Source organism: Cannabis sativa, chromosome X (genome assembly GCF_029168945.1).
Source record: "Cannabis sativa cultivar Pink pepper isolate KNU-18-1 chromosome X, ASM2916894v1, whole genome shotgun sequence".
Classification (NCBI taxonomy): Eukaryota; Viridiplantae; Streptophyta; class Magnoliopsida; order Rosales; family Cannabaceae; genus Cannabis; species Cannabis sativa.
In genome coordinates this window covers 46,188,492-46,260,580 of record NC_083610.1, presented here as the reverse complement: position 1 = coordinate 46,260,580, position 72,089 = coordinate 46,188,492, and the positions used below count along the sequence as shown (strand labels likewise).

The window sequence follows — 72,089 nt, the reverse complement described above, 5'->3', positions numbered from 1 at the left end:
CGTCTCCGAGTCACGAGGAGGCCGGTGATAGGTCCCTGAGGTGGAGGGTTTGATCCCAGCGACTTCTATAATATTCTCCAGCTGGTGAGGACAAGTCAAGGTGGATCGAAGCTCAGCCGCTTCCCTTCTTCTTCGAAGATTTTGAGCCAGAAGCAGACATTTTGTGTTCTGAGAAAAACAAAAAGGGAAAAAGAAAATTCCAGCAGTTAGGTCCCATACCAAACCCTAAATCAAGAAAAAGGGAGTGGGGGTCCCCTAACCGCTGGAAAGAGGCCCCCTCCGGACACGTGTCACATGGGAAACCCTAGAGAGATTCCCTGAACAAGTGTCGGGTGCAGTGAAATCGCAGAAAGTGGTTTTACAGAGTAAAAAAAAAAAACGAAGAAAAACCATTCTATGCCCTAAGCAACTGTTGAACGAAGAACGCATGGCTCTCTTCAACAAAGCTGTATGATTACAACAGAGGCATGATAATGGCGATTCTACAACTAACGCAGCAAACATAAAGCAGAACTCGAAGAACTTAAACACTCACACACCCAGAAGTCTCTAAGTACGAACCCAGAAAACGAACGAAGTAAATATAAGCATGTTATTATCTAAGGATGCAAGAAACTTACAGTAGATCGTTGAACTGGGGGTACTGAATGTGGTTGAGTGAAAGTTGAGAAGAACTGGCGAAGTCGAACACTGGAAAACTGAAAGAAGTGTCTAAGTGTTAAGACAGTTCGTGCTACTTTGAGAAATTTTCTCTCTGGGAAATTCGAGCAGAAATGGCAAGGAATGGAAAGTAACCGAAATGAAGGAAAGGTGGTGGCTTTTATAGGCAAAAACGCATAAGGAACAGGCGTCATCACCTACCAATCGCACGGTGGGGGGAGATGCACGATTCGAATTCCCGAAAATCAACGGATCAGATCAATCTGCCATAAAGGCGGTGGAAACGTTTGAGTATCCGTCTGACACCATTAATGCACCGCATCAATCAAAGGGCGTGAAACGAATCGACCTCTGCAAAAGCGAATCGCTGCATTCAATGCCATCATTAGACACGCCTTCACGCGCCCCAAGCTCGTGTCAGAAGACCGAGGAGGCGGCTGGAGACATTCCTGCAAAAGGCGAATCGCTGCATTAAATGTCATCATTAAATGTGCCCCCACGCGCTCGAGGCTTGAGCCGGGGAAACGAGGAGTCGACCGGAGGCACTTAAGCAAGCCTTGGTTTATTTTTACTAAGTAAACAAGGCTTGGGGGGTAAATGTTGCCCCTGAATTCGCCCAAAATACGTGGACTAGTCGAAATAGGACACGTGGATCAGATAACTTGTAAATATTTGATAAGTCTTTGTGCGCCACAAGGAAGCACCGTTAGCATGGGTCCCGGAGGAGGCACCCGGAGCACAAGGTACCCCAGGAAGCTCGCATAGCGTGAAGCCTCTCCGGGATGTGTCAGGTCTCTCCTGAGCAATCAAGTCGCATTTAATGCCGCATGGGAGGAAGCGTGTTGGGACTGTAACACGCAATAAAGTCTGACGGCACAACCCCCAAATAGCAGCGCTACAGTAATGATCATTTAAGTCTAGCGACGGCTACTCTGCGAAGAGTCCCGTCAATCACAAGGCAAAAAGGACATTCTTCATAAAAACCCTACAACACCTAGGGATTTGACCATGCATCACCCATGGTATATTCATTGGAAATACCCAACTTTATGGATACTTGCAGATACATGTGTAAGAACAATTCTTGGGATTACCCCACCAAAACACTATAAATACCCCCTCAAAGCTCATTTAATGGGGTCGAGAATCTTGGTTGGCAAAAGAGCAAGAAGAGAAAATACTCACCAAGAACACTCTCTGTATTTATGAGAAAAACATTCTCTCAAGTGTGGAATCTGTATTAAATACTTCCATTAATAACAAGGACTCGTGGACTAAGGCTCATTAACGCCCGAACCACGTAAAAAATCTTCATCTCACTTTCTCACAGCTCTTTATTATAATCACATTTTAATAGTTGCCGAAAATCTCTGTCAACACTAGGTAACATATTATTTTTCGCATGCGTTAAAAGTTGTATTTATACTAGATAATATAGTTGTTTTTTGCACAGTTATTTTAAAAATATAAAAAAAAAAAATTGAAAGGGAACTTTATTATTACAAGCACCACAAACTACACAGAGGTAGGGAGATCATCTTTATACAAATCAGCTAACCACCCAGGAAAAGAATTACAAAAGAATTGAGAATTTTTGCTATCTAGGCATTTCCTAGCTAACATTTAGCAATCTCATTGTTATTTCTCTTTATAAAAAGAATGTTTGCACAAGAAGAGAACCTCTCCCGAATCTTGATTTGGTGCATAATAGTACCCATCGTGCTAAGCTAGTTTTCCTTCTCCTTGACAGCTTCCACTACCATTTTGCAGTCCTATCGGATCTCGAAAGATCTGGTTTCATTATTCGGCAGAGCCTTAAGCGCTTCAAGGATAGCCCAAGCCTCCGCAACAACCACCGTACAATAGCTAGGGAGAAAGGTCATACCAGCTGAGATTAGATTAAATTCAAGTTATTGCTTGTCTGTATAGTAAAGCTCAACTGTATAGGTCGAGATTTGTAAATATAGAACAAAAAAATTAGTAAATAACTAAACACAAATTACTAAGGGTCCTATTGTTGACAAAAAATATCTACTACCATCTTCCTTCTGTAGAATGTCATTCTATCATCTGATAGGCTTTCAAAGCTAAGACCAGCCATGTTAAGCTCAATGAACTTAATTGCACACACCGCACAATCTCCCCTGTTATAAGAAATTTTTGAAATTAACAATACATATATGTTTGCAATAAATACCGACTAAGAAAGCATGTATGAATAAACTTATAAATATACTTGCGTTGAATTTTATGGAACATCAAGTAATCGTTTATATGTCCATGGATTGTGAAGGCATTGTGCTATCTCCTGAAATAGGTAATTGTTTGAATTTGTTCTTTAAGTCGTCAATTGTGATGCATGAAGGTCTTTCACGAAAGTGTATCTTTGAATGGTTTTGACTCAGCTTGAGATTCCCAACCTTTAGGGTACTTTGAGTATTTCAGTCCAGATATTAATGCATAGTCCATCAATGAGAATCGAATTGGTATCCCATTCACAACAAAACCACACATCTGAATATCTGTAACAATTTGCTTCTCGAACGAGTAATAGCCACATCACTTGGCTAAAATGTCTGTAGTAGTTAGAAATATCGAGAAAATGACTGAAAGGAGATTCTTTGAACAATTTTAAGTGCGTCAGGTCATTCTTTAGTACATCATTAATGTGCCTTGTGATCTCGTCTATCAGACTTTTATACTTATTTTGCACTCAAAATGTTCATTTTCCTTCAATATAGGCACCAATCGAGAAATTTTTTCCACCTGCAATAAATTAAACATAATCTTTCTACTATCTGAATAACATAAGAATAATAATAATAAAATAAAATGAACAAATTCAAAAAATACCAGATGTGTTTTGTCTCGTGACACTAATGAAGGCTCTAATTGTTCTTCTCCATCAGATTATAATTGTTCATCTCCATTAGATTCAGCTTGTTCTTCTCCATCCAATTCTGTTTCTTCTTGTCCACTTGATTTTGATTTTTCCTCTTCATTTGTTTTTGATTATTCTTCGAAACTTTCCATTGACCGATTTAAATAAAAAGAGGTAATATTATATCAATCGAGTACAAACATAATAGTCAAGCTTTAACTATAAGCGGTTGAGCTCAACTCAAGACAGTGGAGCTTTATACTAACATTACAAGAATTTGGAGACTACATCTCGACTATGAATGGTCGAGCTCTACTCTGTATAGTCGAGCTCTACACTAACATTTCAAGAATTAAGACTACATTGATCGAGCTCTACTAAAAGCAGTCGAGATTTATACTAACATTTTAATTATAATTTCGACCATTTATGTTCGAGCTCTACTAACACCAATCAAACTATATAATATATCAAATAGACTTTAGAAATCTCAAATATATTTGGTGAAGTTCTACCCATTTACCTCATCATTTGATTGAGTTGTTGTTGTGCATGTGAGAGGAGTTGGTTCGTTCAAAATCCACTGTCATTGGATTGGTTGTTTTGGATCTATAATACTTGGTATTTTGCTTCGTGCTATTGAACTACCAAAATATAATATGTTAGAGTTGAACTTAGGTGATTGAGCAATTGCATAACCTGAAAATGCTAATCATAAGTAAATATGCATAAGCGTCAATCGGTGTAAAAATAAGAAAAATATCACTCTTGCATAAGAAAATATAATATAATCTTTAATTTCAAAAGTTAATTCATAAAATAATGTGATATTAATATAGTAGTGTATTTATTTAAATTTAGATAACAAAACAAATAAAATGAGATTTCTTCATAAAACAAGAAAAAAAGTACATGAATTAAAGAACCAAAATCCAACCAAGTAAAAACTTAACTTTAAATTTAACACAAAAAAAAAAAAAATGAACAAAATCTCAATTTATATTCCATTTGTTTTACACTAATTGAAGTAGAGAATGATGCTCATGAATATGTATATGTATTGTTTATAAAAAAAAAAAAAGTATTTGTATTATGTGTTATGTGAATATATATATACATATATAATATGATATATTATATAAATTGAAGAATATATATAATAAAACTTATTGGAATGATGATTAAGTTAAAAGAATTTTTTAGTTTTATCTATGGAGATTGTATTGATTACAAATTAAGGTTTTATTATTAGGGATTTTAAGGGAGTAGATAATAGATTTAAGGAGAGTAGGTGGAGATAGGTTTATGTAAAAAAATCTTAAGAAGAAATAGTGAGATGAAGAGAAGAAAAAATAATAGTTAAGTTTATTATTGAGGTTGGTTGAGATGAAAAAAAGAAGAAGAGAAGAAGAAATAAAGAAGAGGAGAACAAATATGGTCTTCAAGGTGTAGATTAGGGTAGGTGTTTAGGTTGTATTTAAGTGGCTATATTAGTCGTTTACCTTTTTAGTTAATAAAAATAATTTTATAAGAAGGTTATTGGGCAAAAATAGTTTTGAATAAAGGTTATTTAGCTTAATATCCCATTCACTCACTACTTCCTCTTTCTCTTCTTCCCTCTTCATTTACAGAGCACTAATCCTCTCTCCAAAGGCAATGCAATCCAAATTATCACACCAAAATTCATCACGTATTTCCTCTTTCTCTCTCTTTTACTATCAAATTCTTCGTCTTCAATTTTTCCGCTTTTTCTTAGTTCCTTACTTTGTTTTAGCGATCATCTCGAGAAGTACTTGATCTTAACACTCGAATCAAAAAACGTTTTTTTTTTTTTTTTGATGAATCAGAAGTTATGTCGTATTATATTAATCCATTTTTAGCTAGATGACAATGATTAATGTCAACATTGCTTGTGTTAATGATTAATGCTCCATATTTTATTTTGGGGCACCTTTACCTGTAATGTAAAACGGATTGAAATGGCTTCTAGGAAGTTCTTTGCATCAATTACTGCAGAAGAAGACAAACCCTTTGATTTTCTCCGTGCTCTATACGGTATGAAATCACTATGAAGTAAAATGTTGAGTCTTCCATAATATGTTGATAATCTTGATTTTCAGCAATGCAATATTTGACATAGTTTGTTATCTGTGTAAAAATAACATGATCTAGTTTAGAATTCCACATATTTAATCTAATTTTCTCCTGGAAATTTGACTAAAACTTGTCTACTTGTCTCGTCTCTGTACCATGTTTGGTATTGACTTGTATATGATACACTATAATATTTTGGTATAAATCAAATTTTCAAATAGTGTTATACAAAAAAACGATATAAAACACAATTTAGTATATACAATACCATACTATAGTGTACCAAAAGAATCCTTAATGTACTGATTACTGCACTTGTTATTTATGTTGAGCATTGTCATATAGTTATGAGAAAGTGGTTATCGTTTCCAATCCTATACTCAACTATAAACTTTTGCTTTAAAGTACGGCTTGTAGAAGAACCATGTTGTTGTGTTGTGGGATGCTTTTTGAGTCCTGTATCTACTTCAACTCATTCATTTAAGTTTGAATGAATGACTAAAGATTGGTATGTTTCTCTTTGTTATGTGTTTTTAGAGGGTAGTATAGCAGGAGCTGCTGCTGGTGTCATTGCGGAAGCAGTGTTATATCCAATTGATACGATAAAAACTCGATTGGAGGTATGTTCAGTGTGCCTAATATTTTCCTACCATCCAACCATCTTTAAGGAGACATTCTGAAAATCTTTTGAGTAGAAAGTAATACATGAAAGGGTCCCCATATATTGTAGGGTTAGGAAGGAGCCTAGTAGTTTCAAACCAAAAAAAGGGGGGTAATATGTGGAATATTAAGCTTCTTGTGAGAGTGAGATTTCTCATCTTAATATATTTGGGAGGTGGTGGTTTCTCAGGGTAATATTACTAGGGAAATTTACAAAAATATTGGAATTTGAGTTAATTTTTACAAAAATACTGTCACACGAAAAAGTTTTTAAAAATACTGTGTTTTTATAAAACACCAGTAAAACACAAAACAAAACAACTCAAAACAACAGTAGAACAATTAAAAAACACCAGTAAAACACAAAACAAAACAACTCAAAACAACAGTAGAACAATTAAAAAACACCAGTAAAACATCAGTGAAAACTTAACATAGTATACTGCAGTATGAAACTTATAAAAAAACACAGTAAAAAAGTAAAAAACACAGTATTGAACGGAAATCTTATTGGTTCTTTACCGTGGGTACACTGTCTAAGATTATGCATTTTCTGGTTTCATGAGTCTGAATGTATTGTTTCTATTTTTTCTATCATTCTACATGCGATTTTTAAGCCGAACCTAATTTTTAAGTAACTTGAAGAAATGGTATAGAAATATAAACCAAATAAAGAACTCTAACTTCTTGGATATTGGGCATAAGAGTGACAATCAATGAATAATTTGTTTCTAAACAAAATTTCCCTATATCTTTTGTGTTAGTTATAAAAGGAATTCAGTGTGCTATGAAGTATTCCGGCACATTGTTTTGATTTAATAACTTTTGATGTAAAGGGTCATCTTTGAAGATGTTGAGAATAACAAAGAGTGTGGATAAGATATGACAATGTGTATCATTATTGATATACAATTTCTTAATACTTTCTTTCGAGTTGTCTAATTCTTTCACAATTCATAATGACAATTTATTCTTCTTTGGTGGCTTGTGGTTAATGGACATTATTTTCTTCACAGGGCTTATGCTGTACGTGTAGGTGTGTACGAGCCTCCAAAGCAGACACTATTAACTTCATTGCCTGAGAAGTTTAGTGCTTTAGCACATCTGGTATGTTTTCATAAAAGTTTAGACACTATTTGGTGCATCTTTGTTTTCCCCTTAATACACATCCATCAATTAAAAAAATTGGTCAATGTTGCATCTCAGTATGCACTGATCACTAGAACATAAATTTCATTTTAATATCTCCAGCTCCATGCAGACTGCAGGTATTATTGGGGGTGCTGCTTCTTCTCTCATCCGTGTGCCTACAAAGGTAATTTATTATGTTTCTTTTTGTTGGAATTTATTTTACCAGGATCTTAGATCTACTCACAAGTATGTTTATTAACATCCTAAATAAGAACTTTCTAAAACGATAAATTAGACACATATAAAGTTTAAGAAACCTTACATTGGGTGCAGCGGAATAATATGACTCCTTCCGTTCAGATATCTAGCCCTTGATTCCTTTCTGTAGCAGAGCATTATCAATATCTGAACCTGGATCTCTTTCTCTGAATCTTTGATGCTGAATCTCCTTCGCTGATGATCTTTCTTCACGATCTTCCTCACTATGATTGAGGTATCACTTGATGTGTGTGGGCACTACTCATACACTAAGGATTTCGAAATTATCAAGGAAGAAGAGAGAGAGTGGTCAGCTAAAGATAGGGAGAGAGAAGGCTCAGTTTTTTCTGAATAGAAAAAGTCAGAAGAAAAGTGTAATTTTTCTGAAGCCTTCACTATCTATTTATAGCATTCCACTAGGGTTAGATTTGAATTATATGGCATTAAAATAATGAAAAAATCAATTTAAAAAAGCTACAAAGGTGGCCGACCATACACTTAATGGATTGGGCCTTGGGCTTTGCAATTTTGCAATTTTAACACCTTTTGTATCTGATTTTCTCAAAAATGCCAATTTCCTAATTCAAACATTTAAATGCCAATTCTAACTATTTAATAACTATAAATAATTATTAAATAATATTGTCATTTATCATATTTATTAATTGAACCATACAAAGTATCATAATTAACAAATATGCCCCTATTAACTCTTTCTTTACAATTTCGCCCTTACTTAGTGAAAAATTCACAAATAGACATAGTCTAATTTGAGAATTATAATTGATTAATCAAAACCAATTACATGAGTCTTACAAGCAATATTATCTCAACTAGTGGGGGGACCATGGGTCTATATAACCGAGCTTCCAATAAGTAGATCAAGAATTTAGCACTAAAATTCACTAACTTATTAATTCTTCGTTGAATCCACGCATAGAACTTAGAATTGCACTCTCAGTATATAGAATGCTCTATATGTTCCACCATATAGACACATCATTAGTTATCCATTGTTATAATCCTAATGTGATCAATGATCCTCTATATGAATGATCTACACTGTAAAGGGATTAAATTACCGTTACACCCTACAATGTATTTATTCCTTAAAACACTTGACCCCGTATAAATGATATTTCAGCTAATGTGAAATGAGTACTCCACCATTTATGTTCGTTTGGTCAAGCTCGAAGGAGATCATCCTTTGCTTACTATTCGCGAGATAGAAGCTATAGATTCCATGTTTATGCTAGCGCTCCCACTCAATTGCACTACCGTGTTCCCAAAATGTACGTATCACCCTGACCTAAAAGTAGGCTTAACTAACAAATCAAAGAACACGAATAGCCTTTCAAGATTGAGCCTAATCATATCAGGATTAAGATCATTTGATCTAGGATCAACTTGGCGATATTGACTTGAATAGATATTACGGTAAGTTTAATAAATCTAAGTCAAAGTTCAATATCGGTCCCTTCCGATGCATACTCCATGCATCCAACCTGAGCTTTACTTTAACCAATGTTCTGGAAAGAACATAGTATTTCTCCAAATACAAGTAAACTCTTGTTGTAGATTATCATATCAGTAAAACCCTATGTCTGATAAATCTAGGAAACTTTATTCACATAGTCATGTTTACTTTCCAATGTGTTGACGACACAATAAACAGGATCAAGTATGTGAAAAGGGTTTCAGATGAATTTATACATTATGTACATATAATCATGAAATAAATCATGTGAACCATGCAACATTAAATGTTATTTCTGATCTATATTAATAAACAAATCTGATTATATTGAAATGAGTTTTATTTAGGGCATAAAACCCAACAAACTCCCACTTGCACTAATATAAAACAAAAAGTGCGTTTCAAATAATCTCAACACCTTGATATGCAAATCAAGTGTAGTAGTAGTAAACTCCTCGTAATAGGATCTGAAAGGTTGAATTAACCACAACCTTTTCTCCACCATTACTCTTCCTTTAATCACAAAATCATTGATAATGTGAAATTCCTCTCTATATGTTTACTCTCTTGGGATACTGGATTCTATACCTTTGGCAACTACTTTTGGTTAATCAGGAAATTAACACTAGTAGTTTAAGGCAATTTGGAATGGTGCCAAAGATGTATAGAACTTTCCTTAGACTGAATAAGTAACTTTCCTGCAGCTTTAACATTCAGTCCCTTTCTGGTAGACCTAGAGACTTCAGATAGGTTTTTACACTTCTCCAAAATCACTATTCCACCCCCAGAGTAACCACCATCTTATCAGAAAGATTTACTAGCACATAGGCAAATTTCGAAATCTGATATGGTGTAGTCTAAGAGTTTTAAAACACACTCTTATAGACTAACATATAGTTCCTCTTCTTTATCTTAGGATTTACTTGATTGTCTTCCAATGTTCTTCTCCTGGATTAATCTGATACCTACTCATTACTCCCACTCAACAGCAGGTGTCTGGTCTAAGGCATACAAAAGCATATCTAAGACCTCTCACTGTTGATATAAGAAATTTTTCCATGGCTTTATCTTTTCTGGAATAGTTGAGACTTTTCCTTAGATAAATAAAATCTATACCTAAGAAGTTGTGAAGCTTCTATAGATTGCCATTAGAAAGAAAATGCTTCAGCATCTTACTAAAGTAAGTTGCTTGCATTAGAGTAAGTAATTACCAGGTATACCACAAGCCATAGGTTTAGATAAACTCAAACCTATAATACTAGGAACAGGAAGTTTTGTTAAGTCCATTGAATGGACTTATAAACGAAAATTTCCTTTTATGTCCTTGTAATAGAAAACTTCAGGTTATTCCATGTGAATGGATTAAACCATAGTTCTATTGGCTTTTCTTCTTAGTTTCTTATCTTGACAATCCATTAATTGTTTAAACTCACAATGGATTTTAATCACTAGTGTCTCCCAAGTCATAAGAAGATGAGTTCCTAGAAACTCTCCCACTACGACAAGGTACCGTGAATTATGTCGAAGAAAACTAAATGGTATTGATCTCTTCGGTTGTGACAAGACAACAGAGGCAGTGGGATCATCATATGTCATATAAGATGATAGAACACTTTTGGAATCAAGAATTAAGTATCTCCTTTATTTGCTACTTGTTTTTCCGGACTTAGTCATTTTCTTAGAAAAGTAGTATTTGTTTGAACAAACACTTTCTTATCTATTGACAATGGGATGGTCCACCCCTAATCACTTAGAATAGCTAAGAAACCATGGTTAACAGTTCTAGCTTTTCTTAAGATTTTGATTAGGTCATCCATGAATCTAGTAATGATTTACATTAAGTATAAAACCATTACATCATTCTGAAATTGTATTACCATAGAAGGATTTAGGCAACGACTAGTAACTAATCATCAACATGCAACTCGAAATTTCTGGGGAGGTAAGTTTGGATATAATTCAAAAATCAATTTAATGATCTTTGAACTGCATATCTACTAACTATTTCTCCACCCCTATCAGTTCGCAAGATCTTTAACCACTTACCTTAATGGTGTTTAACCATTGCTAGAAATTAATGAAATTTTTCAAACATTTCAAATTTCTTTGCATAAGGTATAATCTAGAGTTATCGTTTTAAGAATACAACGAAAAACTTCATATCCACCCTCGAATGTACATTCATGCGAATGAGATGAACTACTTTCGGTGGATATAGGCATATTAACTCTTTGCGAGAGATTGATCTTGTCAAATCCACTATGAACAAGATACAAATGCCATAGATTAAGAAAATGTGGTGTTGTCTATGATGACATAGGTTTAGTTACATCAAAGAGTTCTTAGAATACTTCAAGTGGATCCCGGTCACAGAATCACCTAACTCACATTCCATACAGCTTTTAATCCATTAATAAAAGATGGATATTAAACACTTGAGAAAGTGTAACCGTATTGTATTACGGAATTAGAAATTTAAGAAAATTTCTATTTGGAATCTAAAATTAAAGTCAAAGACTTAAATTCAACCAAATTTAATGAGTAATTCTTTCTTGGACCACCACTACTAATACAAACTCTAAGTCAGATTTGCCCATACAAGTAGGAGATTTCTAAGATTGAGGATTTTTATCAATTGGGAATAGAATTTCGGGATTATAATCATATGCGTCATTTAATTTCTTAAGAGAAAATATAATGACATGAAATGATTTATAGACCATTCATCCAATGATATATTATGGAGCTAATTCGAAATGAATAAGCTAAGAGGAATTAGGATAATTTCGTTTATAAATAAGAATCCAACGATGCTTCGATTAGCGAAAGACAAAGTAATCTTATTCATGTAATCTTCTTGTTTCATATTGTAAAAATACTAGTCTAAGGTGTCATCAATTGATGAACAAATTTAGATGTCGCATATACAATATTTATCTTTCGAGATCTAACACTATTATGTATGTCTAATGGTGAAAATCCACTAGGGATTTATCTCATTAGATAAACAAGCCAAGTTAGACCAACAATGAAGATTCGAAATTAAACTACAACTTAATAACAGAAAATAACATGGTTCAATATAAATTCATACACAATTCAGAAATTATAAACATATAGTAAGTAGGAATGACAAGTGAAAATACTAAAACTTACAATCCTAAATAATTTCCAAGGTTTTCAACAACCGATATCGTTGTCCCGTTTAGGCGAGAGTCAAAGCTACCATTCATTGAATAGAGTTGTCACTTCGTCTAAAATGTTAAACATTCTAGCAACCTTTTATTCGATCAAGATTGGAATTCGGCGTTGTCCCGTTTAGGCGAGAGTCAAGGCAATTCTATCTTATGAGCTTCCACCATTGTTTCATAATTTGCAAGTCAAGTATGGTCGCCACCATTAGGGTGATCCATACCATACAAAACACTTACAAACTACTTATCATGCGAGGTTAAACGGTGCGAAATTGCTAATGAACGTTCCTCCATTAGGGAGGATTACTCACTAAAACAAACGCGGTGTAAAACCCACAATGGAGATCGAATGTCTCTTGATAATAAAGCTCATTATTTAAAAAGAGTTGTATTTTCTTTTATTCTCTTTATTTATTCTATTTATTTTAAATATATATTTATTTATTTAAAATTTCCAATTTAGAATGAAAAATTCTAAATATAAATTTTAATTTAATATTTATAAATTTTACTTAGATGGATATGAAAATAACATGAATTATTTCCATCTTAGTAATAATTTCCAATAAATATTTAGAAAAAAATATTTAAGTTGTTACAAAATTAATTTAAATTAATTTACAACTCAAATTTAATTTTCTATAAATATATATTGCATTTCGAAAAATTAAAGTATATAAGAATACAATTTTCGAAAAATGCATATTAAAATAAAAAATAAATCCTGGAAAAATTATTCTAATTTAATGTTGGCCCAAAATTAATTAATAAAATTAATTTACAACAAAAAATATAATTTTCCTATTTAATTAAATATATAAGAAAAATTACAAATATTTAAGTATGATGATGAAAATCAACTTAAATATTAATTTTCTATTTAATTAAATACACTAGAAAAATACTTCAAGCAAAAATATCACCTATCTAGATTTTCCTTTGACTAATTAATTCTATTTCTAATAATATACTTTAATTCAATTTATTTTAAATTAATCAATAAATGAAAAAATCATTGATTTAAGTTGATCCAAGAATTAATTAAAATAATTAATTTACAACTTAATCTATTTTTCAAGATAAAATTCGAAATTCTAGCATTTAAGAAATACAATTTCGAAAATTGATTAATAAAATAAAGAAAAAATATATTTTGAAAATTATTTAAATTTAGTTGAAAAAAAATAAATTTCAACTAAAAATAATTTTCTATTTAATTAAATGTCATGAAAAAGAAATATTTAAGTATGATGATAAAAATCAACTTAGATATTTAATTTCAAATTAATTAAATGTATTAAATTCAAGAAATAAATAATTAAGTGTAGAGAAGGCTTAATTATTAATCTCTAGTTTAATACTAGGAAAAAATATATTTAAAATAAATTGTACCAAAATTAATTAATAAATAATTAATTTCACAATTCTTAATATTTTCCTATTTAATATTAGAAATAATAAGTAGTCTATAAATAACTATCTAGAAAATATCTTATTTGACTAAGTATCTTTTCCACAAAATTTGAAAAAATATCTAATTTAAGTTGTACTAGAAAAATCTAGAACTTAAATATTTTCAAATTTAAATTTAATTAAATATCAAAAATTAAGTTGTAACCACTTAATTTGAAAATATTCCATTTTAAGTTAATATTTGAAAAGATATTAACTTAAAAAAAATATCTAAAGAATCTTAATAACCAATGCCTAAAATTCCTCAACTTAATTTTGAAATTTTGAATTCAAAAGATATTGATTTAAGTTGGTTAGTTGAAGATAACTAAATATCAACTTAAATAGGAATATTTAATGAAAAATTTAAATTAAGTTCCAGAAAGAATCTAGATGGTTATAATTCTATATTTAATTAAATACAAGAAAATACATATAGTTTAGCTTAGAATAAAAAATTCCTTAAACTATATTTTTCTTAAATTAATTTCAAAATAAATGAAATTAATTATGTTGCTAATCAATTTTATTAGGTTAAACTAGTTTAATTAACCTAGTACAGTCATTCAAATCAGGCAAATGGGCCTTCACAATTGGGGTGGTTTGTGTGAGGGGGTGCTGGGTTCAGTATGTCGTACCCACTTCTATGGCTCCCAACTCTCACACAAGGCCCAAAAGAGAGGAATTTAACCTTAATAAGAACAACTGTTATTAATTGAATAAACCCAAAACTAAATGGGCCTAAATAAAATCTATCAATGACTATGACATTTTATTTAGCAACATTAACCTATATGCATCTATAATAAAATTAAACACATAGGCTCACACAGGCACACTTTGGATGGGTCCTATCATGTTGCTAGGTCATACACAGATGAAAGAAGATTGTAAATATACCTGTTACAAATTATTATCTTGACCAAGGGAGCCATCAGATCATTAGATCTGGCAAAAAGTAACCATGGCTATTTGCAATCAAGTAATAATAGGTTTTAAAAACTTACACACAAGCTAAAACACATACTCCTGCAACAGGGTTAGCTGGATAGTTGGATGTAGGATTTATTTAATAAATATTTAATTTCGAAAATAATTAATTAAATAAAAAAAATAAAAAATTTCGAAAATTTTTAAAAAAAATTTAAAAAAAAATTCGAAATTAAAAAAAATTTAAAATTAAACCTACAATTTTTGAAAAATTAGGTTTCAACCAACCTAAATATCATTTCAAAAATTTGCTAACTACTTTTAAATTTTAAATGTTATTTTATAAATAAAAATTAAATAAAAATTAGAAAAGATAAATAAATATCTTTTTCAAATTTTTAAATGTAATTTAAATAAATAAAATAACAAAATTTAAAAAATTAGCAAAATATCTTATATCTATTTAAAATTACATGATTATAAATATCTTTTTTTAAATTTAAATATGGTCAAAATATCTAAAAAGATTTAATTACAAAATCTTAAAAGATAAGATATTTTTAAAATATCTTAAAAGATATTATAAATATCTTTAAAAGATAAGATATTTTTAAATATCTTAAAAGATATTATAAATATCTTAAAAGATATTATAAATATCTTAAAATATCTGACCTTAAATTTAAAAAAAATATAATCAAATTTAAAAATAAGATAGATTTTTAAGCAAAAAGATAAATACTAATTCTATTCAAATTCAAATTACACTAATATCTTGAATTAAATTAAAAAAAATTAAATTAATTCAAAATGATAATTAGAATTGAATTAGGAATAGTAATAGTATATATACAAAACCATACAAAAAATTGGAAGTTAATTCCATGAAAAAGTATGAAAAATTGAAGAAAAAGGAAAAAATCCGAAACTGTACGGACAGTTCTGCGATCGCAGGAAACTATCAGCACAGCCCCGATTTTGTCAAATCTTCAAAAAATCATAACTAATTCAAATAAAATCCAAATTGAGTTCTGTAAAAGGCTAACTTGCTTAATTTTTTCCATACTATCCAATAAAAATAATTCCAGAACCGAAATAACAATTATTTTTCACGAAAATTTCACAATCATCAATCAATCATCAAATAACACTCAATACAACATGATACCATCCAAAGAACATACAAACAATCGTTTTAAAGTCCAAATTTCATGTAAGTAAATCAATTACCATGGCTCTGAGGCCAGTTGTTGGAAATTATTTTACCAGGATCTTAGATCTACTCACAAGTATGTTTATTAACATCCTAAATAAGAACTTTCTAAAACGATAAATTAGACACATATAAAGTTTAAGAAACCTTACATTGGGTGCGGCGGAATAATATGACTCCTTCCGTTCGGATATCTAGCCCTTGATTCCTTTACGTAGCAGAGCATTATCAATATACGAACACGGATCTCTTTCTCTCGAATCTTTGATCTTTGAATCTCCTTTGCTGATGATCTTTCTTCACGATCTTCCTCACTATGATTGAGGTATCACTTGATGTGTGTGGGCACTACTCATACACTAAGGATTTCGAAATTATCAAGGAAGAAGAGAGAGAGTGGTCAGCTAAAGATAGGGAGAGAGAAGGCTCAGTTTTTTCTGAATAGAAAAAGTCAGAAGAAAAGTGTAATTTTTCTGAAGCCTTCACTATCTATTTATAGCATTCCACTAGGGTTAGATTTGAATTATATGGCATTAAAATAATGAAAAAATCAATTTAAAAAAGCTACAAAGGTGGCCGACCATACACTTAATGGATTGGGCCTTGGGCTTTGCAATTTTGCAATTTTAACACCTTTTGTATCTGATTTTCTCAAAAATGCCAATTTCCTAATTCAAACATTTAAATGCCAATTCTAACTATTTAATAACTATAAATAATTATTAAATAATATTGTCATTTATCATATTTATTAATTGAACCATACAAAGTATCATAATTAACAAATATGCCCCTATTAACTCTTTCTTTACAATTTCGCCCTTACTTAGTGAAAAATTCACAAATAGACATAGTCTAATTTGAGAATTATAATTGATTAATCAAAACCAATTACATGAGTCTTACAAGCAATATTATCTCAACTAGTGGGGGGACCATGGGTCTATATAACCGAGCTTCCAATAAGTAGATCAAGAATTTAGCACTAAAATTCACTAACTTATTAATTCTTCGTTGAATCCACGCATAGAACTTAGAATTGCACTCTCAGTATATAGAATGCTCTATATGTTCCACCATATAGACACATCATTAGTTATCCATTGTTATAATCCTAATGTGATCAATGATCCTCTATATGAATGATCTACACTGTAAAGGGATTAAATTACCGTTACACCCTACAATGTATTTATTCCTTAAAACACTTGACCCCGTATAAATGATATTTCAGCTAATGTGAAATGAGTACTCCACCATTTATGTTCGTTTGGTCAAGCTCGAAGGAGATCATCCTTTGCTTACTATTCGCCAGATAGAAGCTATAGATTCCATGTTTATGCTAGCGCTCCCACTCAATTGCACTACCGTGTTCCCAAAATGTACGTATCACCCTGACCTAAAAGTAGGCTTAACTAACAAATCAAAGAACACGAATAGCCTTTCAAGATTGAGCCTAATCATATCAGGATTAAGATCATTTGATCTAGGATCAACTTGGCGATATTGACTTGAATAGATATTACGGTAAGTTTAATAAATCTAAGTCAAAGTTCAATATCGGTCCCTTCCGATGCATACTCCATGCATCCAACCTAAGCTTTACTTTAACCAATGTTCTGGAAAGAACATAGTATTTCTCCAAATACAAGTAAACTCTTGTTGTAGATTATCATATCAGTAAAACCCTATGTCTGATAAATCTAGGAAACTTTATTCACATAGTCATGTTTACTTTCCAATGTGTTGACGACACAATAAACAGGATCAAGTATGTGAAAAGGGTTTCAGATGAATTTATACATTATGTACATATAATCATGAAATAAATCATGTGAACCATGCAACATTAAATGTTATTTCTGATCTATATTAATAAACAAATCTGATTATATTGAAATGAGTTTTATTTAGGGCATAAAACCCAACACTTTTATCACCACAGTACTTGTTTTCACTTCTTGGGTTTATATATTTTTATATTGCATTCTTTGGTCTTATGGGCTGTTTAGTTTCTTTCTTTATAGGTTGTTAAGCAAAGGATGCAAACTGGGCAGTTTGCTTCAGCACCAAATGCTGTTCGTCTAATTATAGCGAAAGAGGGATTTAAAGGTCTTTATGCTGTAAGTATCCATCTTTATTTTCAAGTATATATTATTCTTTTGAGCTTAACTTATTGTGTCACGTGCAATTCTTGTAATGAGCTTTTAGGAGTTTATGCTTGTAACACATAAATATATGAAGAATTCTGTGCATTTGACTTGATTGTGTTTGTGATATTTTAGGGCTACGGATCATTCTTATTGCGAGATTTGCCATTCGACGCCATTCAATTCTGCATGTATGAGCAACTGCGGATAGGATATAAGATAGCGGTACGTGGGAACGGTAATTATCACTTTAGATGAAGGTACTTAAAAGATCCATGGAAAAAAAAAACACCCTCTTCATACATATGAAGCAATTATATATATAATTAATGATTTTTCAATGTTACCTGGGGCATATTTTCTTTTTCCAGCGGAAAATTGGACTAGAGATATGTGGCTGGCGAATATTTCCTAATTGCTATTTCAGTGCATTTCCATCTTTCTTGGAAGATAATCCTCTAGTTTTGTAATTCTGTAATGTCCAAATGCCTTGCATCTGCTATAAAAATGATCAACTTACATTTTATGCAGGCACGAAGAGAGCTGAACGATCTTGAAACTGCCATGATTGGCGCATTTGCTGGTAATATTCCCTAGACACAACTTGAATGCAGAATTAATTTTCGGCTGCCATTCTCACTCTGATAGACCCAACTTCTTTCATATTTCATAACACTCTTTTTAAATTTCAATATTTTCCTTTCATCTCGCAGGTGCGATCACTGGAGCTATAACCACTCCTCTTGATGTTATAAAAACCCGAGTAATGGTTCAGGTACAGATTATTACTTCTTTGAGAATAATTTGTACATAAACCTTATCTTCCTTTTGAACTTTTGAAGGGGTCAACAAAACAATATAAGGGAATCTGCGATTGTGTTGGGAGTATAATGAGAGAAGAAGGCAGTCACATTTTTTTCAAGGTTTGAATGTCCCGTTAGTGTCACATTGTATTTCTATCTAATTCGTCATTACTAAGTTAAATGATCAGTCAAAGATAATTAATCTTCTAACCAACCAAATACTAGTTATTTTTTTTTCTCTCTCAAACAATTTTATCAATATCCCTTTGGGTATATATTTCTCTATAGGGTACTGCCCTAAGAGTGCTTTGTATTGGTATCGGAGGCTCGATTTTCTTCGGTGTTCTTGAAAGGACAAAGCAATTGATGGCAAAAAGGCGTCCCATTGACATGAAGAAATCTTCTTTCTTGGAGCAAGATTCCAAACTTTAGCTGCTAATTCTATATCAAGTTCTGTAAGCTTTACATTAGTAGTTTTCATTTATTTTTGATTTGGAACTGAAATCTTGAAAATGTTAGAAGTGAAATAAAAGGGATTAAAAAAAGACCAAATAAAAGGGATTAAGAAAACACTTTTATGTATCTAAGAAAAAAAAAATAAAAAGAATTAAAAAGAACATGATATTAGAATATTTTTATTTATGGAAATTATTTTCTAATTAAGGAAATGATTTTCTATTTAAGGAAATAAATAAATAATTGATTTTCTGATAAATGAATATTTTATATTCATTGAATCTGAACAAAATCAATTATGTAATATTCTATATATGGTCAGATTTCTATATTCATTACCTGATTTGATTTCCTGAATTAATTGTCAAAATATTCTGACAATTAATGTGGCGCAAATACTGATGGAGTATCTCACCTATAAATATAGGGTCTCGGTCCCCGAGCTCCTCACTCATTCTGAATTCATTCAGCAAATTCCATCTAAAGAGAGTTGAGAGAGCGAGGAAGCCCGAACTCCAATACCGAAGCTATCGCAGGGATTGAAGCTCAAAGATCAATGGCTGGAGGTACATCGATCCTTTCATTGCATATATTATTGATATGATTACAGTTTATTTTCCACATTTCATATCATTTGTATATGCTATATTACATACACTATATATATAGTCTAACAGTTGGTATCAGAGCGGTTTTATCTCTGCCTTGATTTTATTTGAGTTTCATATATATATATATAAATTTATATACATACATACACTGTTTATATATATATATATATATTTGTTTTCAGATCTATTCGTGTGTATATATATTTATATTCATACCATTTATATTATATATACATTTTCATCAGTATATACATATACATATATATATCTTTATTCTTATATATATTATATACATTTATATACTGTGTATATATATATTTTCATTTTCACATGTATATATGTTTATATATATATATTGTATATTACATATATGCTTTATCGCATAATACCTTCATAATATTTATTTTCATTTATGTGATATATACATGCATATATATATACATGCATATATATATAAACACGATCGGTCCAAGTTTAGTTTTTCCGTTTTTCATTTTTCGGTGTTTATTTCGAATTCTATATACATTACCATATTCGTATAGTATTATAGATCGATCTAAGCATTGAAAATCCATTGAAAAACTTAAAGATGGAAAATTTTTTCAGTTAAAACTTTTTCGGACCCGATTAATTTCGTGATATTAAAGTATATATTTTTTCGTGTTTTTGTGCATAAAATCTATGTGGATCACTTTATTATTTGATTTAGAACCATTTAGATTTGAAAACACGCATTTTGGTCGTCGGAAACACGATTTCCGATCGGGTTTGGGTCGGGTTCGACGGACCCGCGTGCAGAAAAACGGGTCAAAATCGACCCGGTTTGGCTGAAGAAGACGACGCAAACGACATGTCGTTTGCCAAAAAACGACGTGTCGTTTGCCCAAAAAACGACGTGTCGTTTGCCCAAAAAACGACGTGTCGTTTGTCAAAAAACGACGTGTCGTTTGTCAAAAACGACGTGTCATTTGAAAGGCTTCATTTCAGCTGTCGTTTATAGTAAACGACATGTCGTTTTTCACACTGTGAAAAAACGACATGTCGTTTTTCGTCTCGATAGAGCCCTTCAGAGATAAAAAACGACTTGTCGTTTTTCCCCTTGTGGAAAAACGACTTGTCGTTTGCATGCATTTTCAGCCCCTTTAACTTTTGGAAAAACGACGTGTCGTTTTTGCTTTTTGCAAAAACGACATGTCGATTGGCGTATGGATTTTTCAAAAAAAAAAAAGAAAAGGGAAAAATTCCGAATTTTTTTATAAATTTTTATTTATTTGGAATATTAATTATTTTCCCATTTCATTGTTAATTTAGTCAATAAATTGCATTTAGTTAATTTTCCATTTTTGTTTAATACATATATATAGTATGAATTGAAAATGGAAATTTGTTTAAATTTGGTAATTTATTACATGATTTATTTAGGCATGTAAAAATTGTGCTAATTTGTGCATTTAATTACATATTACCAAATTTCTGCAATTTATTGTCTAAATTAATTTTGAAAAATCTGCCATTAATTTCATATTAAGGAATTTGCATTTAATTAATGATCATACATTAATTGTATTATTTTGTATTTATTTGACAAATTTATGTTTAATGCAATTAATTTAGATTTGTATGATTTAAATGTTATACATAAATTCCTTGTATAGTGCTAGATATATTTAGAAATATTCAAACATTAAGATAGGTTGAATATTTTATTTAGCAATTAAGTTTCATAAAACTTCATAAAATTATTCATAAAATATTCATAAAACTTTATAAAATGAATAAAATATGAATAAAACGTAAGTAGTTTTGTGGTTTGACATAAGAAAACATGAACCTGGGACAAATGCTCATATCTAGAACGGTTTTTAATGATCTTCGGACGACCACACTAGGAGCACTAATCTCAGTGATTGTCTATTATGTTAATAACGAAATTACTTTTAGGTAGAGCCCAATACCTAATGTCTAAAGTGAAAATATAATTTTTTATAATTAGGGATTAGCCACAGCATCTTTAATTATATAAAATTATATATTAATTAAAATTCACCTTAATGGACAAAACTTGTAATTAATTATTTAGATATAATAATTTTACCCCACAGGGATTTTATTATATTTTTATAATTAATTAGGATAATATATTAAGTTAAATTCTCTTAATTTACCCCACAGGGAGTTATGAGGATTTGATTTAATAGTGTTATCACAAATTTTAATTAAAGATAGATTTCATTCCTCCATTAATCTAAATTAAATATTTCATTAAATCTATCATAAAGTTCATACAATTTTATTAGATTTAAAATTTAGCCCACAGGCAATTTTAGATTTAATAAAATTTTCATCTTCATCATGTTTCTACATTGGTAAAACATGAATTCATTAAAGCCTCAATTCTTTTAACATCTAAATTTTTTTGTAATCCTATTCTTGCAGCTATTTCATCCACCTTTAAATATGCTGAAATCACTAGTGAAATCCCTGAGCTTAGGAGTGACAACTTCAAAATCTGGAAGGAACGAGTTCTTCTCCACCTAGCTTGCACTGACATGGATTATGCAATAAGGAAAGATGAACCAGCTGTTATCAATGATACTAGCACTGCTGCTGAGATTGCACTGCGTGAAAAGTGGGAGCAATCTAATCGTCTCTGCATCATGTTCATTATGTCCAGAATTCCTATGGGAATGCGTGGATCGGTGGAGCCACCTGAGAAGGTGAAAGACTTTATCAAAGTTATGGATGAGCAGTTTGACACTTCAGATAAATCTTTGTTCATCAACCTCATCCAAGAGTTCTCGTCCACAAAACTCACCGGTGTTAAAGGAGTTCGAGAACACATTTCTAAAATGAGGGACATCACTGCTCATTTGAAGAAACTCGACGTTATCATTCCTGATACCTTCCTGGTTCATTACATCCTTCACAATCTTCCTCCACAGTATGGGCCTTTCAAAATTTCCTACAACACACATAAAGAAAAATGGACTATCAATGAATTGATGACCATGTGTGTTCAAGAGGAAGCCAGGCTCCTACAGGAGCAAGGAGAAAGTGTTCACCTGACCACTCAACCTAAGAAACGCAAGCCATTCAAGAAGAACAAAGGGAAAAAGCCCATGGCTCCCAAGGCTGCCATAAAGAAAGATTCCATCAAATGTTTCTTTTGTAAACAAAAGGGACATGCGAAAAGGGAGTGCAGCCAGTTCAAGAAATGGATGGATGACAAAGGTAATCCAATTTCCTTAGTATGTTATGAATCTAATATGGCTAATGTTAATCTTAACACATGGTGGATTGATTCCGGTTCAACAATTCACATAACAAATTCCTTGCAGGATATTCAAAGTCTAAGGAAGCCAGTGGCAAGTGAGCAAAGCATCTTATCTGGAAACAAGATGGGCTCACATGTGGAAGCTATTGGAACATGCAATTTAGTTTTAAGTAATGGTTTTGTTTTAAAGTTAGAAAAGACCTTTTATGTACCAAGTTTCTCTAGAAACTTGATTTCAGTTTCAAGACTTATACCCTTTGGTTTTTCCTTTACATTTTCGTACAAATATTTTAATTTATATTATAAATGCGAATGTGTTGGAAATGGTATTTTGTACGATGGTCTTTACTGCCTTAATTTACAAAATAATACCACTAATAATGTTATGCATGTTCACGCTGGCACTAAAAGATGTGTTATGAAAGAGGATTCCTGTACATTGTGGCACCGGAGATTGGGACATATCTCCATTGATAGAATTAAAAGGTTGGTAAAAGATGGGGTACTCAATACCTTAGATTTTACTGACTTTGATACTTGTGTGGATTGCATTAAGGGAAAGCAAACCTCCAAGTCTGTCAAAACTGGTGTCCATAGGAGTTTTGAAATATTAGAAATCATACATACTGATATATGTAGTCCAGATATGGAGTCACATGGTCAGAAATACTTCATCTCATTCATAGATGATTACTCACGCTACATGTATATCTACTTACTTCATAATAAAAGTGAAGCATTAGATGTCTTTAAGATATTTAAAGCTGAAGTAGAGAAACAATGCAACAAGCAAATTAAGATAGTGAGATCAGATAGAGGAGGTGAGTATTATGGTAGATACACAGAAGATGGACAAGCACATGGTGCATTTGCGAAGTTTCTTGAAGAAAATGGGATTGTTGCCCATTACACCTTGCCGTACACCCGAGCAAAATGGTGTTGCGTAAAGAAGAAACCGAACATTAATGGACATGGTGCGGAGTATGCTTAGTAGCAACTCTAATCTTCCTAAATCCTTGTGGACTGAAGCATTAAAGACATCCGTGTACATATTAAACCGAGTTCCAACAAAGGCAGTCTCAAAAACTCCTTTTGAATTATGGAAAGGTTGGAAACCAAGTTTGAATCATGTACGCATTTGGGGATGTCCATCTGAAGTCAGAATATATAATCCACAAGAGAAGAAATTGGACCCAAGGACCATAAGCGGATTCTTTATAGGGTACGCTGAAAAGTCTAAAGGTTACAAGTTTTATTGTCCATCTCATAGCACAAGAATTGTGGAATCAAGGAATGCAAAATTTCTTGAGAATGCCTTGATCAAAGATGGGAGTGATCAATCAAAGGACTTAGGTCCCGAGAAAGATCCTTCGAACCTTCCACTTCAAAAGCAAGATTGATAATGGTTAACACTCACGTAGTTCAAACGAATGTTGAACAACCATTACCAATCACTTTGAAGATCCACAAGTTGGTAATGATAATCCAAGTAGGATCAAAATGTTCAAGAGTTGCCCGCAACCGTTGAACAACCCGCCGAACCCGCCGTCGCTCCCCAAGAGCCTGTTGGTGAAGTCTTAAGAAGATCTAATAGACCTATCAAACCAAAGATTTACAAAGACTATGTTGTGTATTTATTAGAATCTGATATTGGAATTGGAAATGATCCAGAAACGTTTTTACAAGCTATGAACAGTAGAGAATCAAAATTGTGGTACAATGCTATGGATGATGAAATGAATTCTATGAGGTGCAACAGAGTCTGGGAACTTGTAAAGTTGCCTAATGGGGCGAGAGCCATTGGCTGTAAATGGGTCTATAAAACTAAGAAAGACTCATTAAGCAACACTGAGAGGTACAAAGCGAGACTTGTTGCTAAAGGATTCACTCAAGAGGAAGGAATTGACTATACAGAGACTTTTTCTCCTGTATCAAAGAAAAATTCCCTCAGAGTCATCTTGGCATTAGTTGCTCATTTTGATTTAGAGCTGGAGCAGATGGATGTAAAAACTGCTTTTCTGAATGGTGATCTAGAGGAGGAGATATACATGAAACAACCAGAAGGATTCTCCTCTAGTGAAGGTCAGGATTTGGTATGCAAGCTTAAGAAGTCCATCTATGGATTAAAACAAGCATCCCGTCAATGGTATTTAAAATTTCATGATGTCATCTCTTCCTTTGGATTTGAAGAGAATGTCATGGATCAATGCATATACCTGAAGGAAAGTGGGAGTAAGATCTGTTTTCTTGTTTTATATGTGGACGATATTCTTCTTGCATCCAATGATAAAGGGTTGCTACGTGAAGTGAAACAATTTCTTTCAAAGAACTTTGAGATGAAAGACATGGGTGAAGCATCCTATGTCATAGGCATTAAGATTCATAGAGATAGATACCGAGGTATCTTAGGTTTATCTCAAGAAGCCTACATCAACAGAGTTTTAGAAAGATTTCATATGAAAGATTGTTCACCGAGTGTTGCTCCAATTGTGAAGGGTGATAAATTAAATTTAAGCCAGTGCCCAAAGAATGATTTTGAAAGAGAACAAATGAAGAACATTCCTTATGCTTCTGCTGTCGGAAGCCTAATGTATGCTCAGGTGTGCACAAGACCCGACATGGCTTATTCTGTCGGAATGTTAGGAAGATTTCAGAGTAACCCGGGGATAGACCACTGGAAAGCTGCAAAGAAAGTAATGAGGTATCTTCAGGGTACTAAGGATTACAAACTGATGTTCAAACGAACTGACAATCTAGAAGTAGTTGGCTACTCAGACTCGCATTTCATTGGTTGCGTGATTCACGTAAATCTACATGCTGGTTACGTGTTTATGTTCTTTGGTGGAGCCGTGTCTGGAGGAGTAACAAACAAACTTTGACCGCTACTTCTACTATGGAGGCTGAGTTCGTTTCTTGTTTTGAGGCTACATCACATGGTGTATGTCTAAAGAGTTTCATTTCAGGCCTTAGAGTGGTTGATTCCATTGCAAGGCCGCTAAAGATGTTCGTGACAATTCAACATGCTGTTTTCATGGCTAAGAACAACAAAAGTGGAAGTCGAAGCAAGCACATCGACATTAAGTACTTAGCTATTAGAGAACGTGTTAAGGAAAATAAAGTGGTCATTCAACACATTAGCACTGAATTGATGATTGCCGATCCTATGACAAAAGGCTTGCCACCTCATAAATTCAAGGATCATGTAGAGAACATGGGACTTGGTTCCCTTATGTAATTTGTACAAATAAAGTTATTATTAATGAAACTCTTATTTTGATTTTTCTCATATTTATGCGCATCTTAATTTTACATTTGAGACAAATTTCGAGGACTCCGAATAAACATAAGGTTTAGGGTTTATTCACTTAAGTACATTGCCACATAAAGTACATTGTTATATAATAAATGTATTGTAATACATGGAAGATAATACTCGATTCATAATGAGGACATGTCGCTATGATTCGTATGTTTATTATATAATGAGGAACGTTGGGTTTGAATATTTTAGTTTAAATGCTGACCAAGTGGGAGAATATTAGAATATTTTTATTTATGGAAATTATTTTCTAATTAAGGAAATGATTTTCTATTTAAGGAAATAAATGAATAATTGATTTTCTGATAAATGAATATTTTATATTCATTGAATCTGAACAAAATCAATTATGTAATATTCTATATATGGTCAGATTTCTATATTCATTACCTGATTTGATTTCCTGAATTAATTGTCAAAATATTCTGACAATTAATGTGGCGCAGATACTGATGGAGTATCTCACCTATAAATATAGGGTCTCGGTCCCCGAGCTCCTCACTCATTCTGAATTCATTCAGCAAATTCCATCTAAAGAGAGTTGAGAGAGCGAGGAAGCCCGAACTCCAATACCGAAGCTATCGCAGGGATTGAAGCTCAAAGATCAATGGCTGGAGGTACATCGATCCTTTCATTGCATATATTATTGATATGATTACAGTTTATTTTCCGCATTTCATATCATTTGTATATGCTATATTACATACACTATATATATAGTCTAACACATGATCCATCGGTTAACAGACCATGATGAGTTAGATTGATTTTAGTGGAAAACTAATTATGGGACGTTGTGTACTACTGACTATTCAAACAATAAAAATCCATGATTCATTCATTTTCTAGCTAAGTTTATTCTTGTTCAATTCAATTAAGTTTTACTTTTGATTTTGTGATTGTATTTAGTTTTGAATTGTGTTTCTTAGACATTATTACTGCTGTAATAATCAGTTTTGAGGGTAATCATTTACCACAATATATCAAAAAAATAATCATTTATTTTGCACCCAAATATTTAAATCTTAGGCTCAAATTGATCGGTATGATCAAATAAAATTTTATTGATTGTATATACATTTGAGTTTAGATTTAGAAAACCAATCATGTAGGATGTCAAATTAATTAGGGTGTACCAATCTGTAATTTTGATAAAATATTGAGTACCAAATAATTATTTACTAACTTAAATTACGGGTCAAACAAAATTTTCTTGTCAAAAAAATTTGAGGGTCAAACAAAATAATCTTATATTATATAGCACACTTGATTAAATGAACAAAACTCTAATCACATAAAAAATATATGCAAATTTGCAATTAACAAATCAAGAAAAAAGTACCTTGTAATCATTACTCAATTTTAATTTTGATTCGTCTACTAACAATAGAGTTTAGATTAGGTTAGATTTTACTTTTCAACCTCTACTAATAACACTTGTATTTAGTAGTGTTGTAAATTTGTACGTGTCTTGCTAATTTGGCATGTATTTATTTTTATTTTTTAAAAAACGGATTGTACTACAAAAATATATGAGTCGTACCGTATCGTACCAATATATTTAGAGGGTAGGCCTGGCTTGATGGCTCGTAGACCCGATATTTTCCTGTCGTGCTCAGATTCGTGTCGTACTTTACTTGTGCCAGCCTGTATTTCTTAAAGGGGTCTAGGCTCACTGTGCGATTGCATTGATGGCAAAAATACATTAGCAGACACCTTACCAAAAAAGTTAGAAAAAAATACATCAGCAGACTATATAAAAATAAGTAACATAACTACTTACAGAGCAGTAATTTCATATGCGAGAAAATCCACATTATCTATTGTGTACAAATCTAAGGAGTACCCCTAGTCTAAATCCCTAAATCCTACATTAGGCAAACTGGCCAACCAAACTAAAAGTGCCCCAGTTGACTTTTTTTCCCATCCTCATTCAAAATTTTCTAACTTACCTATTGTTTAGCTCCTTGTTTTGTAGTTCTATATGGGAAATTTGATTTTCTATACTTAAAAAATTTAATTTTTTTTTTTAAAACCAATACATTTTACAGTACAAAAAATATGACAACTTTTCCCTAAACCCTAAAATACCCCTCTCATTATTCTCAACTATCTCTCTCTTCCTCCTTTCTCTGTCAAAGGAAACCAACCCAACCCGTGAGCCATTGCACCACCCAAAACCCATCGCACCACCCAAAAATCGACACCACCCACGGTTAACCACCGCACCCAATTACCGTAGATCGAACCCACCCACTGTTGACCGCCCCCACCCCCTCTCTCTTCCTCTCTCTCACCGTGAGCTTCAAACCCACCCACCCACTGTTGACCGCCCCCACCCCCTCTCTCTTCCTCTCTCTCACCGTGAGCCTCAAACCCACCCACCCACTGTTGACCGCCCCCACTCACGGCGCACGACAGTCCCTCTCTCTCTCTTCGTCTCTCTATCGGACTGAACAGAAAAAAAAATGCACAGTGGTCCGATGGTCGGACCATATGGTCCGACCATCGGACCACTGTGCATTTTTTTTTTTTGTTTCGGTTTGAGGGAAACAAAGAGAGAGACGAAGAGAGAGAGACACAGTGGTCCGATGGTCGGACCCATGGTTCGATGGGTCCGATTGGTCAGACCCCATCGGACCATATGATCCGACCATCGGATCACTGTGTCTTTTTTTTTTGTTCGGTCCGAGAGAGAGAGACGAAGTAGATAGAGGGGGGTATTTTTAGGGTTTTGAAAAAAGTATCATATTTTTTGTAGTGTAAAATGTATTGGTTTAAAAAAAAATTAAGTTTTTTAAGTATAGAAAATCAAATTTCTCTTCTATATTTGCTAATTTCTAGAATGATCTTTTTTTATTATTATTTTAGTAAATCTACTTGTTTCCCATTTAGTTAGTTTCGTATTTCTATACAAAGATTGTAAAAGTTGTACACAGTATTCTCTGATCATGAACGATATTTATGAGTTTTAGGGTCACCTGCAATTCCACTTATTGGTTTCACTTCAAAAACAGACTTTGATGCACCACAATTTGTGCTCCAACTTTCTAATTTAATTTAAAGGATGTCAATAATCATAAAACAATAACTAAATTGCAAAAATTGGTCTCAAAAGAAATATGGTCAGAACTACAGAGTGCGAAACAAAGAAAGAAAAAAGAAATAGAAAAATTAATAAGAGAAAAAAAAGCAAGATATATAAAAGATGAAGAACAAATAACTCAAACAACTAATTAAGCCTATGTATTTCTACAAATTTAAACTTATTTAAACTTTAATTAGATAAATCCCAGTAACAATACAGCATCATTATTCAGATGAATAAATAATAAACATAATACAAAATCCTAATAATCTAATAAATCATAAATTTATAACAATGCTCCTGATTATTTATTTTTGATTTAGCATCAACAAGAGAAAATGTAGACAAACTCCCATGAAAATCTTACAATAGGAACTTTGACGCAATGCTTTAACTCAGCATTTGGCTTCACAATCAATACAGTATCTAGAGTTTTTGTTTAATATTCTTAAATTCTTAAGGATATGTTTGGAAATTGGATTTTGGTGGGGAAAGAAATAGGTAAGGAAATTGAAAAAAAGTTGATTCAATAGATTATCGAACATGAAATTTTGATTTTTTTTTTTCCACTGTTTTTTCCCTACATTTTTCTTTCTATGCCAAAATCCAACTTCCAAACATAAAATCCACCAACCAAATCTTCTCACTTCGTATGACATTGTGCCCCAAAAAACAGATTGAATGGCAAAAACAGAAAAAAATTATTTTCTTATTCACACAAAATTATCAAATATAGGGAAAACAATGAGATGAAAATGTACACACCTCTTGATTCCATCATACATTGATGATAATTCTATTTCATATCAATTTATGTGGGAAAACTGTACAGATTACACAATATGTACACACATATACAAATCGATACTCCTGCAATATAAATACATCTAGAAAATTGAACTTTCTCATCATGGAATCAAACAATAAAAAGAAAGAAATGGGAACAAACAGAGCTAGGGTTGGGAAAAGCAGCGATAGAATTCAAATCTATAAATACCTAAACACCTTTACAATATTACAAATAACGAAATTGTGCTTGATAAGAAAGAGTATCACCGATTCCGCCATGAGCATTTGGATTAGTGATTCATTAAGATAATAAGTCAGAAATCATACACAGCGAAAAAATAAACAAAAACAAAGATAAGATTATATAAATATATATACATGGAGATAGAGAGAGAGAGAAAGAGAGAGGATTAGGAGATGAACCTGAGCTTAACGGTCGCCGGAGATGCACCGAAGATCGTCGGTGCAGCCGCAGAATATAATAATAATAATTAAAAAAAAATAGGAGGGAGAAAGAGTGAAAGATTTAGAGAGAGAGAGAGGATTGCTTTGATTTGGTGGGTAAAGGAATGAAACGATAGCTGCCTGCCTCGTCAAGAAACGGTACACGTGGACCAATATCAGTCGTTGGATTGGATACGATCGAAAAATGAAATGCATCGACGGTCTCAGATTCATAGTTGCTAAACACCTTTTATGTTTGGCTTTATAGTTTAAAAATTATTTTTTATTTTTTAAAATTGAAAACAGTTTTTAAAAATTAGAGTAATTTGCGACGTAAATAGGTAAGATTATTTATTGGTTGCAGTTTAATACCTAAATTAAAATTTTGGCGGTAAAAATACCTTCTATTACAGTTTTGGAAGTTCCGTAGGTACCTTGCCGTTTTCTGACACGCTGAGTGACAAATGGCAAGACATGTCATTTAAAATAATGCCACATCATTTTATTAACTATCCACGTGTGAACAATTTTATTCAAAAACAAATTTAAGTTAAACTAACAAATATATTTGAAAATAAAAAAATGAATACAATTAATATAAATCTAGGCAGCCGATTTTGTGCCCATATGTGCAAAACACGGATTGCAATCCGTGTACGGTAGGTAGGTCCCACGTTAGAATAGTTTTATTTTTTAATTATTTAATTAAGTTGGCAACCGATTATTCTAGGTTTGGTAACCGGTTGTGCATTTGTATTTTTAATTAAAAAATAAAAAGGTACAATTAAATTACTGTTCACGTCAGTTAAAGTAAGAAAAAGCACAACAGCTTTACTGTTCGTGGCAGTTAATTGTACAAATATACTGTAGGCAGTGGGTCCATGTTGTCGGAGTGGGGTTATTTTGGTATTTTACATCATGTATGTAATTTTGGAATTGTAGTTGAGTACAAAATATCACGTACCGAGTACATTAATTGTTTATGCATGCTGTTTAGTAAAATTAGTGTACAAAATATCACGTACCGAGTACAAAATATCAGGTACAGAGTACGTTCATTTTTGTTTCGTAGTACATTATTAAGAATAATTTGTTATAAATTATGAAATAATGTGTTGGTATATATTGAGTTTTACGTTGGTGTATTATTTTTATTTTTATTATTGTGTATAAAAAAAATTAATTACTATGGAAATTTTGACCTTATAAGATTGAATTTTCTTGGGTAAAATAATTTATTTGTTCATTAATTATAAATTTGAGATTTGTTGAGATAAATACCTTAAGCACGACAAACATAACATGAAGTATATAAATGTAGAGTTTTTGAAGCAATAACTAGAGTCATAAACTTTAAAACATCAATGGTTAAAAATAGCTAGTTATATATATGAATGACCATAGTATGATTCTTGTGTGGAGGAAGGCGGTTCAGGGAAATACGCGTTGGAGTGTTCATTGAATGAGTCAGTTGTTGGTTGATTGTGTGCTGACTGTTGCCCCTGAGATCCAGTATTCTGTTGACGGTTTGGGCACCGTCGATAATCATGGCCTGATGAGCGACAAATGCGACAATGTCTTGAGTTTCTTGGGATCTGCTCCCCGTTCGGTCCTTCCCTTGGATTTCCCGTACCTTTTGTTCTCACAACTTCAGGGTCTTTAATAATGTTGGGGTTGTTACGATATCTTCCAGGTTGTGGTGTCTGTCCTTCTGGATTGGAACTCATCTCTAATTCTTCCTTGAACATTAGAGTTAGCCGTTCAATCTCTTCCTTTGCACGCGTGTACGAATCCTCTGTTTTTGCTGCATAGAAAGTGAAGTTATAAGTTAATGAGCTGAGAGATCCAAACCTAGCCATCTCATAAATGTGTTGTTGTTCTTGTGCCGGGGGTTAAAATGTAGGTGGAGATTTGTCTTCGCGGATTTGCTCCATCGCTTCATGAGAAGAGTATTAGGTATTCTTCTCATGTTTAATCTTTTCATTGTAGCCCATAAATGTCTACAAGGGTACCCCTGACTTTCATATAGCATGCAGCTACAGTGTAGTGCTCGTTGGCCTTCACAGTAATGAACTCGGTATTGGACTTCCGGATGCTGAAACTTTCCAATGGTGTATATTTGCCACTCTCCTTCTTGCTCCTGACTTATGACAAAATAATTATTCTCTAAATCAAGCTGCTCAGCAACCTTGTGGTACATAGTTCTTGTGTAGAATTCAGCACATTGGTTGTAGTACGTGGTCAAGCATGTAGGATTAGGTGGGTGAGGTCGAGTGCATATGCTTTTGAAGTCATTTGCAGTCTCGTTGTGTCTGAGCTTTGAGACTGTCATATCTATGGTTGTTACAAATTCACGCAAGCAATAATTCTTCTCTAAAATTTTTTTTAGGGCTGAGTTGATCGATTCGCAACGTTGTGTGGTTCTCATTCCTGCAATGAATAAACCCCTTAAATAAGTTTCTGCCCACTGTTTTCTTGTGTCGAATGTTGTTTGGCACCATTCATTATCTGTTAGTTGTTGGGTTTCGACGACATCTAACCATCTTGCTTCAAAATCCTCCTCCTCGTAGTAGTAGTTGTACATTAGATCTTTAAATCTTTTCAAGAAGATCGGATCTTTAACCTTTTTGGAAGCATTTGTATTGAGATGCCAAGCACATAGACGGTGTGTAACATCAAGCATGTGTTCCATGATGGCCTGTTTCATGGCCACATCTTGGTCAGTAACTACAACATTTGGCTTCTTATCTCCACGGCATTCGAGAAATTTTTGAAGTAGCCAACGATAGGATGGAAGCTTCTCGTGGAGGAGGAGAGCGAACCCGAAGATGCATGTGTTGAAATGGTGGTTTACGCCAATGAGAACAGTGAGAGGCTTATTGTACTCATTTGTCATGTAGGTGGTATCAAACCCTAGTACATCCCCAAAAGCCACATAGTCGACACGTGAGTTTCCATCTGCCCAAAATAAGTTAGCCAATCGATTCTCCTCATCCACCTGATATACAACGAAGAAATTTGGATCCCTCTGTGCGAGACAATCAAGAAATCCCAACGCTCCTTCCGAGTCCGTCTCTATATTTTCTTCTCGCTTGGCACCAGCAACCCTGCTGTAGACATCTCGAAGTTGACATGGCATTCTCTCGTAACCTCCACTTTGCAAAGCAACATGAAACATTATGTTGGCAGTTTTAATTCCAATGGAGTTCATCGACCTAACTTGGGCAAGCAAGCCATCGGACACTACTCGGTATGATCTCAAAAATTGTACCTCACTTGATGAAGCGAGGTCGTGATTGTGTATTGTGCTGAACTCTTTGCATTTCCAAGTGTTAGACGGTTATGTGAGTAAAATACGTAATGTTGCCTGACATCCGGTTCTAGTGACATCATGAGGTCTCTTTTTTCTTTGTCTTTCCGTTATTGTGATTCTTTTGTAACCCTCGGAACAACAAACCCACCTGCGCATTACAATGACTCCGTGAGAACGTCGTACATTATCTTTTCTTGTGCCGAAACCCATCTGTTTCGCGTACATTTCGTTGAATGCTTCCCATTTTCCCAGTTTGTCGAGACTCTTGCCTAGGACGTCACATATTTGAATCTCATTCACTGGTTTTATGATGTTTAGCTCTGCTGTTATGCTTTCCCATTCGTAGGTTTGTTCCTCATTCATGTTCTCTGCTTGAGACTCGGCCTCCATATTGTATCTGTTTGAATTAATAAATTAAATGATAAAGTTAATAGGTAAGGAATGGTTTTCGAGAAAGATAAAAAAAAAGGACTTACTGATAAGTAACCAATTGTTCCTTCGACGTTAATGTACTGGAGTAGAGTTACAGTGTTCGATTGTTATTGATATCCAAGAATTAGAGATGAAGAGTAAGGGAAAGATAGTGGTGAGTCGAGTGAAATTAGATTTTATGAGATTGAATGCCTCAGATTGTAGAGTAATATGGGTTGGTGATCACATTTAAGTGTGTTGGGCTGATATTAAGCGGCCTTTGAAATACTGCAAACTCTATTCCACTCTCTTCGTACTTTTAAACAGTAAAATAGTACAATTACATTTACTTTTGAATAAATTAATTGGAAAATAAGGTTATTGTATGAGTTTTGGGTTTAGAAATTTTGTTGAGTTGTATGGGTTGGTGGTAACATTTAAAATTGTGGGGCTTATATGAATGGGCCTTTACTAACCTTTTTTAATGAATTAAACCACTTCGTACGTCAGGAAATAAGTAATAGTACATTTTTTTATTTGTGGAAAATAAAGATTGAAAAGTAAGGATCTTTTTTTTTTTGGTTGAAGTGATGACATTTTTTAGTAGAATGGGTAGTTTCTCCCATTTATATATGTTGGGCATTTATATATGTTGGGCTGATATTAATGGGTCCTTCACCTACATCTTCTTATGAATTAAACCATCGTTGTACGTTAGAACAGTACCGTAGTACATTAGGTTTTTTGGGAAAACGGGATTGATGAATAATGTTGACATTTGACCATACTACGTACGCCTACACGTGTATTTAATTGTGTAATTCAGAAATTTAACCACCCCTCTTTTGACACATCAGATGTGCCCAATGGAGTACATCTCAATAGAGTACAGCTAACTAAAAAACGTACTATAGGGTTATTCTCCACAACTTATATAACACACTTGAGACGTTTTCTAATCCAGCATCAAGTTTATAGAGAAATTAACTTGTAATTTAGTTATTAGCATTACATATATCAAGTATGAGTTCAGGTCCACACTGGGTTATTTTCAATGGACCAAATGAAGGTATCTATAGTAGGTACGAAGATGTTGTAAGCAAAAACACTACTTCTGATGCCTCCATAAAAATAATTCGTTATGAATCTTTCATAGAAGCTTTCTCTGCTTTATGTCTACATGGAGAGACGGGACAATGCTTCACTGGGCAGCAAGTTAGAGAACTTTGCTGTGTTAATGAGTTTCCCTGCATGTGGGATTCTGATGATGATAATGATGAAGAGGCTATCCTTAATTCTGTTTGCTCACTGTTTGATGAGGGTGAATGCTCTGGTGCAAATAAATCACCCGAACAGGACAATGTGAAAGATTCGACTGACAAAGGTGAGGACCGAAATGGAGATGATATAGAAGTTGGGGACAAAGGAGGAGTGGATACTTCTCCCAAAAACAGTAAATGATGCACTGTGTTAGTGTCCAAGTTATGTTATTTTATATTTTCAAGCTATAATGTTGTACGATTAGTATTTGTTATGAAATCTGTACTTTGGTTTATTTTGGAGTATTAATGTCACTTTCCTCATTAATTAATTGTGGAATTAAAAGTGAAGTGAATCATTGTGAAATCACAACTGCAAACAGAAAGAAAATAGACTTAAAATAATATAGTAGAGTTACAAATAACTACATATATAATGGAGGTAAGTGCTTTAATCTCATTAAATGGCCTAACAAAAAGTTGATTCAACGGCCATATGAGATGAGTTGTAACAAAAGTACAGTATATATATATATATAAAATACCACGATTGAAACCGAACGGATGTTCAATCAAGTTCTATAACTTGAGGGAACTTCCATTGAGACGGAGGGCTATTGTCTCTGAACGGGGACTTTGGTCGTGAAGGACTTTCTCTTGGAGTAGTGTTTGGTGATTCTTATTTTACATGAAGTGGGTAGTGGGGTATTGATCCTCAAGTTTAAAAAGTTTGCTTCCATAAGTTGAACTAGTGTAATCCTCTCCACTAATGTAGCTTAGCTTTACAACTTAGATCAAAAGGACTTGACTAGGCTTGAATGTTAGGCTTGGGTTAGGGTATGGTATAGGATGTATTTAAACTAGCTTAACACCCCAAACTTAGAGTATTGCTCGTCCTCGAGTAATGAAAAACACAGAGAACTAAACAATAAGAACAGAAAATGACAGCGACACTAACACGCTTGCAGTAGAGAAAATCTTGCTCTTTCACACTTGGTCTAGGGACGAAATTCGCTCTCAGAATTAGATGAAATGGAAATGGAAATGGAAGTAGTGAATATGCCTCGAACTTGTGTGTTTCAACAGAATTTTGCATGCTATTTATGTCCTTAAAACTTATCAAGAGTAATTTGATCAAATAAGTGTGCAAATACTTCCCACCAACAACTTGAATTTCTATAACCACCACCTTTGATCCTCAAGTTTAAAAAGTTTGCTTCCATAAGTTGAACTAGTGTAATCCTCTCCACTAATGTAGCTTAGCTTTACAACTTAGATCAAAAGGACTTGACTAGGCTTGAATGTTAGGCTTGGGTTAGGGTATGGTATAGGATGTATTTAAACTAGCTTAACACCTAACCACTTCACTTGTCAAAAACCGAGCCTCTTCCTTAAAATTTTTTTTCTTGACCCTCTTCCCTAATTCAATACTCACAAGTACTTGATATTAAAATTGACTTCTCTTGCTATGTTTATTCTCTTCTTTTTTTTTTTTTTTTTTTTTTTGAACTAAAATGGGTGGAACACCCCAAACTTAGTTGCAAGCATATGTATTTTTTGTTTTGTTTTTTTTTTTTTCATTGCTGATTTTTTTTTTTTCATATATTAAAAAGACATTTATTACTATATTATACTTATATAATACATAGCAAGAGAAGGTTAATTGAAAGTTCATACTCATATACTTTGTGAGCTAATTCCCCCACCCCAAACTTACAACCCAACATTGTCCCCAATGTGGCTAAAAGTATGACCTTGAATTAGCTCGCCACAAGTTACACTCACCGCACTCACCCCAAACTTAATGTGAAACTTGGCTCTTGACAAGTGAGTAATTAAGTTAGGACATATGTGGAAATGCAAATTAAGATTGGCGTTAGATGTAGGATTGGGTTGCACAACAATAATAGGCTACATGGCTCAAACTTGGGTGACTAGGGAAAAATTGAATTCATAGGAAAGGCTAGAAAGGTTCAAACGTCCAAAGATGGCCTAAATCATTTCTAAGTCATAAGGCTCACTAGGATTTCGCCTCAAGGATTACACTAGCTAATTCTAGACGCTTAAACTCTCTCAAAGTGTTAGCTATTCTAAAAACTCAAGTTAAGGTGGGATAACACAAGCACAGAATATTTGAAAGGATTCCTCAGAAGCTAGCATTTAGACAAAAATAACACTTAAAATTAGCATTTTCAACACACAAACCAAGGCACTCCACAAATGGAGGAAAATGGATATGTTTCATCATCGAGCGCTACCCTAAACCAAAGCTGAAAATACAAGCAATATGTTTCTCATTTGCAAGCTAACACAAATTATAACACACATGACAAAAGAAATGATCAACACATTCAAAGCTTACAACACACACTACTAAATTGAACAACCACAGTAAACACATAACAAACACAAACAGTAGCACACTTAACTAACACATCACAGTTAAACTAAGGTAATTAATTCAGGAGAAAAGAAATACTCCCTCAACAATCCGAATCGCCACCACCAGAGTCCCTCTCTTCGTTGTCGACGGAGCCCCAAGGTGCAAGGATTTCTTCCGGGAAAGCAGGAAAGGCAGCGGCTGTTTTGGACTGGCTGCGACGAAGATGTTGCATCATCCATGCATCTCGTTCCCTTTCATAGTTCCAGTGAGTCTGCAGCCGCTCACACATTTGTTGTTGTAAGGCCTCATGCTTGGACAGCCGCTCTTCCACTGGATCTCTTGAAGTGGAAGCTGTGGCAGTGGATGGAGTGGGGCGTCTTGGGGCACGATCAGGCCCGAAACCAATTACCCCCTTTCGTGGAACTGGATCTTCATCATTCAACATTGGTACATTGGCACATCTGCACATTTCAGTAATGAGGCACGGGAAAAACAATTTCCCTTTTACTCGGTGTGCACAGTCAAAAATCTCCTTCGCTATCACCTTGCCAATATTAATCTTTTTGCCTTTCACGATGCAATAGAGCATCCACATCCGTTCCCGACTCACGGTGGAGTCATGTGACGTAGGCAGCAAAGTAGTTTGCACGAAATTATACAGACACTTGATATCATGCTTCAGATCCGTCCGTTTAAAACGGAATACACCACGCCCATCGATTTCCCACACTGCCTCTGGAGTGGCCAATTCAGGCACAATCTTGTGCATCAGCTCATCAGTGAGCTTACCGACATCTTTGGAGAACTCACACGTCACATTTTTAAGCAAGTAGTAATGGTTGATGTCTTTGTCAGAAAATTTCACTTTAGTTTCTCGCACTATAATCTCAGCTGGCAGTTCATGCGCCAAAAAATTTGCATAGAATTCCTTTACTACTTGGCAAACTGCAGATGCCGGGTCTTCGCAAAATTGCAGCCAATTCCTTTTCTTGATGTTCTCGATCAGCCATGGCGGCATACTGCCAAAGTCATCATCCCCTATTATCATACCTCTCTCGACATAGAATTCTTTGTGACTAACTGAATCAAGGTATTTCTTTTCAGCAGCTGGTGAAACAAATTTCTTAGCTTCCCGAGCATCTCTCTCAGGAGGCTTATGAGCACATCTCTTAATTTTCGGCATTTTGTCCTCTGCTTAATAGAATTCAGCTGCAAACTTTTCTTTCAACAGCCCAAATATCACAGTATAATCACAGAATAACAACACAAATCCAATGCTCCTCCACCCTAAGAATATTCAGCTACACAAGCCACAATACTCACCAAATAACCCGTTCAACCAAATAAATTTGGAATTGAAATTCTCAAACCCGGATGCACTTTGATTTTGGCTGAAATGTGTAAGCTTCAACTGCCGGCTGCTGAGATGATGCGTGTGACTAGCATTCGCTATTGAACACCTCGGTCGAGTGTGCTTGCTAGAGCTTGTGACGGCGGCTGGTTCGTGGTTGCTGTCGTCGGAGATGGTTGAGCGAGGGGGTGATTTGGATGGTTCAACTGCTCGGTGGTGGAGTTCGAAGCTAATGGAAATGGTGGAAGGGGTGCGATTTTTGTGACCTGGGATTGGACGTGGTGATTCGAATGGTGGGTTGTGAGTGAGGAGTAATGGTGTAGGATGCCGAGTGGATGGTTTGAAATGGAGGAAATGGTTGCTAGTGATGGTGGATGGCTGAAGTTGTGAGTTTGTGCAGGGATGAGTGGTGAATGGTGCGGCTGGGTTCGAGCTTGGAGATGAACTGGGGTGAAGCAATGGTGGTCAGCTAGGGAGAGGCTGAAGGTGGTTTGCGGCTAGGGTTTTCAGGAGAGGAAGATGAAAGGGATAGGCTGATTTGGGGGTTTTCTTCTTCCTTTTTTTTTTTTTTTTTTTTTTTTTTTGACATATAAATGTATTTATCATTACAAACTAAAACCTATGATAAGTGTTTTTTTTTTTTTTTTTTTTTTTTTTTGGAAGAAAACCCCTCAATCAGTGAGCATGTATGTTCACTTCCAGTATTTTTGAAATCCAGACCTCCCAGTACAGCATCACTATAGCATTTCTTCAGCAATTTCATTTTGCAAGCATCCCTGCTTCAGAAAGCTGCAGCGATGCTAATTCAATGCTGTACTGGGACTTACTGCTTCATTAAGCAATTTTGCTCACACCAGATTGCAGCAACTCTTTTTCTGTCATTCCAGTTTGCTTTCACCTGAAATCAATCACCTGAAATCAAAACCACCACACCAGAGAATTAGAATTATAGGTAAGTATCTATGTATAGCTATATATATATCTATATTTTTTTTTTTCTTTTCTTTCTTTTTTTGTTTTTTTTTTCTTTTTGCTCTTGTTTTTTTTTTCTTCTTTTTTTTTTTCTTTTTAAGGGGTGGCACACCCCAAACTTATTACATAGTGTATATATAACTACATATAATCTTGTTCCTCCGCACTCGGGTTGCCCAAATGTGATTAACTAAAGCCTTGACAACCCGAGGCCTTCTTCCTCAAGCCTCTTCCAATGTGATGGAGGTCTTTGCTCGATCAACCTCCCCTCCGATGTAGTGTTTAAGTCGCTGCCCATTCACTTGAAATACTCTTCCGGACTGATCATTCTTGATATCCACAGCTCCAAAAGGATACACCTTGACAATGGTGAATGGTCCCGACCAACGAGACTTTAACTTTCCTGGAAACAACTTCAGCCTTGAGTTGAATAACAACACTTGCTGCCCTTCTTCAAATACTCGGTGTTGAATTCTCTTATCATGCCATCTCTTAGTTTTCTCCTTGTACAACTTGGCATTTTCATAGGAGAAAAACCTCATCTCTTCAAGCTCATTTAATTGCAGCAAGCGGGCTTCTCCAGCAGCTTGGAGATCAAAGTTCAGCTTCTTTATAGCCCAAAAAGCTTTGTGTTCAAGCTCTACCGGCAAGTGACACGCCTTCCCATACACCAATCGATATGGAGACATGCCCAAAGGTGTTTTGTATGCTGTCCGGTACGCCCAAAGTGCATCATCTAGGCGTTGGGACCAATCTTTTCTGTTGGGATTTACCACCTTCTCCAATATGCCTTTGATTTCCCGATTAGATACTTCAGCTTGCCCATTAGTTTGTGGGTGATAGGCAGTGGCAACTTTGTGTTTTACACTATATTTTGCCAAGAGTGCAGCCAACACTTTGTTCACAAAGTGTGTTCCCTCATCACTTATCAAAGCTCTAGGGGTCCCAAACCTTGTGAAGACATGTTTATGAAGGAATTTCATGACCACTCGAGCATCATTCTTCGGACTAGCAATTGCCTCTACCCACTTTGATACGTAATCCACCGCCACTAGAATGTAAAGATTCCCATAGGATTGTGGGAAAGGCCCCATAAAGTCAATACCCCACACATCAAACAATTCCACCTCCAAAATACAATTAAGAGGCATCTCATTCCTAGCGGAGATATTTCCCACTCGCTGGCAGCGATCACATTGTTGAACGAAAGCATGAGCATCTTTAAAAATAAAGGGCCAATAATATCCTGATTGAAAGACTTTGGCAGCCGTGCGTTGTCCACCAAAATGGCCACCATAAGGAGCTGAATGACAATGCTCCAAGATGCTTCTAACTTCACTCATTGGCACACATCTCCGCATTATACGATCTGGGCATTGCTTGTACAAGTATGGCTCATCCCAAAAATAAAACTTGCTATCATGAAGGAACTTTTTAAGCTGCTGCTTGGTAAAATCAGGTGGATAGGCACCTCCAACTAAGTAATTGACAATGTCTGCATACCATGGTACCCGTGTTTGCTCTACCACTAGCAGTTGCTCATCTGGGAATGAGTCTTGAATTTGTATTTCTTCTTCTAAGTGGCTGCTGTGATTGTTAGTTTCCAACCTAGAGAGATGATCCGCCACTTTGTTTTCTGTCCCTTTTCTGTCTCGAATTTCCAAATCAAACTCTTGTAGCAACAAAACCCAACGAATGAGCCTCGGTTTAGAATCTTTCTTAGCTATCAAATACTTGATTGCCGAATGGTCAGTATACACAACAACTTTGGTTCCCACAAGATAAGATCTGAATTTCTCAAAGGCAAAAACCACCGCTAGCAACTCTTTTTCAGTAGTGGTGTAGTGAATCTGGGCATCAACAAGAGTTTTGCTTGCGTAATAAATGGAGTGAAAGGTCTTATTCTTCCGCTGTCCAAGAACAGCCCCAATGGCAAAATCACTTGCGTCACACATGAGTTCAAAGGGCAATAACCAATCGGGTGCTACAATCACGGGGGCCGTAACAAGAGCTGTCTTCAACTTTGAAAATGCTTCATTACATTCAGCGGTAAACTCAAATGGCCTATTTTGTTCAAGCAAGCTACACAAGGGTTTGGACACCTTAGAAAAGTCTTTAATGAAGCGCCTATAGAAACCCGCGTGTCCAAGGAAGCTTCTTATGCCTTTCACCGTGGTAGGGGCTGGTAACTTCTCAATCACTTCTAGCTTTGCCTTGTCAACTTCTATCCCCTTTCTAGACACTTTGTGACCCAACACAATACCCTCTTGAACCATGAAGTGGCATTTCTCCCAGTTAAGCACCAAGTTGGTTTCTTCACATCTTGTTAACACTCTCTCCAAATTCTCCAAACAAATCCCAAACGATTCCCCGTAGATAGAGAAATCATCCATGAATATCTCCAAAATACTTTCAGCCATATCCGAGAAAATAGCCATCATACACCTTTGGAAAGTCGCGGGAGCATTGCACAAGCCAAATGGCATCCTCCTAAAGGCAAAGGTACCATATGGACAAGTGAAGGTGGTTTTCTCTTGATCTTCTGGTGCTATAGAAATCTGATTGTAACCCGAATAACCATCAAGAAAGCAGTAAAACTCTTTTCCCGCCAAACGATCCAACATTTGGTCAATAAATGGCAGCGGGAAATGATCCTTCCGAGTAGCATTGTTGAGCTTCCGATAGTCCATACATACCCTCCAACCTGTCACAGTTCGAGTAGGAATCAACTCATTGTTCGCATTAGCCACCACCGTGATTCCTCCTTTCTTTGGCACACATTGGACAGGACTAACCCATGAACTATCTGAAATCGGGTATACAATACCATAATCCAGCCACTTTATCACTTCTTTTCGCACTACTTCCTTCATAACAGGATTCAACCTTCGTTGATGCTCAATGGAGTTACTACAGCCAGCTTCTAGGATTATTTTGTGCGTGCAGATCGCTGGACTAATCCCTTTTATGTCTGCCATAGTCCACCCAATCGCTCTTTTATGTTTCTTCAGCACTTCTAGCAACAAACCTTCAGCTTCAGCTTCCAAACACGCTGAAATAATTATTGGCAGCGTTTCATTCTCCCCCAAATAAGCATATTTGAGGTGGCTTGGCAAAGGTTTCAGCTCTAACTTTGGTGGTTCTTGGATGGAAGGCTTTGGAGGCTTGAAATTGCTTTCTTTCAATTCTAAAGACTCAAAAGATCTCTTGAATTTAGGGAAAGGTTGCGTCAGCTCAACCCAAGCAACTTGGGTTTCTTCATCTTCACTCAAAGCTTCAAGATCTTCAAGAGAGCTTATCACCTTCTCATCCTTCCACACTTCCTTGTGAAAACTTTCAGCCACAATAGAATCAATCACACTCAAACGTGAACATTCTTCAATCTCATCCGGGAATCTCATAGCATTGAACACATTAAAAGTAACCTTTTGATCATTCACTCTCATAGTGAGTTCCCCATTTTGTACATCAATCAAGGTTCTTCCGGTAGCAAGAAATGGCCGTCCCAAAATAATCGGAACTTCTCTATCGGCCTCATAGTCTAGAATGATAAAATCAGCCGGAAAAATGAATTTATCCACTTGCACCAACACATCTTCAATTTTCCCTTCCGGATGAGCCATGGAACGATCCGCTAATTGCAAAGTGATGGTGGTTGGCCTCGCTTCTCCAATTCCCAACTTTCTAAAGGTAGACATCGGCATGAGATTAATACTAGCTCCCAAGTCACAAAGAGCTCTTCCAACATCTCTACCCCCAATAGAAATTGGAATTGTAAAGCTGCCCGGATCTTTCAATTTGGGTGGGATTTTACTTTTCAACATGGCACTACAGCCCTCCGTCAAAGCGACAGTTTCAAACTCCCCAAGCCTCCTTTTCTTTGTCAAAATATCCTTCAAAAACTTCACATAAGTTGGCATTTGCTCCAAAGCTTCCACTAAAGGTATATTGATGTGGAGCTGCTTTAGAACATCAAGAAATCTCCGGAATTGACCATCATCTTGTTGCTTCTTGAACCGTTGAGGAAATGGTAGAGGTGGCTTTTGCAAAGGCTTTTCTGCAGCAGAATGCTGACTGGATGCTGTAACTACTGGGGGAATTTCATTGTTGAAGTTGCTGGTTTTTTCTTCATTTCCCCCTCTTTTTGGATTGAAGAGGGCTCTTTACTGCCTTTTGCAGCCACGTTTGACTCAATTATTTTTCCACTTCTCAAGGTTACCGCTTTGCAATGTTCTTTGCCATCTCTTCTTGGGTTTTCGGTGTCACTAGGCAAGGTGCCTTGTGGTCTATTCTTCAAATCATTGGCCAATTGCCCCAATTGAACTTCAAGATTCCGAAGAGATGCTGCCTGGCTTTGAATTACAGCGTCATTCTTGGCCATATAATCTCTCATTAAACTCTCCAAAGAACTAGTTTGAGAGCCTTGAGGTTGGTGAGGTTGTTGAGGTCTTGGTTGTTGAGAAAAACCCGGTGGGAATGATTGCTTTCCTTGTCCTTGTACTCCACTTGAACTTGCCCCTTGACCTCCCCATGAAAAGTTCGGATGATGCTTCCATGCCGGATTGTAGGAGTTTGAGTATGGATTGTTGTTGCGGTTGAAGTTTTGATTACCCACATAACACACCGAAGCTGGATTTGAGGGGCAATTTTCAAAAGTATGCCCATCACCACAATACACACAAGAGATTTCTGCCCTTTGAATGGCAGCGGCTGGTTGTACACTTCCTCCCATATTCATATTCTTCAAAATGTTGGTCATTGAGGCCATTTGAGCGGTTAGAGCGGTCAAAGCATCTACTTCAAGAACACCCGCTACTTTTCGGCTTGTAGGAGCTCTATTAGTTGACCATTGATAGTTGTTGCTAGCTATCCTTTCCAAAATCTCAAAAGCTTCATTGTAAGACTTGGAAAGAATGGCTCCATTAGCCGAAGCGTCCAACACCATCCTAGAAGCCGCATTGAGACCATTATAAAAAGTCTCAAGTTGGATACAATGGGGAATACCATGGTGTGGGCACTTCCTCAACAACTCCTTGAACCTTTCCCATGCATCACTAGTAGTCTCATCTTCCAATTGTTGAAAGGACATGATCTCGCTTCGAAACTTTGCATTTCTTGTTGGAGGAAAGTACTTTCTCAAGAATTTTTCAGCCAACTCATTCCAATTAGTCACCGAATCGGGAGGAAGAGTATTAAGCCATGCTCTAGCCCGATCCCTCAAGGAAAATGGGAACAACTTCAATCTTAAAGCCTCTTCACTTACTCCTTGTAACTTGAAAGAATCACTCACCTCCAAAAATGAGCGAATATGGAGGTGAGGATCTTCCGTTGGCGACCCACCAAATTGACCAACCGTTTGGAGCATTTGAAACATCACGGGCTTGAGCTCAAAGTGAGGTGCTTGGATTTCGGGTCTCACAATACCCGGATTTAGCTCATTGAACATAGGGGCTGCATACTCTCTTATTGCTCGGGCTCTATCATCGGCCAAAGCAATAGGATTGGCTTCATTATGAGCACCCCCAATTTCAAACCCATCGGCCATATTGCAGCGTTTTTTAGCCTTTTGTTCCTTTCTTCTTTGTCTGAAAGTGCGTTCAATTTCGGGGTCAATAGGAGCAAGTTCAAGGTCTTCTTCTTGCTCGTTCATACACTAGATTACACCTGAAAAAGAAAAATTCAGCGCACCAAAATAGGATTAAAACTTTAAACCAGAAAATAAATTGCAAAATAGTTGATAATACACAATTTTTAGTTTCAATCCCCGGCAACGGCGCCAAAAACTTGTTGTGAAAATTATATACGCAAGTATACGCAGTCACACAAGTAATAAAGTGATAAGTAAGATCGTCTCCACAGGGATTGCAAACAAAGTTTGATATAAAATCAACTAATTACAACTTAAAATAAAAAGAAATAATATGTAAATGGTTGAGTAATGATTCAAAATTAAAATGGACAAGAATTAAACTTGCTAAAATTAAAACTACTGCTGCTAGAAAAATTGTTTGCAAGATAAAAAATATAATATGGCAAAAATGGCTTGAATAACTAATTCCTTCTAGTCAGGTTTTTTTTACAGTCAGTACAGCATTGGTTCAGCATTACTTCAGCATTCTGCACAGAGATAACAACAAATTCCTCTAGGCTTGTGAGAATTTTCCAACACTCACAACTTTAGTTCTACCATTTAGCTTAATATATTCCTATATCAAACCAGCAAGCAGAACACTATTCAAGCATTAATATGGTGAGTTATGCAAGGCAAATGAAATATTCCTATCCCACTTACAAAGAAAAGCCTAAGTCTAGGTTTTCACTTGCTTCATTCAAGTTGAACTACTAGATCTAGCCCTTCCGGTACAAGATCTAGCTTAGCAAATTGTTATTCATGGCCAAGAAACAACAATCAATTAAAATGAAACTCACTTGAATGAACAAAGGCAAACAAATACTAAAGTAAGCTTAAAATTTAATCAAACCCAACTTAGAAGTTCATAGTCATTCAAGCCTCAAAAGCTTAGCTCATATTCAAATAAAAAGTTAAAATCCAAGCTAAAAATACTACATCCATGGCTGCTGCCCAAACTTACAATCTAAAAAAGTTTTGAATACTAAGTACAAACAACAACAACCAAGAGAAAAATAAAGAAGACTATCAAGAAAGGGTAAAAGAAAATTCAAACACTAGGCTTGGTCCCCTCTTCTTTCTTCTTCGTGTACTTGCTGCTGCCAAAAACTCCTGCTGAAAATTGCAGCTGCTCAAGTACTCAAAAATTCATCCAGATGACTCTCCCCACCGTACTTGCTTCTTTTCTTTTCTTTTGCATGTTGGGTTTTTAGGGTACCAACCTCCTCACCCAAAATAGAAGCCCAACTTTTCCACTTTGGCCCACTAGGGTGAGACTCCTTTCTTCCATGTCAGCTAGCTGATGCAATTTGAGTGATTGGACCGAAATTGATGAGGTGGATGAGTGAAATTCGTGATTCCACGTCACTGCCAGGATGCTGAATTCACTTCAGCATTGCTTTAGCACCGCTTCAGCAATCAACCCAGTTCCAGCTTGTATTCTTTTTTCTTCCTTGCTTCTTTCTCTTTTACCTGTCAATTTAGTTCCTCCTTTTTCAACAAAATAAGCACAGTTAATTGGAAAAACACACCCAACAATATCAATATTTACAAAACTTAAAGGTTAGATTACTAAATAGAAAATAACACTAAAACTAATTAAAGTTAAGCAAAATAGACACATTTTCATTACTCTCCTCACAATATTCTAGTTTAAAAGCATAAAAATTAACTCTATAACATAGAGTTATCAGGTATGGACACCTCAGTGTAGTCGAGAATGTCATCCATGATACCCTCTAATTTTTCTCTTCAAGTGTTGGCTTCTTGCATGGCGTGGGCTGAATGGTACAGGTGTTCCGCCAGTTTGTATGACTCCTGCTTGGCCTCCGTGGCTCGTAAATGTGCCTTCCTTATAAGTTTTTCGTGTTCGTGGAGAACAGACTCGAGCCTTGCACAGTTAGGACATCCTGAAATGGAGGCTGAACGGAGTCTTGGACTCCGTGACAGTGTACCTACGGGTCTTGTGGAAGAAAAAGGATGCGGTGGGGATTTTTGAGGACTTGTTTCAAAAGGGTTGAAGTTTTGGTAAGGGTCCATTTGATTTAGGAAATAGTAAAACAGGGTTTGAAAAAAATGCTTTGTTTGGATAACCTAACCTTTACTTATATAGTGGTTGGGTGGGTTGATGTACACGTGATTGGGTTCATGTAATAATAATGGATTTTTTTTTCCAATTAAACCATTTAATAGTTAATAAATTTTGACAATGGTAATATCCACTTACGAAAATCTCAGAAATCCCAATTTACCCATTTAGTTAACCAATTTTAATAGAAGGAGAAGGTCAATCAAATCCCACAAACAAAATATAAGCAATATCGGGAAAGTACTATGTGATGTGACATTTTTCTATTAAAAACAAATATACCTACGGTTTTATGATTTAAATAATAATTTCCAGAATTAAAGTAAAAATAAAATGCTTTCAAGTATTTATTACACATGGAAGACATAATGAATGAAGTCAATTGATTTATTACGGCCGTAAAAAAATGTCACATCACCATCTTGAAATAATAAGTACATGGTTTAAATGGTGAAATTAAAAATGTGATATGACATCCACTCATTTCAGTAGTCAATAATTTATTAAAATTTGACATCATAATCGTTGTTGGTACCACTATCATAGTTAATTAACTTAGTTTTGTTAATTTTGTTGGGTAATACTATCATAGGGACTACTATCGTATTAAAGCTGACCTAATTGATTTGTCCAAATTTTAATAAGAAAAATGTCATATTAGTATATTAGAGCCCAACAAATATTAAATCTCCTTAAGTAATATAGGTAGGTTTCGTGTTTGCATATAGTATCTTAATTAACTCAAATCAGGGAATCCCATGAGATCTGCATGTACTGAGTTTGATTTGACGTTACACTGTGAAATCGCTGACGTACGTTATTTAAAGTATAGGAAATATTCCATTTAACGTCAGTGAGTACACTGTGGGACGTAGACAGAAAATTAAATATTGATAAGACAACAATTGGTTTTTTTAGTGAGTATGTACAAATTAAAATTAGAGGAAATAGTCCATACTTGGTTAAGAAGATTACAATATTTGGACAATTTTTAAATAATTCCCAACAACATAAGAACGTGGACTATTAAGAATGGGTAGTAGTCCAAATTTAGTACAACTCCTAAATAGGAAATCGTTTAAACTGTATTAAAATAAGTATTGTACGAATAAATATGTCCGCAATTATAGTTTACATTTGACAAAAAATTCTAATTATCTCATTAAATTCAAATATTGAATAAACATAATTGCACCAGACTGTATTTACGATGTGAAGTACTGTGCACATATATTGATGTACGTTATTTTCAAACTTGAACTTATTGAGATATGGGAGATCCAGCTTCTGCCGTACATTGAAATACGTCCCAAATATATTTTCATATAATTTATTACTGTGGCTGTTGAAAAAAAATTTTAGGGTTGGAAAGACATACGTAGAAATACGTTATTAGAATAAAGAAATCTTTTATATTTGCTAATTAATTTGTAGGAACCACATTACAATTTTTCACATCTTGATTACAATAAAATATTCAACATTACAAATTTCCAATAATAAAAGTGAACACCCAACTACCATTACCATGAAGATGTTATGAATCCGTGTTGGTCAAATTAATATTAAATATTTACATTCAAAACCTGATTTGACTAGACTGTACAACCTATCAATGAAAATGACTTTGTGAATGCATTGGAAAAAGGCATTTGGAAAACCCAACCAAATGGTGATGTGAGTTCAAATTTCAAATGAAATAATATTTAAAAATAATAATTAATAATTTCGAAGGTATTACTAATTACTTGATAGTGATATGTCATTATTTTACTAATATTTTACCATTAATCCGTATAAGGTCACATCAGTAGGGTGTACGATCTACTTTGAAAACCCTAGCTCATCCATTTATTTTATTATGGAATTATTTTTTAAAATCTGACATTGCAAGTGTTGTTCATAACTTATTGGAAATAGTGAAACTCAATGGCACATATTCGGTCAACATAGTTCCATTCCAAATAAAATTTAAGTTTACAGTTACAAAGACATACACAATAGAACACAATTTGTACATAACATAGTTGTATCCCAAAATAAATTTAATTAGGATGTTTTATTTTACACTGAAAATATAGATTGTATTGAGATTACTATAATATCGGTACTGTTATCACATGATGCTTTATCTGACTCAAGACTTTAGTTTTCCACCCTGCGTGTCGATTTTGCTCTAGTGTTTGGTGCACCGACGGTTGTGTCAAATATGATAACACTCATCCCTCGATGGCCTTGTGGACTGCGGGAGGTTGGGTGAGGTTCGGTTGGATGGCATATTTGGCGGCGTCTCAAGTAGTTCCGTCCAGCCTAATCTACTCATCCGAACCCTTCGTCAACATTACCTGAATATACATGTAGTACGTACATAAAATTTCTAAGAATCAATTTGTAATAATATACTATTGAAATAAATAGACAAAAATAGTTGATTATTGCCCAGATTTATTATGAGATGATTGATTGAATTGCTGAAATTTCCTTGATGCATCTACAACACACGGTTGTAGTGCATACCAATCCTTCTGTTTACACATGTTCACTTCGGTGCAACAACAATACATAATTTATTTTTTCATATATTATCCCTACACATACGTCTACAGGAAGGGAGTGACTTCTCTAGGAAAGAGAACAATACTAAATTGAGGTGTGAAGGAGTAAGGACAGGTAGAGGGGTATATATAGTACTTGTGGATGTGATTGTGTTGTGTAGTCTTTTCAAAAATTAAAAAAAAAAAATTAATACAAACTGGTACGGCTAAAGATGGGGTGATATGACACCAATATAAATCTGATTTTGTCAATGCATTGAAAACCGTTAGTTCAACATACCCAACCAACTAATAAATTTTCCTTGAAAGACGTAATTTGAACCAACCTATTGACCGGTTTTGTTATGGTTTGGTTCAGTTTGTACGTGTAAGAAATTAGTACAATTTGTGAGAAAAATAATTGTTATTAGTTTGTATTGGAATACTAATTTCCAATAATCAGTTGACATGTGTAGGATGTATTACCTTCTTTAATAAAATAAAAAATATTTATTTAAATATACAAATCTTTGAAGTCAATATGAATGAAAATAATATTTTAATTTAAATATACATTTTGACTGGGTTAATATCAATGAAACTTAAATTACCTTTGTTTAATTTTTGTCTTATGTTAATAAAAACTCCTACAGTACATATGATGTGACATATATATATGTAAAACTCAGCCAAGTACGTTTTTATAATAAAATAATAATTTCAACACTTAAAGTAAACAACAAATCCTTCAAAACCCTAAAAAACGATTTTAAATAAATGAGGAAGACCTTTTTTGTATTTTAAAATAATAAACATTTTAGTAATATTTTCCCATCACTCCATATACGGTCAAATCAGTAGGTTGTACTATCCACTTGAATAACCTAAAATAAAAATTACGTAGAAATATGTTATTACTATAATTAAATTATTCAACTAATTCTGTTCTTAATAAAATTACAGAATTTATTAAAAAGAAAATCAAGTAATATAGTACTATTTATTTTTGTGATCTAAGTCAAATAATGTATGTATATTTTTTAGTACAGTTTTCTTAAAAAAAATGATTTTAATAATTAATTAATATCTCATTGATTGGGACAAGATACCGTAAAATAGGTTGTTTAATTTTTGGTATAGTTTATTAGTGGATTTAATATAAACCAGTTAACCATGTACATCTTCAGATTGAGCGTCAAATAAAAGACAAATTATGGAACCAATTAATTATCACTATTAATTTAGTACGTAAATTGATTAATTATCATTATTATTTGATACTGTAAACATACATTGTATTGAGATGAATTTGTACATATACTATAACATCGGGACTCTTATTACATGAGGAAGCTATTTGACCTAAGACTGTAAAAAATGCTGACATTTGCCTCCTGCATATCATTTTCTTCGAGGGTCTGGCGCACCGTTGTGTCAAATATTATAACACTCATTCCACGGTGGCCTTGTCCACTCGGGAGGTTAAGGTTCGGTAGGATGACATATCTGGGTGGCCATTTTGGAAGTAGTTCCCTCCACCCTACTCCACCCATCCCAAACCTTCGTCAATATTTCCTGAATATACATGTACCACATACATAAAATTTTTAAGAAACAATTTGTAATAATATACTATTGAAATAAATAGACATAAAGAGTTGAGTTATTACCGAAATTTGTTATGAGATGATTGATTGAATTGCTGAAATTCCCTTGATGCACCTACAACACACGGTTGCAGTGCATACCAATCCTTCTGTTTACACATCTTCACTTTGGTGCAACAACAATACATAATTTACTTTTTTATATATTATACATACGTCTACAGATAGGGAGTGAGTTGTCTAGGATAGAAAACAATACTAAATTGTGAAGGAGTAAGGAGAGGTAGAGGGGTATATATAGTACTTGTGGATGTGATTGTTGAGTGTAGTCTTGACAAAAATTTAAAAATAATAATTAATATAACCCTAGGTACGGCTACAAATAACCCAAAGTTATTTATTTGACTTTTTCAATCCCTTGAAAAACGTAATATCAACAAACCCAACCCCCTATTAACTTTTCCTTGGAAGGCGTAATTCGAACCAATATGCATGCTCGATTTTGTTCTAGTTTGGTTGACTGTGGTAAACAAAATTTATGTATTTAACTAAGGTAAATGTTGTTCCCATTGTTATCACATGTAGCAACAAATATCCTAATATTATGTCCAAATAAACATGTGTGGCCAAATGAATAAGAAATTAAATTAGGATGTTTACTAATAATGAAAACTCAATATTTTTTTTTAATACGATTTTAATATTTCATTAAAATATTATTCGTTGGAATAAATATTACAATAATTTTTGTAAGATTACATTAACGTATTAATCGTTGGAATCAAGATTATAATAATTTTTGAATACTATACAAATATAGATATTTAATAACAAAACCGTTTAATGTTATGAATACAATAGTAGTTTGAGACAAGAAGTGACTCTAGTAATAAAGTCAGGAGAATAGTGAATCCGGTACGCTTCATGATGAACTGAGTACATACTCAGCCCAAACAACCTAAATTCATAGTGCGACTTCTGCCATACTGCATCGGTGTCACTCTGTACAACCCTAGGTCGAACTTGATTCGGTGAGTTCGTTAGAAGAGGAGTGACTCCGGTACCCCACAGCAAACTTCACTACATACTGTGTCACCACCCCCGTAAACACCGCAAGTGATAGCGTCAGTACTACGAATGGTTGAGTGTCACTCCGTACAACCCTAGGTCGAACTGGATTCGGTGAGTTCGTTAGGAGAGTAGTGACTCCGGTACCCCAAAGCTAACTTGACTACAAACTGTGTGTCACCACGCCTGTAAACACCGCAAGTCACATTGTCAGTACTACGAATGGTTGAGTGTCACTCCGTACAACCCTAGGTCGAACTGGATTCGGTAAGTTCGTTAGGAGAGTAGTGACTCCGGTACCCCAAAGCTAACTTGACTACAAACTGTGTGTCACAGGGCCCGTAAACACCGCAAGTCACAGCGTCAGTACTACGAATGGTTGAGTGTCACTCCGTACAACCCTAGGTCGAACTGGATTCGGTGAGTTCGTTAGGAGGATAGTGACTCCGGTACACCAAAGCTAACTTGACTACATACTCTGTGTCACAGGGCCCGTAAACACCGCAAGTCACAGCGTCAGTACTACGAATGGTTGAGTGTCACTCCGTACAACCCTAGGTCGAACTGGATTCGGTGAGTTCGTTAGGAGAGTAGTGACTCCGGTACCCCAAAGCTAACTTGACTACATACTCTGTGTCACGGGGCCCGTAAACACCGCAAGTCACAGCGTCAGTACTACGAATGGTTGAGTGTCACTCCGTACAACCCTAGGTCGAACTGGATTCAATGAGTTCGTTAGGAGGATAGTGACTCCGGTACACCAATGGTAACCTGAGTACTTACTGTGTGTCACATTAACCAAAAAACACCGCCAATAATAGTATGAGTACTATGAACAGTTGACTGCCGCTCAGTAGAACCCTAGCCTGAGAGGATGTTCAGTGAGTTCGTCAGGAGGATAGTGACTCCGGTACACCAATGGTAACCTGAGTACTTACTGTGTGTCACATTAACCAAAAAACACCGCCAGTAATAGTGTGAGTACTATGAACGGTTGACTGCCGCTCAGTAGAACCCTAGCCCGAGAGGATGTTTAGTGAGTTCGTCAGGAGGATAGTGACTCCGGTACACCAATGGTAACCTGAGTACTTACTGTGTGTCAGAGATACAGATAGTAACAGGATGTTCATTGTTAACTGTTCGAATATTTTTGAAACAAGGATGACATTGTTACCATAATGAACCCCCCGTGAAAAATTGTAATTTTTAAAAAAATATTCCGACATGTAATTTTCGGCTTCACGAGACAGAGATAGAAACAGGATGTTCACTGTAGACAACACTAAACTTTTTTTTTTCTTTTTAATAATTATATAATATTAAAAAAAAACTAAATAATTATAAAGAAATATTAATCAAAACTTTTATAAATGTATTTGTTTGTATTTTTATATTTTTAAGTGTGGTAAAAATATATTAGGGTGTTTGCAGTGTGGGTAGTGTAGTTTTTAACCTTTTTTTTAAAAAAAAAACCAATCCATACATGCGGTTTTTCCAATTTCTCAAACCGCACTCGCACCGCGAAACTAAAAATCGCAGAAATCGCACTGCGAAAAATGGTGCGATGCGGTACAGTTTTTTCGATTTGGACTATTACCAATAATTAAACTATCACAAATACAACAAAACTTGAGCAACATTTGTCAAAAATTAAATTTCAATAAATGTAAATTAAAATATTTAATATTTACTAATATTATTTAATGGATTTAACAAATATTTAGTATTAAAATATTCTTATTATATTAATAAAATAATAGAATAATAAAAAATATAATATTTGGTGTAATTTTTAGTGTTGTGGTTGGAATTGAAAAAAATTTAGTGTTGAAATATTAAATTTTTGGTGTTAATATGGGACGTACACTGTTCACTCGATGGACCTTGTCAATTCACACAGCACTAAAATATTATTTTAAAAGAAAGGACTGCTTGTGACATGACATGATACGCTTCCCAACGAAACAATCAGCCATGCCCTATTATGTTGTACAAATTAGGTTTTGAAATTGGAGTTTATTTTGCCACCAAGATTGATCAAGTTAAAGGTGAATGTGAGAAAATTTTAAAAAATATGTTCATTTTCCCACCACTAACTCATTTGAAACAGCCTATATATAAACAGGTGCCCTCTTTCCTTGTGAGTAACACACATTATCTCCACCATAGTTAGAACAAAAAAAAAATTTGTATACCTCACAAATTATAGTACATCGAACATGGTGGCTGGTGGTGGAGAAGACTCATGCGGGTTCAATGGGGGTGGTCCGCCTTGGAGAAATTCATTTCAGGGACACCCCCATTGCTCCTGTGGTGATCTAGCTTATGTTTGGACTTCTAGTAGTAGAGCAAATCCTGGTCGTCGATTCTTCGGATGTCCACACTATGTAAGAGTTTTGTCTTTTTAGATTCAAAAGTACTTCTCATTTATGTTTTCTGTACTTAGGCAGCCATGATAAACTAATAGGGTTATTTTCAACTCAGGAGAACGATGAAAGTCGAGGATGTGATTACTTTTGTTGGATCGATAAATTACATGTTAAGAGAAGTACAGATGCTACACCTGTATTGCGAAACCAAATCAATATTTTGGAAGAAGATAAGAAACGCAATGAGAATGTTATTAGAAAATTAATTTTTATCATTTTTATTTGCCTTTTCATCATTGTCCAACTTATATTGCGTTAAAGATATGGGTTGTCGCAAAATGCAAATGTTTTGTATATCTTATCTCAAAACTAATGTTTAACTTAATTGTGTAGAACTTAATATATACGTGTGGATGATGACGAAAATTACATTTGGTATGAAGTACCCACTACGTTCTCAAAATTAACATTTGGTATAAAGTACCCACTACGTTCTCAAAATTATATGTTTTCTACATTTCTAATTTCTGTAGCAAATTTCCTCAATGGGTTCAATGTGAAGTTGCAAAATTATATGTTATTTACATCTTCGTATTTGTTATGTGAAGTAGCGCAATGAGAATGTTCTATATTCCATATTTTTCCTCATTACTATGTTATGAAAAACCAAATTTAAGGGGGCTATTGTCTATTTACATTTGGTTAAAGTAATGGGAGTTGATATGGTATGGTTTCAATTTTCTTTTTTAATATGTTCTCAAAACTCAGTTTAAAGTTGAATGAGTACAAAGATTTGGTAAGATTTGGTTACTAACATCATTTTCTTTAAATAATTAACAAGTCACATTTGTCGTTATTTGTAATGTTATAGTATATGTGTTTTGAAAATTCGGTTTAAACTTCAATGACTACAAAGATTTGGTAAGATTTGGCAACTAACATGATTTCCTTAAAATAATTAAGAAGAAGTCACCTTTTAACCAAAAAAACAAATAAAGAAAATTAAGAAGTCACCTTTGTCGTGATTTCTAATGGTATAGTACAAATCATAAAGTTTTCGTGTTAAATAATTTCTGTGAAGTACAATCAACTACTTCTGAAGTATGAGTACATTGTAAGAGTTGTTATGGTGTGAGTACAAAGATTTGCTAAGTATGGTGCAATCTCAAAGTTAATATATTCTCAAAACTAAAATAAACACAAGTCTGTGAACATAATAACCAGTTCCAAACGTCAACTAAAAAAAACAGATGTCTAAATCCAAATGCTCCCAAATCCAAACTAAACAACACACAAATAACACAACCTATGCTCCCAAATCCAAACTACACAACACACTAATAACACAACCTATTAATAACACATGTGTTTTTTACAGACTATTCACCATATGAAATCTTAGTCTTGCTAGACTGAAACCTAGGGGAGGCTCTTGACGGGGGAAACATGTTTTCATGGCGAGACTTCGCTGTACTGAACCGAGGATCGCGTGGAGACTTTGACGGACTACGCAAAGGGGCCGAGGATGATGCAAATGAGCTGCCTTGTGCAGCCCTACGATCTTCAACCACTTTGGTACGAATTTCATTTTGTTCATCAGTTATGATCCTCGCAGCGATTTCCAAACGTGCCTCAACCGGGTGAAACTGTGGCACAATACAGAAACAAAAACAAAAACTTAGAAACTCTAATTAACTCTAATAAACTTGACAGTAAAACACCGAATAAAATTTAAATTACACAACGTTAATCTCAATCAAACTTGCGTAGTACATTCTGAAATAACTAAACAGTGGTATACCTGATCAACTACTTCTTCCTCATTGGCCACAGCCTCCATGTACTTCATGACGTATACACCGCAATCTCGGTCATTGTCTTGTTGAGGAAGCCCGCGATCTTTCCTGTCAATTCCGAAATCCACGAAAGTCACATTCTTCGACCTATTCTCCTCAAACAAAAGGTCCAACGTCGACAACTGCAAACGTATACAATTAGTTAGATTCAATGAAGAATGAGTTCACATCAAACAATGAAACTTTGCAAGTTTACCATTTCTTTCGTAGCGTCCACACGATACTTCTCATGCATTGCGGTGTGTAGGGAGTACAGAAATGAGACAACCTTGGACTTCATATTAACTTCGACACCAAACCAATGTGGTGCATCTTCTAGAGTCAACACCGGCACAAACATCTACAATTGAATAGAGGAACAATAAAGTCAAAAATAAATTAAAATTACAGACCATATAGATATTCGACACTACAATGACCAATATGCATCGCTAACATATCTCAGTTTTCAAAATTACAATTAAGAACGACCATGTGTATATGATGAAGTACCTTGACGCATTTTTGGAAGTTGTCTTCGTAAAACAGTTTTGACCACTCCCGGTCTTTCGCAATCCTCTTCACATTAAACGAACTGAGAGTTTTTTGCTGCAAAAGCATTGTTCATCTTGTCAAGTAACAGAAATTACAACCAAACTGGAGAATTACAAAATTTAAAATAAGTTGTACAACAAAGCAATTACCGAGATGCGAGTAGGCATGTACCAAACACGAGGTTGGTCAGGTAATCGACTATCACGTTCGTACTTGTTCATTAGTATAGAAAAACAGTCAATGATCTGCAGCAAAATGAAATATGATTTACACATGTACAATAAATGATACATATTTAGTAACTACTTTGACACTTACGGATCCCTCAACTTCTCGCAAGGGTCACAACGATGCCATGCACCTCCTATCCACTTCAAACTTTTGAAATTTCGCAAGCACATATATGATTCAATTGTAATCAATGTAACAGTTATTAAAAATTTCTACAAGTATATCATAATGAGAAATACTAAAATAACATTTACTTACCCCGGATCTAATGTGTTGCTAAAAACAAACTTGTAAAACCCATATTGGTTACGGGGGATCGCTTCCTTCGTCTTGAAAGGCCCGACAACAGTTCTGCCCGACTCAATAAATTGCTCGTAGGCCTTATCGTTGAAGTCATCCTCAATTAAAGGCAAATTCTCCGACCGTGTCTTCTTTGATTTGACGAGGGCTTTGCCTTTATTCCAGAAAGATGCCACTTTGACTATATCAAAGTCCTCATCGTCGAAGGTCTTATGTGCAGCACCTTCATCTTCAACAGATTTTGTAGCAGATAGTGAAGGCGTACTTACAGATTCCACCACATTTTCCTCGGATAGACCAACAACATTAGTCTTCGAACGGACATGGGACTTCAATGGGGACTCCTCCACGGCCTGGCTGCACTCCGCCTTCTTCCTCATTTCCGCAGCAGCATCCTCCTCCAACTCTCGGTCAATACCACCTACACCTTCTCCTTTGTCCATAAATTTCAAAGAAAATGATCTCAACTGAGACTTTAACTCATTGGAGAAGTACTCCTTCAACTCGTTGATAGAGCTGACAAAGTGGTCACTGCTCTTTCTTCCTTCCGAGTCGGAGTAGTAGTTGGGCAGTATTACGGGATTTGAAGTGAGCGTTATCTGTTAAACATAACAAATTTAACAAATTTAATTTTTCAAACCCAAAATAATTAATATCAACTGAAATCATATTACCACATTATAACCAAATTTCGATGTACCTTGTCGCTGTTGGGACCCCCATTGTCTTTCACAAATTTGTAAGCGGACTTACATTGTTTACTACCCCAAAAATCAACGGGGAGCACTGTTCGGTCGACATATCCAAAGTTCCACTCCACGTGAGTCAAGTACACCAACTGTGATAAACAAACAATGTATTAGTAATACATTCGACTAATAAATCACAATATTATATTATAAACTTAATAAACACATTTACATAAATGAAAGATAACAAAATCAATGTACCTGGAGGAATAAGGTGCAGCCAGACACATTCTTCGTGGCCTTATTTCGGAATCTGAAAATTGAGTTCATCAGATACCTGAACCCGACAGTTGCCCAGTTCTTGTGGTGAATGTCCCTGGTAACCCTAAGGGAGTGCAAGTACCCCGAAGTGATATCGCAGCCCGTTTTTGGCGCAAGGACTGTCCCTATGACCACCAAAGAAAATTTAATCAGAAATAGGCTGTCTGCCTCAACGCACTCCAACAAAGATTTCTCCAACCCTGTCAACGACACGGTGTACTCGACAACGTTCAATATCTCCTCCAGATATCGAGTGTCACTATCACCCTCGGTGACTACAGGACCCCCTCCGTCGTCCACCCCCATAACATCTCCGAACATCGCGGCAGATAAGTGAATTTTCCTCCCATATAAATCCAGTATGCTAGTGGTTGGGTTAACATGTTTGATTAACCAACTCACTAGTCGGGTGGTAATGTATGGTGCATCCTCTCTGATGAATGATCCAAATCCAGCATTTTGGATCACATCTTTCTGCTCCAGGTTCAGGTTCTTGCAAATCCTGATTAAACAGTTGAAGGAGCATCGACCGTACACAGATGCTTCTTCACTTTCAGGAGCAACCTCTTCCTCATCCACCTCCACTTTCTTCCCCTTGGCATCATCTGCCTTTGGTTTCCTCCCCCTTGTTTGCACTGCCTTCTTAGCGGGAGTAGGGTTAGGGTCATAGCTTCTCCACTCAGACTTCTCCTCGTCGGTGAAACCTTTATATTGCACTTTCAATTTGTCGGTAGCCTGTAATATGAGGCAAACTTACATCAACTACAGAGTACATGGAAAGAATCTTAAAGTATGTCAAACAATTACGATGAATTACTGACAATTGACATAAAAAAATTGAGTAATAGTCGACATCAAACCTCTTTCTCAGTTAATCCCTTCTCAGCTGCTCGAAGGGCTTTGTAGTTCGCATTGCTACATATGGACATATTTTCAATCAAATATATAATAAAATAAATGTTAAACATCATTCACACAAGTAAACAACTATCCATCATTCAAAACTTACAAGAAATTTCTCCAAGCAACCGCATTATCGTTCAGCTCGGGGGTGACATCCTTCTTTACGGGTTCAATTCCCCCTTTCTTTTTGCGTTTCCCAGCCATGTATGATGAACCTAACCAAATTAAAGATAAACAAATTTAAACGTTAAGGACTACATATTTTAGCAAATACACTATATAAAAAAAATAATTGACCAAAACACAATGAAAATCGTGCATTGTAATCACCTAAAATCACATCAAATCAACTGAACCATTCAGCATTGAAAAAATTCAGATTCAAACACACATTTCATGCTTCTTGCATGTTACACATTAAAGTACATTAAAATGATGTGAAACTCTTTTCAACTAAATGATTTCCAATACTTAAAAATTATACGACAACACTTCCACAACCAAAACAATGAACAAAACAACACTTAACTACTAACTCCCATAACCAAAAAGTGGTACAAATGAGTTGGTACAATCCGTGAGAACCAATAACATAAAGCACACACATGAATAGACAAAATTCCCCCAAACTTAACCAATCTGGGTACCTTGTACCTCTTAATTCATAATGAACAGAGTACAAAACCAGTTGGAAAACATTTAATATCAGAATTAACAAAACAATGCTTCACTACTAACTGTCATAACCAATTTCAATAACTTCTCCAATAATTGATATACACAAAAAATCCAAACTGCCATAGTTTTTATCAATAGTGTATCTCATTAACTCATGAATCTTGTGTCTAAACCATCCAATTTTTCAAAACAAATTCATAACAATAGTAAAATCTAAACTACAACTTGTAATTAAAGTACAACAATCACTCACAACAGATAACAAAAAATATCACATTTGCTAAGTAACATTCTGAACTAAAAAATTTAAGACCATAGTTTCTTTACCTAACTCAACACATGACAGCCATCACCATTCCATTGTTTTCCTTACTTTTAAAATTTTTTTTGGGTCAATATAGGGCAGCCCACGGTAAAACATTTGGGTAAAAAAAATACACACCAAAATGACCAAACACGTGAATCCAAAACACTTTCACAATAAAATTACCAAATTACCAAACAAAATTAATTTTCAAAAACAATTATTTTTTCAGCAACACTATACATACCAATGTTTACATTGCTTTTCTTTCTTTCATTACATTCTTTTCTTAAAATTGTTTCACTGTATTAGGATTGTTAATCCTTCTGTTCATGATTCAAGAATCATGGCAGTGACAATGGTGAAAACAGAGAACGAAATCCAATCTTCAATAACTGAATATATTGAGTATTATTGCATATATTCAGAGTACAATAGAAGAGTACTTTATATATTCATTACACACCATAACCAAAAAAAATTAAATGCAATCTTCACAAACTGAAAAATAACAACCACTTACAGTGATGAACTAACTCTAACAGACTCTGAACAAAGACCCCTAATACACAGGGTATAAATTAATCCAAAACACTTTCACAATAAAAAAAACAAACAAAAAGGGTACACACATGTAACTTCGATTTTCAGCACTCTGAGAATAAAAACCTTGTTCACGAAGCAGATTTAAAGCATGTAGAAAAGATTAAAATTACTCAATAAACAAAAAATAGAACACAAAAACAAAATAAAATGCACATACACGGTTGAAGAACAACACTTCTCTTTACAAAAGTTTAAATCTTTCTTTAACAATGTTAGACAATTTTTCACATCCCCAAACTAAAGAACGAACAAACATGCAAAAGAAGAATAAAATTGGTATATTCGGAGAAACTTACTTGTACACCGAGGTCGGAGACGGAGCCGGAGAACCAGAAAACGAAGTACAGTAACTCCGAACGTACTGCAGTTTCCTCCCCCAAATTTCAAAATAATTTTAATCACTACAACAAAATGTGAAGAAGAAGAAGAAGGAACTGTGAAGAAGAAGAAGAAGGAAATGTGAAGAAGAAGAAGAAGGCAATGTGAAGAAGAAGAAGAACGAAATGTGAAGAAGTGTGAAGAAGAACCAAATGTGCCTTAAATACCCCACGAACCCACTATTTAGTGACTTTTCAAAATTGGTAACTGTCACCCGTACATCAAACGTCAAACGTCAATCGTCAATCGTTGTCAGTTTTTTAAAAATTAAATAATTAAAATTAACAAAAAACAAACTGGTTACCATTTCCCCCCCTAAATACCCCTACTTTAACCCCAGCCATTAGATCATGCCCCAATTCAATCCAACGGCTACAGTACAATCAGGGATTGTATTCCCTATTTTGGCATAACGGGACCAAATCCTGTCCCTATAAATCTATATACCTAAAATCTGAATTGTAAAATCAATACATTAATTGAAACAAAATTTAAAATATAAATTGTAAAACCTGGAAACAAAAACTAAATAAACTTATCATTTCTTTCCAACAAAAACTCAAAAACACGATTGAAAAAAAATCTCAGGAACACAAGGAAGAGGGACAAATTCTTTGGGAGAAGACTAGCGATTCCATCTTCTCCAAAGAAGACCATCGTTCGAGGTTTTCTATCTCCGACCTCGGCATCGATTGATTGCATGTTCTTCAACGTCTTTGAGTGAGGAGCAAACTAAGATTTCGAGTGAAATTTTTTGGATTTTGATATTTTTTAGGGGGGTTTGCTATTGGTTTTGGAGATTTTTCTGGTTTTGCACAACCTTGTTCAAAAGATTACAAAATCAAAACCAAACCCAAAAATCAAATCAAAAGTTAGGGAAGCAATTTTTTTACCCAGAATAAAAACTCATATACAGTAGAACCTCTATTTAAGAATACTCTATTCAAGAATAACCTCTAATTTGTTATAAAATAAAAGTCTCGATTTGGGCCAGTTATAAATAAGAATAACCTCTAAATTGTAATTAGTTATACATTTTCTAAGTCTCGTATTAACAAAGTATACCTCTATATAAAAATAATTACATCTTAATAAAATATATACATGTATTTTGTAAATTTATCTATGGAAAATTAATAATTTTATTTTAAATTATAATAAATGTATGAAATTATATTTACTTTAAAATATTTCTATTATGATATAGTATTAATATTTATTTATTGTTATTATTGTTACATTGATATTTTTTTTGTTTTTTAATTTTTTTTCTAGTGTAACTCTATTTAGTTATAACCTCCCAATTAGAATATAATTTACTTGGTCCCAAGTGTATTCTTGGATAGAGGTTCTACTGTATATATATCTATTGATAGGAAAGAGGGATTAATAACAATGATACAAAACCCAAACCCAAAAAATATCAGACAAAGAAAAGAAACACCAAATAGTGCACAAATTCAAACATTGAATCTACTGCAGCACTTGAACCTTCGACTTGGGTTCTTCGCCGTTAACTGGATAACTGTTAAATCCCAGCTTGCTCTCTTGATTGATGGCCATGGTCGGAGAAGATGGAACCTCGAACGATACTCGTGGTCGGCAAAGATGGAACTTGTGTTGGCGCTCGTTGTTGATTGATGGGTTCCCGTGGTCGGAGAAGAAGGTTGCGTTACTTTCTCTCTCTCCAACTCTATTGCCTCCTGTTTAAGATTTGGGAGTTTATTTTATAAATAATTTAGTTTTATCTTTTAGTTTTAATTTATTTGTAAAATCTTATTAGAAAAAAAAATATTTGTTAACTTTTTTTTAATTTATTTTGGATTTAATTGACGTGGCAATTTAATATTGATGATGTGTCATTATTTTAAATGACGTGTCTTGCCATCTATCACTCAACGTGGCAGAAAACGGCAAGGTACCTACGGAACTTCTAAAACTGTAACACAAGGTATTTTTACCGCCAAAATTTTAACTTAGGTATTAAACTGCAACCATTAGATAAACTTAGATATTTACGCCGCAAATTACTCTAAAAATTATTAGGAGTCGTTTGTCAAAAATATTTAAAAACTGTTTTTTAAAAATTGAGTTTTAAAAAATTAGAAAACAAAAAACATCAAAAATGATGTTTTCAATTTTCAAAAACAATTTTTTTGTTTAATATATTATATTTTATATTTTGCTCACATACTCGGATCCTAGACTCGAAACCATGCCCGAATCTAGACCCGGATGGGTTAATGTCATGGCATGGTGCTAAAATATTGATTTTTTTTTTCGTAAAAAAAAAAAAAAATCTAAAAACAGTTTTTAAAAATTTGTGCCAAACACCATTAAATTTTTAAAATGACAAAAAATTGTTTTCTATCCTTACTTTTAAAAACACAATTTTAAAAACTGAAAACACAGCCAAACAAACTCTTGATTTTTTTAAGGGTTTTTTTCTATAATAAACTAATAACAACATCATTTTACATTTATACCCTATAAAGGAAAAATAAACATAAATAGAAAATAAAAGTTTATATTTACAAAAATACCAGCCTAACCAAAAAAAAAGGAAACTCCTCCTTATTCGTGAACCAGTCAAAACACCCTAATTCACCAATTCTCCATTGTTTTATTTCAAAAATGAGGGAAATCAACTCAAATTAAGATGTAGATCTCAAGGAAAAAGCAATAAAATCTTGAAAAATCCAAATACAAAAAGGGAAAAATAAAAAAACAGAGATATCAACCTCCAAAATTTGATAAAAGTCCTTAAACTCAACAATCTCAAAAATTCAAGAGTATAATTTGGTACAGGCTAAATTTTAAGAAACAAAAATTCTAATTAACCAAAATATAAAGTGACCGTATTAGTGTGATATGTGAAAATAGAAAATGTTTTGGGTTAAAATTTAAAGATTAAGACTAAGTTAGGGAGGCATGTGCAAATATAAAAGAGACTAATTACGACGACATTTACGTAACGACAGGTCGTTTCAAGCTCATCACTCTATTCACTCACTACTTCCTCTTTCTCTTCTTCTCTCTTCATTTACAGAGCTCTAATCCTCTCTCCAATGGCAATGCAATCCAAATTATCACACCAAAATTCATCACGTATTTCCTCTTTCTCTCTATTTTACTATCAAATTCTTCGTCTTCATTTTTTTCCACTTTTTTTTAGTTCCTTACTTTGTTTTAGCGATCATTTCGACAACTGCTTGATCTTAACACTTCGAATCGAAAAACGTTTTTTTTTTTCTTTTGATGAATTGGAAGTTATGTCGTATTATATTTATCCTTTGTTTGGCTTCCGAGAAAATGAAAGAAAATATTAGAAGAATGAGACAATTTTAGATACCTACCCATTTTTAGCTAGATAACAATGATTAATGTCAACATTGCTTGTGTTAATGATTAATGCTCCATAGTTTATTTTCCAGGCACCTTTACCTGTAATGTGAAACGGATTGAAATGACTTCAAGGAAGTTTTTTGCATCAATTACTGCAGAAGAAGACAAACCCTTTGATTTTCTCCGTGCTTTATACGGTATGAAATCACTATGAAGTTCGATGTTGAGTCTTCCATAATATGTTGATAATCTTGATTTTCAGTAATGCAATATTTGACATAGTTTGTTATATGTGTAAAAATAACTTGATCTAGTTTAGAATTCCACATATTTAATCTATTTTTCTTCTGGAAATTTGACTAAAATTTGTCTTTTAGTCTACAATGTCTGGTATTGACTTGTATGTGATACACTATAATATTTTAATATAAATCAATATTCACAGTGTTATACAAAACAACGATATAAAACACAATATAGTATATACAATACAATACTATAGTGTACCAAAAGAATCCTTAATGTACTGATTACTGCACTTGTTATTTATGTTGAGCATTGTCATATAGTTCTTTTGGTACTGGCTAGTATTGTCATATAGTTATGAGAAAGTGGTTGTTGTTTCCAATCCTATACTCAACTATAAACTTTTGCTATAAAGTACAGCTTGTAGAAGAACCATTTTGTTGTGGGATGCTTTTTGAGTCCTGCATCCACTTCCACTCATTCATTTAAGTTTGAATGAATGACTAAAGATTGGTATGTTTCTCTTTGTTATGTGTTTTTAGAGGGTAGTATAGCAGGAGCTGCTGCAGGTGTCATTGTGGAAGCAGTTTTATACCCAATTGATACGATAAAAACTCGATTGCAGGTATGTTCAGTGTGCCTAATATTTTCCAACCATCCAACTATCTTTAAGGAGACATTCTGAAAATCTTTTGAGTAGAAAGTAATACATGAAAGGGTCCCCATATATTGTAGGGTTAGGAAGTAGCCTAGTAGTTTCAAACCAAAAAAAGGGGGTAATATGTGGAATATTAAGCTTCTTGTGAGAGTGAGATTTCTCATCTTAATATATTTGGGAGGTGGTGGTTTCTCAGGGTAATATTACTAGCTAACATTTTAATATGGTTTATGCATGTTGTTGTTACAGTTTTTCAATGATTGTAGCAGCTCACTTACTACATTGCAGAGTTTACTGTTTTTTAATTAACTTTAATCACCTTATATTTCTTGATATTCTGTGCTGTATATTCTTTAAACAACTGTGCTTATAATGTGTGTGTGCCTATTAATTCATTTTTAGGTGGCTCATGTTGGCGGGAAAATAATCTTAAAGGATCTATATTCTGGATTGAACGGAAATCTTATTGGTTCTTTACCGTGGGTACACTTGTCTAAGATTATGCATTTTCTATTTTCATGAGTCTGATTGTATTGTTTCTATTTTTTCTATCATTCTACATGCGATTTCTAAGCCGAACCTAATTTTTAAGTAACTTGAAGAAACGATACAGAAGTATAAACCAAATAAAGAACTCTAACTTCTTGGATATTGGGAATAAGAGTGACAATCGATGAATGATTTGTTTCTAAACAAAATTTCCCTATAGCTTTTGTGTTAGTTATAAAAGGAATTCAGTATGCTATGAAGTATTCCGGCACATTGTTTTGATTTAATAACTTTCGATGTAAAGGATCATCTTTGAAGATGTTGAGAATAACAAAGAGTGTGGATAAGATAAGACAATGTGTATCATTATTGATATATAATGTTGAAGAGTTTTAGGGTGTGTCTTTCTCTGATTATATCAGAGACTAGAATTATTTTTAATGTTATGTAATCCTTTGCTTGCTTTGTTTCGTTACTTGTCATTTGGAAACAAAGTCTTCACTTTCTGAAACGATTTACAATTTCTTAATTCTTTCTTTTCCAGTTGTCTAATTCTTTCACAATTCATAATGACAATGTTTTCTTCTTTGGTGGCTTGTGGTTAATGGGCATTATTTTCTTCACAGGGCTTCTGCTGTATGTGTAGGTGTGTACGAGCCTGCAAAGCAGGCACTATTAACTTCATTGCCTGAGAAGTTTAGTGCTTTAGCACATCTGGTATGTTTTCATAAAAGTTTAGACACTATTTGGTGCATCTTTGTTTTCCCCTTAATACACATCCATCAATTAAAAAAATTGGTCAATGTTGCATCTCAGTATGCACTGATCACTAGAACATAAATTTCATTTTAATATCTCCAGCTCCATGCAGACTGCAGGTATTATTGGGGGTGCTGCTTCTTCTCTCATCCGTGTGCCTACAGAGGTAATTTATTATGTTTCTTTTATCACCACAGTACTTGTTTTCACTTCTTGGGTTTATATATTTTTATATTGCATTCTTTGGTCTTATGGGCTGTTTAGTTTCTTTCTTTATAGGTTGTTAAGCAAAGGATGCAAACTGGGCAGTTTGCTTCAGCACCAAATGCTGTTCGTCTAATTATAGCGAAAGAGGGATTTAAAGGTCTTTATGCTGTAAGTATCCATCTTTATTTTCAAGTATATATTATTCTTTTGAGCTTAACTTATTGTGTAACGTGCAATTCTTGTAATGAGCTTTTAGGAGTTTATGCTTGTAACACATAAATATATGAAGAATTCTGTGCATTTGACTTGATTGTGTTTGTGATATTTTAGGGCTACGGATCATTCTTATTGCGAGATTTGCCATTCGACGCCATTCAATTCTGCATGTATGAGCAACTGCGGATAGGATATAAGATAGCGGTACGTGGGAACGGTAATTATCACTTTAGATGAAGGTACTTAAAAGATCCATGGAAAAAAAACCACCCTCTTCATACATATGAAGCAATTATATATATAATTAATGATTTTTCAATGTTACCTGGGGCATATTTTCTTTTTCCAGCGGAAAATTGGACTAGAGATATGTGGCTGGCGAATATTTCTGATAGGTTCTCCCTGTCAAACCAGTAAAATAACAGCAAGAAATAAAAGAAAATGGAGTTGAAGAGATGAAAAATGGCAATATAGCCTTCAATTGAATACCCAGGAATTCGAGAGCCTGGTTCTCTCCCAAAATGGTTACAAGAAGATGGAAATTTTTCACACTCACAAAAGACAAAACCTGCCTCTCTTATTCCAGCCAAAGCTGTGCCCGAAAACACTCACACAAACACCCAAGCTAACAACTTTTGCCACCTCAGCAGTAGTCAATCCCCTAAGGTGTTGACCATAGTACCCTTCCTATTCTTCCTAGCATACACAAAAGTTAAGGGTGGCCTATCAATTTCCTAATTGCTATTTCAGTGCATTTCCATCTTTCTTGGAAGATAATCCTCTAGTTTTGTAATTCTGTAATGTCCAAATGCCTTGCATCTGCTATAAAAATGATCAACTTACATTTTATGCAGGCACGAAGAGAGTTGAACGATCTTGAAACTGCCATGATTGGCGCATTTGCTGGTAATATTCCCTAGACACAACTTGAATGCAGAATTAATTTTCGGCTGCCATTCTCACTCTGATAGACCCAACTTCTTTCATATTTCATAACACTCTTTTTAAATTTCAATATTTTCCTTTCATTTTGCAGGTGCAATCACTGGAGCTATAACCACTCCTCTTGATGTTATAAAAACCCGATTAATGGTTCAGGTACAGATTATCACTTCTTTGAGAATAATTTGTACATAAACCTTTTTCTTAATCTTCCTTTTGAACTTCTGAAGGGGTCAGCAAAACAGTATAAGGGAATTTGCGATTGTGTTCGGAGTATAATGAGAGAAGAAGGCAGTCACATTTTTTTCAAGGTTTGAATGTCCCTTTAATGTCTCTTTCCTTTTCTTTATTTTCTTTTCTTGGTTAAGACTCTAATGTATTGTTATCTTATTCAATCTTTTAATCAATTGCTCAACCAAACCAGCCAAATGCTAGTATTTTTTTTCTCTCTCCCAACAATTTTATCAATATCCCTTTGGGTGTATATTTCTCTATAGGGTACTGCCCCAAGAGTGCTTTGGATTGGTATCGGAGGCTCGATTTTCTTTGGTGTTCTTGAAAGGACAAAGCAATTGTTGGCGAAAAGGCGTCCCATTGACATGGAGAAATCTTCTTTGTTGGAGCAAGATTCAAAACTTTAGCTGCTAATTCTATATCAAGTTCTGTAAGCTTTACATTAGTAGTTTTCAATTTATTTTTGATTTGGAACTGATTTCTTAAAAATGTTAGAAGTGAAATAAAAGGGATTAAAAAAAGACTAAATAAAAGGGATTAAAAACACTTTTATGTATCTTAGCAAGTTAGTCATAAGAATAAAAATAATAAAAAAGAAAGAAAAACAGGAAAATCATAATCAATCTTAATTATTATGTTTTTTAAAATATGTTTACACAAAGAAAAATGGAAATTTTCGGTTAGACAAAATACAGTCACGATAATTGCAAAGAATGTTAGATAAATAAATGAAATGAACAACACGATGGTGACTTCATGTGCATAAATGAACAACACTCACATTATGGTTTAGGCTTTTTCACTAATTGAAATACTTCACTGAGTAATTTATGGTGTAAATGCTTAAGTTTAACACTCCATTGCAAATAAATATATTTAAGTTATATTTCTAAAACTTTTATAGATACTTGGTTGTTAAGTGTCATTATTTAGGGCTATTTACAAAAATATGGGAAAATAAAGATAAGTTTTGATATATATGGCATAAAAACTTAATTACACTAAATATGACATTTTTTTAAAAAACTTACAAATATGGGAAAAAGTCTTGAGGAATGCCATAAAAAACTTTAAATTTGTGTTTCTTTTTATTTATTTTTTCTTTTTTTAAAAAATAAAATACTAAAATAAATAAAAAATGATCTCAACTATAGATATTTTTTTTTACAGAGATTAAACTTGTTTTTTTTTTTTTATTTAAACTACTATTTTTTTTCTTTGTTTTTTTGTTAAAAACTAATTATTTCATTAAAAGCAGCAGGAAAAAAAAAACCAGTTTCATCAACATCATCCTGAAGAAAAAACAATATAAAAAATTATAATCTAAGATAATATAAACTTTAAAAATCAGTTTCATCAACATTGAAAGAAACTATTAATTTCATTAAAAGAATAAAAAAAATAGTTTCATTATGTTATTAGAATTTTTTTTCAAGTTACTTTTTTATTATTTTGTTTCTAGGTTGGAAACTTACACTTATATTTTGTTATTAAATTATTGGTAGGCATTATGTGTTGTTTTGATTATATTTGTGATTAGTATTTTTTTTTTGTATATTTGTGTGTGTGTAGGTTTTTATTTGATTGTCTGATGAAACTGGTTTCAATTAATTTTATTATTAACATTTGTATTTTGTTATGATTTTTTATAACGTCAAAACTGGTTTCACATGTCGAAACTGGTTTCACAGGTTTTAACTGTTCTGTAATGGGGTTGCTCAATTTTTATGATATTATTATATATTTTTTCGTTTGTATAAAACCAGTTTTATTATTGTATGATATTTGAACAACAATTTTTATTTTATTTTAATTAATCAGTTTCTGACACACATATTATTTTATTATTTTCATAACTGGTTTTTTTAAGTAACTAGTTTTTATAACTAATTTTTTTTATTGTTGTTCATAATTGAGTTTTATTCAATTTTTTATTAATTTATTTCAAGAAACTGGTTTTTATTTGTTTGTTTTTATTTTGGTTGTTTTACTAACTGGTTTCTCACATTCCACTGTTTTTTTTTTGTTATTCTTTTATGGTTTTTATTGCACTTTTGTCTCTTTAATTTTCTTTGTTTTTTTTTTCTCTTTGATTTAAATTTATGATTCTCTTTGTTATATTTGTTGCATATTGTATGTTTAAATTAACTCTAATTTTTGAGCAAGCAAATAAAAAATTAAATGCCAAAATAAAGAATGAAGTTAAAAGTTTGATTATTAGGTATTAATATAAAATTTATATGTTCGAAACTGGTTTTTAAATTTAGTATCGTTAATTTGTAAAAGTTTAGTTATTAGGCATTGTGTATTTTTTATTATGTTAT

General features: G+C 34.0%; 6 protein-coding genes and 1 non-coding gene across 7 annotated transcripts; 3 read left to right on the top strand and 4 right to left on the bottom strand.

The window, feature by feature from the left end:
- The first annotated feature begins 5,520 nt into the window (after positions 1 to 5,520).
- LOC115708793 (S-adenosylmethionine carrier 1, chloroplastic/mitochondrial-like) lies at positions 5,521 to 19,413 on the top strand. Its single transcript, XM_061106111.1, has 11 exons — positions 5,521 to 5,596; positions 6,173 to 6,255; positions 6,428 to 6,486; positions 7,312 to 7,434; positions 7,547 to 7,610; positions 17,978 to 18,073; positions 18,236 to 18,325; positions 18,632 to 18,683; positions 18,814 to 18,875; positions 18,943 to 19,023; positions 19,192 to 19,413. The coding sequence occupies exons 1-11, from the start codon at positions 5,521 to 5,523 to the stop codon at positions 19,333 to 19,335; spliced, it is 930 nt and encodes a 309-aa protein (XP_060962094.1). The 3' UTR covers positions 19,336 to 19,413.
- A 12,853-nt stretch (positions 19,414 to 32,266) lies between these two features.
- Positions 32,267 to 34,587, bottom strand: LOC133032236 (protein FAR-RED IMPAIRED RESPONSE 1-like). The gene is made up of 3 exons (XM_061106110.1): positions 34,346 to 34,587; positions 32,925 to 34,039; positions 32,267 to 32,688 (listed from the first exon to the last, which is right to left on the bottom strand). Exons 1-3 carry the CDS (start codon positions 34,585 to 34,587, stop codon positions 32,267 to 32,269), a joined length of 1,779 nt encoding a protein of 592 aa, XP_060962093.1.
- A 6,084-nt stretch (positions 34,588 to 40,671) lies between these two features.
- Positions 40,672 to 46,223, bottom strand: LOC133032235 (uncharacterized). Its single transcript, XM_061106109.1, has 3 exons — positions 45,927 to 46,223; positions 44,741 to 45,845; positions 40,672 to 44,630 (listed from the first exon to the last, which is right to left on the bottom strand). The coding sequence occupies exons 1-3, from the start codon at positions 46,221 to 46,223 to the stop codon at positions 40,795 to 40,797; spliced, it is 5,238 nt and encodes a 1,745-aa protein (XP_060962092.1). The 3' UTR covers positions 40,672 to 40,794.
- Positions 45,574 to 45,680, top strand: LOC133032852 (small nucleolar RNA R71). Its single transcript, XR_009685441.1, has one exon. It is a non-coding gene; the product is annotated as a small nucleolar RNA R71 (small nucleolar RNA).
- A 10,894-nt stretch (positions 46,224 to 57,117) lies between the features above and the next one.
- On the bottom strand, positions 57,118 to 57,940 carry LOC133031732 (uncharacterized). The gene is made up of 2 exons (XM_061105332.1): positions 57,671 to 57,940; positions 57,118 to 57,515 (listed from the first exon to the last, which is right to left on the bottom strand). The coding sequence occupies exons 1-2, from the start codon at positions 57,716 to 57,718 to the stop codon at positions 57,249 to 57,251; spliced, it is 315 nt and encodes a 104-aa protein (XP_060961315.1). The 5' UTR covers positions 57,719 to 57,940; the 3' UTR covers positions 57,118 to 57,248.
- LOC133032234 (uncharacterized) lies at positions 57,895 to 60,952 on the bottom strand. Its single transcript, XM_061106108.1, has 8 exons — positions 60,810 to 60,952; positions 60,661 to 60,715; positions 59,741 to 60,535; positions 59,476 to 59,628; positions 58,838 to 59,389; positions 58,409 to 58,504; positions 58,218 to 58,313; positions 57,895 to 58,065 (listed from the first exon to the last, which is right to left on the bottom strand). The coding sequence occupies exons 1-8, from the start codon at positions 60,905 to 60,907 to the stop codon at positions 57,895 to 57,897; spliced, it is 2,016 nt and encodes a 671-aa protein (XP_060962091.1). The 5' UTR covers positions 60,908 to 60,952.
- A 4,679-nt stretch (positions 60,953 to 65,631) lies between these two features.
- LOC115708785 (S-adenosylmethionine carrier 1, chloroplastic/mitochondrial) lies at positions 65,632 to 70,243 on the top strand. The gene is made up of 12 exons (XM_061105331.1): positions 65,632 to 65,777; positions 66,104 to 66,211; positions 66,803 to 66,885; positions 67,321 to 67,397; positions 68,034 to 68,124; positions 68,279 to 68,332; positions 68,446 to 68,541; positions 68,704 to 68,793; positions 69,444 to 69,495; positions 69,626 to 69,687; positions 69,762 to 69,842; positions 70,029 to 70,243. The coding sequence occupies exons 1-12, from the start codon at positions 65,738 to 65,740 to the stop codon at positions 70,170 to 70,172; spliced, it is 978 nt and encodes a 325-aa protein (XP_060961314.1). The 5' UTR covers positions 65,632 to 65,737; the 3' UTR covers positions 70,173 to 70,243.
- Positions 70,244 to 72,089: the final 1,846 nt, after the last annotated feature.

Excerpts from the sequence above, each read along its gene's own strand:
- LOC115708793 (XM_061106111.1), top strand. The coding sequence starts at position 5,521 with ATGGCTTCTAGGAAGTTCTTTGCATCAATTACTGCAGAAGAAGACAAA. Across the intron at positions 7,611-17,977 it reads TCATCCGTGTGCCTACAAAG|GTTGTTAAGCAAAGGATGCA; the intron begins GTAATTTATTAT and ends CTTTCTTTATAG. Across the intron at positions 18,876-18,942 it reads AAACCCGAGTAATGGTTCAG|GGGTCAACAAAACAATATAA; the intron begins GTACAGATTATT and ends GAACTTTTGAAG.
- LOC133032236 (XM_061106110.1), bottom strand. The coding sequence starts at position 34,587 with ATGGAGGCCGAGTCTCAAGCAGAGAACATGAATGAGGAACAAACCTAC. Across the intron at positions 34,040-34,345 it reads GGAGTCATTGTAATGCGCAG|TGGAGGTTACGAGAGAATGC; the intron begins GTGGGTTTGTTG and ends TGCTTTGCAAAG. Across the intron at positions 32,689-32,924 it reads AGGCCAACGAGCACTACACT|CAAAAACAGAGGATTCGTAC; the intron begins GTAGCTGCATGC and ends CTTTCTATGCAG.
- LOC133032235 (XM_061106109.1), bottom strand. The coding sequence starts at position 46,223 with ATGAACGAGCAAGAAGAAGACCTTGAACTTGCTCCTATTGACCCCGAA. Across the intron at positions 45,846-45,926 it reads TGTTTCAAATGCTCCAAACG|TTACAAGGAGTAAGTGAAGA; the intron begins GTTGGTCAATTT and ends GATTCTTTCAAG. Across the intron at positions 44,631-44,740 it reads AAACGTGGCTGCAAAAGGCA|AAAAGCCTTTGCAAAAGCCA; the intron begins GTAAAGAGCCCT and ends ATTCTGCTGCAG.
- LOC133031732 (XM_061105332.1), bottom strand. The coding sequence starts at position 57,718 with ATGAAGTACATGGAGGCTGTGGCCAATGAGGAAGAAGTAGTTGATCAG. Across the intron at positions 57,516-57,670 it reads AGGAAGAAGTAGTTGATCAG|TTTCACCCGGTTGAGGCACG; the intron begins GTATACCACTGT and ends ATTGTGCCACAG.
- LOC133032234 (XM_061106108.1), bottom strand. The coding sequence starts at position 60,907 with ATGGCTGGGAAACGCAAAAAGAAAGGGGGAATTGAACCCGTAAAGAAG. Across the intron at positions 60,536-60,660 it reads AGGGATTAACTGAGAAAGAG|GCTACCGACAAATTGAAAGT; the intron begins GTTTGATGTCGA and ends CTCATATTACAG. Across the intron at positions 58,314-58,408 it reads ACATGCCTACTCGCATCTCG|CAAAAAACTCTCAGTTCGTT; the intron begins GTAATTGCTTTG and ends ATGCTTTTGCAG.
- LOC115708785 (XM_061105331.1), top strand. The coding sequence starts at position 65,738 with ATGGCAATGCAATCCAAATTATCACACCAAAATTCATCAC. Across the intron at positions 66,886-67,320 it reads CGATAAAAACTCGATTGCAG|GTGGCTCATGTTGGCGGGAA; the intron begins GTATGTTCAGTG and ends ATTCATTTTTAG. Across the intron at positions 69,496-69,625 it reads CATGATTGGCGCATTTGCTG|GTGCAATCACTGGAGCTATA; the intron begins GTAATATTCCCT and ends TTCATTTTGCAG.